General features: G+C 33.2%; 6 protein-coding genes and 2 pseudogenes across 9 annotated transcripts; 1 reads left to right on the forward strand and 7 right to left on the reverse strand.

Annotated features, from left to right (window-relative positions):
- Positions 1-15,405: 15,405 nt before the first annotated feature.
- Positions 15,406-17,801, forward strand: LOC105784482 (purple acid phosphatase 2). Its single transcript, XM_012610377.2, has 8 exons — positions 15,406-15,750; positions 15,914-16,114; positions 16,291-16,402; positions 16,475-16,704; positions 16,781-16,919; positions 16,988-17,208; positions 17,330-17,451; positions 17,534-17,801. The coding sequence occupies exons 1-8, from the start codon at positions 15,568-15,570 to the stop codon at positions 17,727-17,729; spliced, it is 1,404 nt and encodes a 467-aa protein (XP_012465831.1). The 5' UTR covers positions 15,406-15,567; the 3' UTR covers positions 17,730-17,801.
- Positions 17,802-18,534: 733 nt separating this feature from the next.
- On the reverse strand, positions 18,535-21,796 carry LOC105783731 (chromatin remodeling protein SHL). 3 transcript variants are annotated; one of them, XM_012609345.2, is made up of 5 exons: positions 21,647-21,796; positions 21,209-21,554; positions 20,572-20,640; positions 19,194-19,329; positions 18,535-18,977 (listed from the first exon to the last, which is right to left on the reverse strand). In XM_012609345.2, exons 1-5 carry the CDS (start codon positions 21,717-21,719, stop codon positions 18,951-18,953), a joined length of 651 nt encoding a protein of 216 aa, XP_012464799.1. In that variant the 5' UTR covers positions 21,720-21,796; the 3' UTR covers positions 18,535-18,950. The 3 variants fall into 3 exon arrangements, with proteins under 3 accessions (XP_012464799.1, XP_012464801.1, XP_012464800.1); XM_012609347.2 differs by lacking the exons at positions 18,535-18,977; positions 19,194-19,329 and adding an exon at positions 20,012-20,328; XM_012609346.2 differs by lacking the exons at positions 18,535-18,977; positions 19,194-19,329 and adding an exon at positions 20,012-20,331.
- Positions 21,797-27,180: 5,384 nt separating this feature from the next.
- On the reverse strand, positions 27,181-33,488 carry LOC105783165 (uncharacterized). Of its 2 annotated transcripts, none has more exons than XM_052626616.1 (18): positions 33,321-33,488; positions 33,172-33,232; positions 33,050-33,086; positions 32,751-32,881; positions 32,596-32,679; positions 32,422-32,500; positions 31,996-32,129; positions 31,442-31,581; positions 31,277-31,327; positions 31,086-31,168; positions 30,915-30,969; positions 30,738-30,825; positions 29,579-30,083; positions 29,279-29,492; positions 29,120-29,190; positions 28,558-28,726; positions 28,308-28,437; positions 27,181-28,141 (listed from the first exon to the last, which is right to left on the reverse strand). In XM_052626616.1, exons 1-18 carry the CDS (start codon positions 33,417-33,419, stop codon positions 27,429-27,431), a joined length of 2,844 nt encoding a protein of 947 aa, XP_052482576.1. In that variant the 5' UTR covers positions 33,420-33,488; the 3' UTR covers positions 27,181-27,428. The 2 variants fall into 2 exon arrangements, with proteins under 2 accessions (XP_052482576.1, XP_012463899.1); XM_012608445.2 differs by having other exon boundaries at positions 30,711-30,825.
- Positions 33,489-34,946: 1,458 nt separating this feature from the next.
- LOC105781259 (G-type lectin S-receptor-like serine/threonine-protein kinase SD2-5) lies at positions 34,947-36,186 on the reverse strand. The gene has a single exon (XM_012605797.2). It carries the CDS (start codon positions 36,039-36,041, stop codon positions 35,061-35,063), a length of 981 nt encoding a protein of 326 aa, XP_012461251.2. The 5' UTR covers positions 36,042-36,186; the 3' UTR covers positions 34,947-35,060.
- Positions 36,047-37,454, reverse strand: LOC128031997 (G-type lectin S-receptor-like serine/threonine-protein kinase At5g35370). The gene is made up of 2 exons (XM_052626523.1): positions 36,129-37,454; positions 36,047-36,085 (listed from the first exon to the last, which is right to left on the reverse strand). The coding sequence occupies exons 1-2, from the start codon at positions 37,452-37,454 to the stop codon at positions 36,047-36,049; spliced, it is 1,365 nt and encodes a 454-aa protein (XP_052482483.1).
- A 1,260-nt stretch (positions 37,455-38,714) lies between these two features.
- Positions 38,715-41,352, reverse strand: LOC105781251 (G-type lectin S-receptor-like serine/threonine-protein kinase SD2-5; annotated as a pseudogene).
- Positions 41,353-45,206: 3,854 nt separating this feature from the next.
- On the reverse strand, positions 45,207-46,608 carry LOC128036086 (G-type lectin S-receptor-like serine/threonine-protein kinase SD2-5; annotated as a pseudogene).
- Positions 46,609-46,744: 136 nt separating this feature from the next.
- On the reverse strand, positions 46,745-47,968 carry LOC105781197 (G-type lectin S-receptor-like serine/threonine-protein kinase SD2-5). The gene has a single exon (XM_052626899.1). The coding sequence runs from the start codon at positions 47,932-47,934 to the stop codon at positions 47,098-47,100; it is 837 nt and encodes a 278-aa protein (XP_052482859.1). The 5' UTR covers positions 47,935-47,968; the 3' UTR covers positions 46,745-47,097.
- Between the last annotated feature and the right edge of the window lie 12,980 nt (positions 47,969-60,948).

Raw genomic sequence — 60,948 nt, forward strand, 5'->3', positions numbered from 1 at the left:
AGGCTGACCAAAACTGTTTCTGCATACCTTGACACGCTCGACTGGATCTGACTCGTATAACTCTCTAAGTAGCGTACGTCCTCGACCTCTGCGCGTCCCACCATTTTCAGCTACAAATGGTATATTATAATATAAGAATTTGAAAAATAAATCAATTATAAGTCAACACGCATGTAAATTAAATGTAAAATTACTTTGAACTTCCGTAGGATCCTCAGGTGCAATCGGAACATTCGAAGATCCAATTGCTGTCTGTTGTTCAGTACTATTTGCTTCTGTCGAGTTTGGATCGTTTTGAACAATGCTTTCCCTTATAATTTTTCTTCTAGGCATTTTATCTGCAATACACATAAAATGTAATTAAACTTAATTACTAATTACAACAATAACAGCACATATAAAATAGTTGAAATATATAATAAGACAAAGATTTAATACTAATGTAAGTTACATATAATTAAACAATCGTAAAATCTTACTATATCCACTACACCAAAACAAACTTTTAGCGGCGCTTTTAGCGGCGATTGGACAACAAACGCCGCTAAAAATTAAGCAGTAGCGGCGATTTTAAAAAAACGCCGCTAAATATCAGTATTACCGGCGCTTCTACAAAAACGCCGTTAACAATGAGCATTAGCGGCGTTTTTTAAAAAGCGCCGCAAAAAACCTAAGCCAAACGACGTCGTTTTTCTTAGTTTTCGAGGCTTTGGTGGCGTTTTTGGAGAAGCGCAAGTAATTCTCAGGGCTTTAGCGGCGTTTTTTAAAAAGCGCCGCAAAAGACCTAAGCCCAACGACATCGTTTTCTTAGTTTTTGAGGCTTTGGTGGCGTTTTTGGGAAAGCGCCGCTAATGCTCAGGGTTTTAGCAGCGTTTTTTAAAAATCGCTGCAAAAAACCTAAGCCCAACGACGTCGTTTTTCTTAGTTTGGGAGGCTTTGGTGGCGTTTTTGTAAAAGCGCCGCAAAAAACCTAAGCCCAACGACATCGTTTTCTTAGTTTTCGAGTCTTTGGTTGGGGATTTAGCGGCGTTTTTGAAGAAGCGCCGTTAATGCTCTATTTTTTAAGAAAATATTAATTAAAATATTTTAAATTATTTAGTAAAAAATAATGACACGTACAAACAATTTTGAAAGTAAAAATATGTAAAAATATATAAAATATTTATTAAAAACGGGAAAAATGAAGAGACTGTTGTTTAAAATAATTTTAAATTAAGTTTATTGGGTACAAGAATGGTTATTTTTAATTTATATATTAAATAGTTTCTTATATAATCGTAATAGAGATAGTATTATTTTTAAAATATTGAATTAATTATCATTATAGTTTAGGGTTTATGGTTTAAGGTATAAGATTTAGGGTTTAAGGATTATGCATGGTTTTATGGTTTAAGTGTTTAGGGTCAGAGTTTAGGGTTTAATTAAGGTTTATGTGAATTATGGGTTTAGTGATTATGATTTACAATTTAGGGTTTACAAGTTGGGGTTTAAGGTTTATGGGTTGGGGTTTAGGGTCTAGGCTAGGTTTAAGGATTATGATTTTGGGTTTAGGGTTTAAAGGATTTAGGGGTTATGTGTTTAGGGTTTATATTAATTAGTGTTATCTAATCAAGCTTTTTTGACCCTTACTTGTAGGGTTCTTAGAATGTCATATGTTCGTGGACGTGTTTGAAACAAGTTTTAGACACGAATACTTGAAGTAATTAAAATTAAGAGTCAAAGGAATAGAATTATATATCCTTAATTTCTATTAACCAATCATGAACTTTTTTCGGATTGTTTTGATCCTTCTAATTTGTTCGATTCTATCGTAACATTATCAGCTTTGTCTTCTTTAATACAAAAAACTACGTATTCTTCATCAAGAAAACATATATATCCAGCTCCAGTTTTCATATTATTAAAAATTACTTTCATACACAATTATAAAATTTTACAAATTAAATATATAGCGTTGAACAGAATAAATTTAATTGAAAGGAATTTACGAAATAATTAAAACTTTGAAATATAGAAACAAATTTAATTTAAAGGAATTTTGTTTCAATAAAAACGGTGGCGTTTTATAGGATATATTAGTGGCGTTTTGGGTAAAACGCCGTAAAAGTTTGGGCTTTCCCGGCACTAAGCTGAAAACGCCGCAAAATGTGATTTTGTTTCAATAAAAACGTTGCCGTTCTGTAAGATTTCTTACTGGCGTTTTTGGTAAAATGCCGCAAAAGATCATCCTTTAGCGGCGCTATGTCAAAAACGCCGCAAAATGTGATTTTGTTTCAATAAAAATCTTGCCGTTTTGTGGGATTTTTTACTGGCGTTTTTGCCAAAATGCCGCAAAAGGTCAGCCTTTAGCGGCGCTAGATTAAAAACGCAGCAAAATGTGATTCTGTTTTAATAAAACGCTGCCGTGGTGTAGGATTTATTAGTGGCATTTTTTGTAAAACGCCGAAAAATGTCAGCCTTTAGCGGCGCTGCGTTGAAAACGCCGCAAAATTTCAATGGGTTATAATAAAAAACGTTGCCGTTTTGTTGGATTTTGTGTTGACCGAAACGAAACCGTTTTTATGTTTTTAGTGGCGTTTTTGTTAAAACGCCGCAAAAGATCTTGCTTTAGCGGCGCTTCTTTTAAAACGCCGCAAAAATGTTATTTTGTGTTTACCAAAACGTGACCATTTTTTTATGTATTTAGTGGCGTTTTTTGTTAAAACGCCGCAAAAGATGTTACTTTAGCTAGGGGTGAGCATTCGATCAAATCGAATCGAATCGAATCGAAAATTTTCGAGTTAATCGAGTTTTCAAATCTCATTTTATCATCCTAACTTTATTTGAAGTTTTCTCGAATCGAGTCGAGTGAGATGGAATTCGAATCGAATTGAATCGAATATATTTGTTCGAGTTAAATTTTAAAAAATAATTTTGGGTCCTTGTAACCATTGTCACCCATCGTAATAAAATTTGTCCACCTTAATCAAAAATTTTAATAACTTTCATCACACCATAATTTATTTATTAATTTTTTATATACTGGTTAGCTTCTTTGCTTGCTTAGTTGTTTCAATTATCTTCATATTCTTGTCACTATGTATTTTGGAATTAAAATATATTAAATGTAAAAATATGATTTTTAATAAAAGTTATTTTAAAAATAAAATGTGAAATTGATACCAATATAAAATTTTAACACGAATATTTTATGGCATAATTAATAATTCAGTTTTAATATAAACATTCAATATGACTAAACAATTCAATAATATAAATAATATAAAATGTGAAATTTAATTTAATAATATAAATAGTAGATATAAATAAAATTATTACTATTTATGTTTAGTATTTTTGGATAATTTTGATTTTTATTTGAGAGTAAAGGGTGAGAAGTAAAAGTTTAGGGGAAAATAAAAGTTTTGGGGAATAAAAGTTTGAGGAAAGTAAATAGGGGAGTAAAATTTTGGAGGAAAATATTAAAAAAATTGGAGGGGAGGGTTTAGGGTAGATGGGAGGTGGGATGGGAAGGAATAAAAGTTTTAGGGAAAAGTGGGAGGAGTAAAAATTTTGGGGAAAATAAAAGGTTTTGAGGGTTTTGGGAGTAAAATTTTGAGAAAAAGTAAATGGGAGAGTAAAATCTTGGTGGAAATGGATTTTGGGTAGATTGGGGTTGGGAGGAGAGGAGTAAAAGTTTTGAGGAAAGTGGGAAGGAGTAAAAGTTTTGAGGAAAAGTAAAAAGTTTGGGAGTTTGGGGTAAAATGTAAAATATTATAGTTTGATATTGAATTATTGAGTTATTCAATTGAAAACTCAACTCGATTCGAACTCGAAATTGAAAAAAATTGAGTTGATTGAATAACTCGATTAACTCGAATAACTCGATTCGTTTAACTCGAAATTCAATTTTTTTTCGATTTTTCGAGTCGAATCGAGTTTTGCTCACCCCTAACTTTAGCGGCGCTTCTCTTAAAACGCCGCAAAAATGTTATTTTGTGTTTACCAAAACGTGATCGTTTTTTTATGTATTTAGTGGCGTTTTTGTTAAAACGCCGCAAGTGTTTATTTCTTGTAGCCGAAACGTCGTCGTTCCCTCAAAGGTTTGTTTATTTTACCGAAAACATCGTCGTTTCCCTGTTTTCCCCTTATTCTGATTTTCATATCCCCCTTTCTCCCCAGCAGAGGGTCGATCGATCGTCATTCATTTCCCAAGCAGCAAAAACCTCCCCTAACGTTTTAGAGTTTGAGAAAATTCCTCCCGAAATCCCAAATTTCTACCCGAAATCAGCAGAAATCAGTAGCCCCACTACTTTCCCGAAATCGGCAGCCTTGGAATCACCATTTTTGAGGTTTGTTCTCTTGCCCACCCGACTTCTAGGGTTTCCATGAATTAAAAATTTCGTTATTTTCATTGAGTTTGATTCGGGGTTTGCAGTGTTTTAAATTGTTATGTATAGTATGAAGTTAGGGGAAAGTTGAGGATCCAGCATTGATTGGTACTGAATCCGGTGGATTCTTTTTTAGAAATCGCTTGTAATCGCACTGTCCTTTCTTGCTTCCTTGCTTGACTGCCTTTTACGAGCATACTAGGAGTCAAACGATTAACTATTTACTGAGCTATTGCATAAGAGAGAGCAAATTGTTCTCTATAGTTCTCTATAGTGCTTCATTACAGACCCAAAACAAAGCATATTGTTCTACAAAGTGCGCAGCATATAAATTTCACTGTAATCGTTAAATATGTTCCTAATTCGGTGTACATTTTTTGTACGTGCTTTTGTAGTTTTGGTTCTTCTTTCTTGTTTCTAGCTTTCATTACAAATTGGTAGGCAGACAGGTGATCTAATGCATTTAAATGACCTTTTAATTATGTTTAATATTATTGTGATAATGTATTTTCAATGTTTGTTTTGGTATGCTTTCTATTTAGTTTAATCATTAAGTATATTAGAAATTGGATGTGCATCATTAAGCTTTCAATTTGGCTGCTGTCAAATGTTTGGTTGCTACTGTCAAATGTATTCTTATTTTCAGAGTCTGGTTTGTTCATTTGTGGGGATTGCAGTTGTTTTATGTTCAACTGTGCTAAGGCATACTTCAGTTAAAATAAATCAAATTTAATATTTTGATTTGAATCTTGATTTAGTTGAAATATACTCTGTTTAGTCAACGAGAAGGAAAAAATAAGCTTTGCCATTAGACTGGGAAATCCCTTCTAATGTAATTCTTAAATAATGTAATAAGCTGATAAATAATGTTTAAAAGAAACAATGTATATGATATGGCCTTAAATCATTTATGCATTTAGGTTTTTTTAGTTTTTTTTTTAGTTTAGTTAACTTCGTGAAAATAAACTTCGTGAAAATTGTGGAATAGTTGTTAATTCTGCAATTACAAGTTATACTAGTGCTAGGGACAATAATCCTATCGAGGGGAATGTGGAATATTTTGGACATCTCACTGACATAATTGAGTTGGATTACTACGGCAAATGGAAAGTTGTCTTATTTCGAGGTGATTGGGCCGATGTTAATACAGTTCGTGGAATTAAGCAAGATCAATTTGGTTTTACAATGGTGAACTTTGACCGATTGATTCACACAGGACAACAACTGATAGATGAGCCGTATGTATTCTCATCTCAAGTCAAATAAGTTTTTTACTCAAAAGATCCAACTGATGAGGGTTGGTACGTTGTACTCTGTAACATCCCTAGAGACTTGTTTGACATGGGTAGTGGAAGTAGAGATAACATCGACGATAGATCAGAAACTTTGCCATTTCCAGAACAAAACTTAAACAATAATATCCCTAGTACTAGTACACAATTTCAATGGGTTCGTCAGGATACAGATGAAGATATTTATAAAATAATGATGTAGTAAGATTTTGCGATTGTTTAATTATATGTAATATCATAATTTAAATCTTGGTTTTATTATATATTTCAACTATTTTATATGTGCTGTTATTGTTGTAATTAGTTATTAAGTTTACTTACATTTTATGTGTATTGCAGATAAAATGCCTAGAAGAAAAATTGTAAGGGAAAGCATTGTTCAAAATGATCCAAACTCGACAAAAACAAATAGTACTGAACAACAGACAGCAATTGGATCTTCGAATGTTCCGATTACACCTGAGGATCCTACGGAAGTTCAAAGTAATTTTACATTTAATTTACATGCGTGTTGACTTATAATTGATTTATTTTTCAAATTCTTACATTATAATATACCATTTGTAGCTGAAAATGGTGGGACGCGCAGAGGTCGAGGACGTACGCTACTTAGAGAGTTATATGAGTTAAATCCAGTCGAGCGTGTCAAGGTATGCAGAAACAGTTTTGGTCAGCCTGTTGGATCAGAAGCTCGACTTTTAGCAGGATACATGGGCATTTTAGCACGAAATGCGAATATGTTGCCTATCAACTACGAGTCATGGCGTCAAATGCTCGATAGCAACAAAAACCAAGCCCTCGATAATATTAAGATAACAAAATGTTAATGTCATCTGTAATGCTTGAGAAATAGTGTCATTTATACTTACTTTATTAACTTGTGTTTTTTGTAGGCGAGGTTTGCTTTAGAGGTCTCGGATGCTTATGTAAAGAAGGCATTGGGAAAAAGATGGAGAGATAATAAAAGTACTTTGAAGAAAACTTATTATAAGACAAAAACAACACTCGATGAGAAATTGCAAAATGTCCCGCCGGGTATGTTGAGGTACCAATGGGAAGATGCGGTTAGATTTTGGCATTCAAAGAAAGGCGAGGTACGACGTACTTCCAAACTATTGTAATTATTTTGGTTTATAGTATTTACTATTTACGTACTAAAAATTTTATAACGTAGGATCGTGAACGAGTTGGAAAAAGTAGCCGGCAGCAACAAAAATTCACTTACACAGCCAGGTCGAGAAGTTTTGCATGTGTAGCTGAGGCAGATGTATTTTTAATTTTTTGATATTCTCAAATATGTATAACTTTCTATTAAATAATATTTTTAATATATATTGTAGGAACGGTCGTCCGGTCAAAAAGTTGGACGCCTTCAACTTTTTGAAATTACACATAAGAAGAAAAATGGATCTGCTATGACTCCTGAAGCTGGTGAAATTATGGTACATTTACTTAATACGATTTGACTTGTTTTAGTTATTTATAGTGTTTATTTTCTAATGGTTTAATTCATTGCTTGTAATGCGACTATTGTTATATTGCATTTGTTTTTTTAATATATATTGCGTTCCTAACTATGTGATTTATTTATTAGGAAAAACTAATGGATAAAAAGACGGAGTACGAAGTGATTGCTTCTAGTGATAGTTCTGTTCATCTTGAAGACATTGATAACCGGATTATTACTGATGTTTTGGGTCTTGAAAGGTATGGTCGGGTTCGATTTCAAGGATCTTTTATCAGCCCAACCCAATATTTTGGATCCAGCTCGCATCAATACATGGCTTCGGGGAGTCAATCTCAAGCTGAAGTTTAGAGGTTAAAAGACCAGATGGCTCAGATGCAAGCGACCACATTTGAGGTTCAAAGGAAATATGAAGAACTTCAGGAACAACTTAAAGCAGACGCAGCAGCGAGGGAAGCAGAGGCTGCAGCGAGAGAAGCAGAGGCCGCAGCAAGAGAAGCAGCGAGAGAAGCAGAGGTTCAAAAGAAATTTGAAGAACTACAGCTACGGCTTCAAGCAGATGCGACATCGAGAGAAGCAGAGCCGAGCAAAAAGTACGACGAACTTCAACAGCGGCTTCAGATTATGATGAAGATGTTTCAGCACTCGCAACTTCCGCCGTCATAGTGTATATTGTATAAATATTTTTATCATTTTAACTTTTAACGTTTTTGTAAAGAAAAGTATGAATTCACTTTTATTTATTGATATTAATATAATTTTAGTCGTTTAATTTGAAATATTATATAAATTTATTATTTTTGATTAGTTTAAATCTGGTTGCTTTTGATTTGTTGTTGCAAGAGGGCTGAAAAAAACATAAAATTTTATTTTAAAAAAATCCCAAATTAGTGGCGTTTTTTAAAAAAGTGCCGCTAAAAGTCATATCATATAGTGGCGTTTGTGAAATAAGCGCCGCTAAAGAACACTACTTTTAGCGGCGTTTTTAACTAAGCGCCGCTAAAGAACATGATCTTTAGCGGCGTTTTTTTCTGTAAGCGCCACAAAAGTTAGCGACGTTGTCGTTAGCGGCATTTTTTGTGGCGCTTCCTCAAGCGCTGCAAATGCCTTTAGTGGCGTTAAAAAGCGCAGCAAATGCCTTTAGTGGCGTTAAAAAGCGCCGCTAAAGGCCTAAAAAAACGCCGTTAAAAACCTATTCTGGTGTAGTGATCATTATTCGTAAATATCTTCTTCCGTATCCTGACGAACCCATTGAAATTGTGCACTAGTACTAGGGATATTATCGTTTAAGTTTTGTTCTGGAAATGGCAAAGTTTCTGATCTGTCGTTGATGTTATCTCTACTTCCACTGCCCATGTCAAACAAGTCTCTAGGGATGTTACGGAGTGCAACGTGCCAACCCTCATCAGTTTGATCTTTTGAGTAAAATATAGCTTATATACGTAAATTAATATATGTATAATATTAAAAATATAGTATTACATATGTAAGTTATCAATTTATGTCCCAAATTGATTACATTTTCTCGGAAAATTTATTGCGTAATTTTTTAAAAATCTTCTCAAAATTTTTTAGAAAAATAGGTTATATATGTGAAAAATAAAATAGGGTTAAGCCAAAAAGAACGAGATCAGCTGGCATATTAGAGGTTAAAATATAATATTACAAGCAATCTTTGCTTTTAAACTAATCTTGCACTCAATTAGGGATGGAAAGGTATATGTGTTACTGATTTGACAACAAAATAAACACTACTTTCTGCAGTATATGTTTGCTGATTTTGTTTGCAGAGAAAAGATAAAAGCAAATCTAATATAAAAGCATAAAACCCGTGGATTCTAAAGTTGCATGCTTTTCTTTTTTATTTCTACAAGTTTAGCACTAAGGTCTTTTCATCATTTTTAAACTTATTTATCTTCAAACTATAAATAACAGTATATCAGTTTCATACTAGCATTTCTTTCTTTTATAACTAATCATTGATTTTCAAAGTGTAATTACAATTATAAATCATATATATTACTATGAACAACAAGTAATTATATCTTAATATTTTTTATGTATTTCAAAGATAGCGAAATTGTATTGTTTATGGAACCATATTAAATAATACTAGTATTAAATAATACTATTTGCATTGGCTAAAAGAACTATTAGCACATAAACAAAGTCCACTTGCTTAAAACCATTTGGGGATTTGCATAATACATGTCAAGACGGTGACTAAATGCAACGGCTATAGCAGTACCTCGAACAGCAAGATGATTAACTACCAAACCTTTTGTTTGCAACAGAAAATTTACCTTCAGAAAATTCTGTTCTTTCAATCAAACTAAGGCTGATACATTACAACAGAAGAATAAATATTTACCTTCCACGCAAAAAAGTAGACAAGTTCTGCAGCGAAATACGCAGCAAGCTAGCGGCAAAAAATTGACCTTTCACGCCAAAGAATAGTGTTATCCTTCCAACCCAGCAAGCTAAGCACAACAACGCAAACAGCAATTATGAACGGTTACAAACTACTATAAACTACAAACAGGATATAAACAAATTATGAACAAAAATTTGCAACGAGAAATGTTATTAGATTTATATTATTTTATAAGCTATAGAGTAAGAATTATTTGATAAGCTATAGAGTGAGAATTATTATGCAACGAGAAATGTTATTAGAAATGCATTACTTGACAGCCTATGGGACCAAATACAACAATTATTTGATAAGGTATATTCCAACGAAGTGTTCAAGAGAGCACTGCACAAGGTTTTTGTCAAGAGTTGGTTCAAATGTGCCAAATTTCTGGCATAGTGAATTTTCCTAACCTTTGTTTTCACTAACCAACTAATTTATCTATATAACAGCTTCCAATGGATGTCGTTTGGTGCCTGAACCTTTGATCAATTTGGTCTTTTAAATGCAGGAATTCGATCGAGACCCGTAATTCCTATCTATTCACTAGACCGATCAAGTTAACAAGGCAATCGAAATACGATACCATGTCACTGCAAACAAGCTTGAAGGAAAATAACTTGAATTACTCATTGCCCTTCTTCCAGACAACAATGGATCCTTATATGGTATGTCCCTTCTTGCAACTATATTAATTGTATGAACAAAATTTTTCATGATTAGCAGGATAACAATGTACAACAAGACGAAATATACTGCTTAGTTTGCTTTGATTTTTGTTTAAAAATAATATTTTTTTCATGCGTATGACATGAGATATGGTACTTTTGGTTTCAGTAAGAGCAATTATGGGACCAAATATTATCATTTCCTATAATACAAACAGGAGAGTGAAAATGATGAAAAAAATTATGAACAGTTCCAAACTATTTGGAACTACAAGCAGGAAATAAACAAATCATGAACTAAATTATGCAAAGGCTATAGATAAAATTCTAAGAACAAATTCCCGGTCTTTTCTGTCCCAAACAGGATACTGTAAAATTGTCTGAAACTCATCAACAATTTGCGCATTTAGTTAACATTATTAGGTGTAAAATAATGTATGTGAGGTTGTAACCTAAACCCTATACCAGGTGCAAAACTATTTGCGCGCAGAAGAGAAAGAGGAAAACCTTACCGATCGTTTTACCCAAGTGACGGCAGAGGAGTGCAGTGGTACACGACTGTCACGGTCGACGGTCGACGAGCAACAACAGAAGGGTCAGTAAACGGTAATGTAGCAGTGATGGTTGAGGCACAGCAGACTAGGGTTCTAGATTTGGGCAATTTTTGGGGAAAATTTGGGGGGAATTTTTGGGGAGAAAAGTGATTTGTCGGCTAAGGGATGGGACTATTTGGGATGAAATACAGACACTATAAAATGACAGCGTCTTACCAGAATGAACATTTGTGGCGTTTCTAATATAGCGCCACTAATGCCTTTAAGGTGTCATGTAAAACGCCAGCGTTTCTCTAAAATGGGCGGAAAATTTGCGGCGTTTTATTTGATAGAACCGCTAAAACCTACCTTCAGTGGCGTTTTAGGCGTTGCGCCGCTAAAGCCGAAAAAATTTCCCAAACAAAAATTACATCGTTTTGCCCAAACTAATAATATTTTCCGACGTTTATGAATAAAACGCCGTTAAATCAAATTTTCGTGGCGTTTTATACAAAAACGCCACTAGTACATTAATTTCTTTTATTGAAATGCCATCGTTTTCAGAAATTTTAAAACATTGTTTTTTTAATTAATATTTAAAATATATATATAAATTAATAATTGCGGCGTTTTTACCTGAGCGCCGCTAATACCGTTAATATGCCACACAAAACGTCAACGTTTTAATTACAGACTACAGAGCAACGTTGCGGCGTTTTCTTCCTAGCGCTGCTAATTCCCAGATTTAGTGGCGTTTTAGACATTATGCCGCGAAGGCCGTTAAATTCCCAGCCAAAAACTACACCATTTTCTCCAAATTATTAAAAACTTTTGCGGCGTTTTTTGCTGAAAACGCCGCTAAATCTCACATATTTTATTTATTTATTTATTTCTTCTATGTTTCATTAAAATTTTAATTAAATAATTATTAAAATTTTAAGTAATATTTAAAAGTTTTGATAAAAATATAAAATTTTGTTTTTTATTTCATTTTATATTTTGTTAGTTTTTTCTAATATTTTGATCCTATCCAAATTCAATAATTAATTACCTATATATATATATCCATATAAAAAATATCGAATTGTTAAGGTTAAATATTTTTAAATATAAAAGTATTAATTAATTAATTGTATCATTTAACAAGTCTCAAATAAACTTTAAACCCTAATTTAACCATTCAATATACATCTTTGAAATATCTTAAACCCTAATATATATTATATCTCTTAACTAAATAATATAAATTAACTATACATATTTGAAATATCTTAAATGATCACTGAGCCTCCACGTACCAATTGTAGGATTCTTGACATGTGCTATCGGTGCCCTAGGAACATTGCCAAAAAACCGAAAGGGGGCTTCTAGCTTCCAACAATCCAAATCCCGTCGTTCATCAATAAATATATTTAGAACAATCCTTTCTACTATAAAGAAGGGTGAACTAGATTTTGTAGAGTACTGACAAAAAATTGGAGAAACAAAACCGGGCAGTCACTACTTACTCGACTGCTAGCACATACTCAAGGCCGATAAGACGTAATATATACTCATAATTTAAATATATTAAATTTATCATTATATATTTTACAAACATATAAGAACATATTTAATATATAAATTAATTAAACTAATTAATCTAAGCAACCAACCCTAACTTGAGTACCCTTGACACCTTAACCCCTAAATCCCTAACCCCTAAATCCCCTTAAACCCTAACCCCCTAAATCACTAACCCTTAACCTCTAAGCCCTAAATTCCTAACCCTTAACCCCTAAACCTTAATCCCAAACCCTAATCCATACCCCTTACTCCTTAAAATACCTTCCAAAAAATTTCCTAAATCTTTAATAATCATAAAATATAGTTTAAATCGATTAAACAATAATTAATAGTTAAAAATTTTGTATAAAGTAGCAATAAACAATATTAATCTTTATAAAATTTATTTTTTATATAAAGTATGGAATTTTAATATTTTATTTTATTGATAAATGAATAAATTTCTCTGATTAACAAATTTATTATATTCTTAATTTCTCAATTAGATAAATGAAAACAAGAAGGACGAACAACTATATATATATATATGGCATTTTTTTAATATTGAAGTGATAACAAAAGGAATGATAGCAAGTTAGGTATATGCATATATTTTAATTTGAATATTGATTTCAATTCAAATTCACAAATTTATTTAAGTATTTAATTAAATGTTTGTCATGAATTATTAAAGTATTACTATTCCAACCTTGAATTTAAATTAAATAATATTATCCATTGAATATTTTACATATTCTAGAATTAAGTTGAATTTTATTTAATTAATCTAAATAATATTAAACCAATTAAGATAAAATGTATTTTGCGGCGTTTCCATCAAAACGCCGCTAAAACTCCAACATTAGCGGCGCTTTACAAAAAAACGCCACTAAAAGCCCTAAAATTAGCGGCGCTCAGAAAAAAACACCACTAAAAACCATAACATTAGCGGCGTTTGTTTAAAAACGCCACTAAAGCCCTCTGAAGGTCACCAAACGACGCCGTTGGGTTTGGAGTTTTTGTGCCGTTTTAGCAAAAGCGCCGCTAATGCATATTATTAGCAGTGTGTTTTTATAAGCGCCGCTAAAGGCCTATTTTTTGTGGTGCTTTCTCACAAACGCCGCTAATGCCTGATTTTTACCGGCGTTTTTCCACAAAACGCCACTAAAAGTGCCGCTAAAAGCCTATCTTGGTGTAGTGCAGAAATCACCAGATCAATAATTTATAGGTAAGAAATTAGTAAAAATTGACGGTTCAATAAATTATATACAATAAATTAGCAAAAATCAACAATTTAAGATAAGTATTCATAGACAATTTATAGGGATTAATTTGTTAATTTTCATAAAATAAAAAGATAAAACTTTACAATTACATTTAGTTAATAGTTAAAATATCACATATATTTTTCAAAGGATGTTTAAAAATAAAACTTGTGATAATATTATAAATTTATTTATAGAATTAAGGAAAAGGGTCTAAATTCATGTTCCCCTTTCTTGTTTTTCAAAGAAGAAACTCTTATATCAGTCTAACATGTTAGGCTAAGAATGCTTGATCCAACCAACCATATGCAACCGACACTTCAACTCTCACGTGCTCTTTCGCAGTAGTAATTTTTATTTTTTTATTTTGGTAAATTATAATAGGGTAAAGTTCTAATAGCAACACGATTAGCATAATTCAAATTTAGGCTATACTTGGTGAACATCCTAATCATCAGGTTAATATATGGGGTTCAATAAGAGTAATTATTATTATTATTTTGGTGAAACAAACAAATAAATGAAAAATTACATCATATTCATTTTATCTATCGCTCCCTTAGCTTTATCTTGAAAAAGAACTTTTGAGGTAGTATGAGGACACTCGTCATAAACTTGGAGACTTGTCCTCCCGTCTGAGCTCAATTTAGTCAAACAGTCCGCAACACGATTGCTTTCTCTGGGAACGTGTTGAATCAGCCAACACCCTTCCGTGCTCATTATCTTTTGGACCCTCCTGAGAATTGTAATGCCCGAATCTTCCAATAAATTATCCTATAAAATTTGAACTACTTCCAAATTATCAATGTGAATTACAACTCTATTAAAACCATTACTATGTGACGTAATCATGCCGTCCAAAATATACTAAAGTTCAACCTCAAAAATATTACACTTTTCAAGAAATCGATTATAACCGAAAATCCAATTCCTACTGTAATCTAGCATCACTCCACCAGCAGACTCCGCTCCAATTCCTCGATCAACCGCTGCATCAGTATCTAATTCTTTAATCCTCTTCCTAACCTAAGTTACAATTTATTTTACAATTAAATGCAGTTGTTTGTTATTCAGTTCAAGTTCTGTTTCCTTTAGCTTTACGCAAGCTGTTACGTATGCCTAGGGCTGTGGTCCACTGTTTGCGCCATCTATACTGTAGGAAGATAAGGACAAAGGGTGGGGTTTAGATGGGCGATTGGGTGCGGTGCGATGCATTTAGTTTACTTTTTGTCTCACGCTACAGTATCGCTACAGTGTCTAATCTCACCGTCACCGCTGTTTTTACACTAACCGCATGTAAACACACCGTTCATCCAAACTCACCTAAAGTTAATGATAAACGAGGACCAGCGAATTTCTTATAGTCTATTATCATATAGTATAACATATACTCTTTCTTTCCTTTTTATATTACAGTATTAGAATTTAGAATTTAATCTAACAAATCGTGCAGTTTTAGATGATTTTTTAGTTTAAATTCACTTAAGTTAATTTTGCTTTCGAAAAATGAGAATTTTCGTAAAAATTTTCTAAAACATCAAAAAATACATTAAATATTTGAATAAATGCTCTTAAAAACATCTGTGACCCGGGACACAAGGAAGCTGATTAGTTTAATGGTTTATAATTTCAATAAATCCAGTAATCCTTAGGTTGTATTATTTTTATCATTTCATAGTTGAGAACGTGAAGGGATTATTATTTATTTATTATTAATATTTGTTTTTTTAGAATTTTATTTTTGGTACATAAGGAAAGCAACAGGCAAACTAGAGTCCATTGCCTCATCACCACAAGGCACAAGCTTTGTTCAGATTTATATCTCTATATATCCTATATAATTAATTCCTTTTCACATCACCCATTCTCGTAAAGCTTTCAATGAGTTGACTTCTAATATGATCTGTTCTGTATATTCGTATATAGCCTGAATATTCTTCCCTTATTTCATTGACAATTATCCATATAAATGCAATGTGTTAGAGCCTGTGTGGCGTTAAGACCTAGATACCAAAGATGAACTCCCTTCCTTCTTTAGTTCTGGCCTTTCTTGTCATTGTTCTTCAAGTTTTGGATTCAGCAGTGATATGCAATGGGGGAAAGACCAGCACCTACGTTAGGAAAGTGGAGAAAACTGTGGATATGCCGCTTGACAGTGATGTTTTTCGAGTTCCCCCAGGCTACAATGCACCCCAACAGGTTGCTTCTCGGTTCCTTAGTCTTGTTTTTTATATTTTTCTTTTGTCCATGTCGGAATCTAGACAGGGAGCAAAGCTCTCCTAGTGCCGACTTTGCTTAAGGGGCCACTCGGTCCAATAGGTGTTGGTTGTTTCAGAATTGACATTGTTTTTGTAAATTTAAGGTTCATCTAACACAAGGAGATCATGTTGGAAAAGCTGTGATTGTTTCATGGGTAACTGAGGATGAACCAGGTTCCAGTACTGTTGTTTACTGGAGTGAAAACAGCAAGGAAAAGAAAAAGGCAAAAGGCAAATTCAATACCTACAGGTTCTTCAATTACACCTCTGGTTTTATTCATCACTGCACCATCAGAAATCTGGAGGTAAATTTGGGATTATTTACTGTATTCATAGTCTCCCTTTTACTGTTCTATCTTATGCCTGCTTGGCTATGGTCTATATAGTACTCAGTACGGTTTGCGTTATCAAGTCTGGAGGGGGCATTCTTTGATTTCGATTCCGAGTCCTTTTTTCATTTGGTTGTTGAATGTTTTTGCAGTATAACACCAAATATTACTATGTGGTTGGTGTGGATCATACTATGAGAAAATTCTGGTTTACAACTCCTCCCGAAGTTGGTCCCAATGTCCCATACACATTTGGTCTCATTGGTAAGGGAAAGCTTGATTAATGTATGTATGTATGTATCATGTTTTGATGTGGTAATGTATATCATAATGCAGGGGATCTAGGGCAGTCTTTTGATTCAAACAGGACATTGACTCACTATGAGCAAAATCCAGTGAAAGGTGAAGCAGTGTTGTTTGTTGGGGATCTTTCTTACGCAGATAACTACCCCAATCATGATAATGTAAGATGGGATACATGGGGAAGGTTTACTGAGAGAGTTGTTGCATATCAACCATGGATATGGACAGCAGGAAATCACGAAATCGACTTCGCCCCTGAAATCGTAAGCACTCGTTCTTTTCTCATTGTTATGGCTGGCCTGGTGAATTGATAATAACACGATTATGGTTCTGTTGCAGGGTGAAACAGAGCCTTTTAAGCCTTACATGCACCGTTATCATGTTCCTTATCAAGCATCAAACAGTACTGCTCCCTTTTGGTACTCGATAAAAAGAGCTTCGGCGTACATCATAGTATTGTCTTCGTATTCAGCCTATGGTATGTGTATGATTCACCAGGGATGCATGTTGGATTCATCTGGTAACTTATCAATAATATTTCCGCAGGTAAATACACTCCACAGTACAAATGGCTAGAAGAAGAGCTACCGAAAGTAAACCGGAGCGAAACACCATGGTTAATAGTCCTTATGCATTCCCCATGGTACAACAGCTACAACTACCATTACATGGAAGGAGAAACCATGAGAGTAATGTATGAACCGTGGTTTGTGCAGTACAAAGTCGATGTTGTATTTGCCGGTCACGTCCATGCCTACGAACGAACCGTAAGCTCTTTGCCTGTATCATTAGGTTCTGCATTGTGGGGTTTGAACCATTTTTTGAAATGCCTAATGGAAAAGAGTTTGTTTCGAAGTTGCTCGATGACCGATTTATGTATTTTTACAGGAACGCATATCCAACATTGCATACAACATCGTAAATGGCCTTTGCACTCCCGTGAAGGATCAATCCGCACCTGTATACATTACGATCGGTGATGGAGGGAACATTGAAGGCTTAGCAAACAAGTAAAAGATTGTTCTTTTCTTGTATGTGATGGTTTTCCTACATGATTTATGTCAAACGGTTTGGTTTTTTTCGTATTTGCAGCATGACCGAGCCACAGCCGGCTTACTCGGCATATCGCGAAGCCAGTTTCGGTCACGCCGTTTTCGATATCAAGAACAAGACTCATGCTTATTATAGTTGGCACCGTAACCATGATGGATATGCAGTTGAAGCGGATTCAATGTGGTTTTTCAATAGATACTGGCATCCAGTTGACGAGTCTTCAGCCTCACAGTGAGAATAACAAGCTATGTTTCCACCTTTACAAGTTACAATCAATAAAAAGAATATTCCAATATTTTTCTTCACATTTCTTACTCTACAATTTCACTTTCAGTAAATTGCCATCAAGTTATCTTACGGGTCTAGAATAGTTGATTTAAGGTTCGAGTCTTCGCACTTTTCAAAATTTTCAAGGTTAAATTTTGCTTTTAGTCCCTATACTTTATAGAAATTGTGAATTAAATCCTTATACTTTAATTTAGTAATTTTTAGTCCTTGTACATTTTGAATTTCACAAAATATATGAACAAATAACTGAAAGCTTTTCTAAGGGCTTAAATGGCGAACTTGAAGTTAAACCTACGCAATATTCTTTTTTGTTTTTCCATGTAATTTCATCCAATAGTTAGAGCAGAGGTGTAATTAGGGGCTAGCAAGACTCGGCCCTAAAATAGAAATTTTTTTCATTTAGGTCTTTTAAAATTTTTAAAATTTAATAATACTCTTAATTTATTTTTTAATTTATTTAATAATATTTTTTTGAATAGATTTAATAATACTTTTTATATAAGTTATTTCAAATATAAAATATTTATTGAATTTAAATTAAATATTATGATATTTAACCTGTGAACCAAAAACTGAAGTGAATATATTTAACTAATGACAGAAACAAATCATACCTAATTTAATAAAACCAATTACTACTATTTGGATTGATTTTTCGAACTAGGCGAGGGAACCAAGGAACAAAGGCGACTCTAGCCAGGCAAACAAGGAAATCAATAGAGCAGTATTTGATGCCTGTAAGAAACCCAGAATATCTAATGCGTCCCTTTATAAGTTAAAAAACAGGTTTTGGTTATCCACAACCCTAATACATAAACCAGAAGAAAGAAAGGAAACCCTACGTCTCGAAAATACGTGCATGCATGCATACATACATACATACATACATACATACATACATACATACATACATACATACATACATACATACATACATACACAACATTGTTAACTTCCACTGACTGGCCCTTCAAACAATATAAACAGGACTCAAGTTTTCAAACCAGTTACTGTCAACTCAAGGATTATGAACTTACAAGGCTTATAGATTTGGATGGCACGTATATTAGTGTCTGTGTTTGCTCCAAGCCTACTCCATGGTTAACAGTGAGAAAACGAGTCGAGTTGGGTATCTTGACTAAAATGCTACCTTTTATGTACCTTTTTGTCACCTCCGGCGTCGTTTTGCATCCACCTGAAACATAATGAACCAATGGTGATGTCTGTAGTTGATAATACATACCAGCTGAAGAATTCGGTGATACCCTTAGCACATTTTACACAGGAACTTAAATCATACAAGCAGGTAGCCAGATAAGCACCTACATTCTCAAATAAAGATACAGACTGTGTGGTGAATAGCTAATAAAGAATACCGAAAATGAATGGAAGGGTGAGGAATCGGGAAGACCTTTGTATCCGAGGGTCTGGAAGCAGCATGGGAATTCTGCAACTTTTTCTGACCAGAAGATGAACAAGTTTCACAAAAGAAGTGGTCAAGTATTTTAGCCTCCTCTGCTGTCATTTCTATACAAGCAGGATGAAACCTGAATCAAAAGTAGTATGCTGAATATGGCAACGGTTTTTACAGCATGGAGGGTAAATTGGTTGCAAATCAAAATTAACCTTTGAAATTAGACATGAGAGTAAATCAAACGAAAAAGTCTTTCCAGGACTGGCCTCTAAAACTCAAGAAAACTAAATTTCCTAGCTAGGATCAACCAAAAAGCTCAACCTACAAATACACACATAAAGTGAAAATGTAACAAAAACCTGTCCATCAGCATGCTTCTGAACCACTAAGAATTCATCCCATGTTAATATTTTTATATTTCATGGAAACAACCAGACTTCTGGGTGCTTCTGTATCTTCAATAAAGTGTATTAGGTCTTTATAACACAAACGAATATCAGTTGACACATCATAAAGTTAAGTGATCACTTCTCCAGATTTTCATACTTTAATACAATTTGGATTTTCACTTTAAAACCTACCAACTCAATGCCAATAATTCTAGATTTGTAAATCCATGAGCTATCAGTGTGAACACTGTATCTAAGCAAATATCATGCCTATTGAATCAATTCATATCAACATAATTAACTACACAGACAATACGAAGTCTAAAGGCCTATGCAACAGGACCAAATCACTCTTCCCCAGCCCCCACCTGAGCAGGCTCTAAGGATAAATAAAGTTAAACTTAGGTCCAGCACCTGCCAATAGCATTATAAAAGAGAACCATGTTTTCCGCCTTTTATTCTAGTGAAGGGCAACAAAGACTTTAGTTACATCACAACTGTATAAATGCCTCCCAGGAAGGCCTAGAAGGAGCTATTTTCTTAAAAGAAAATGCTAATTAAACCCTAGCCGTACTACCAGTCAAAAAGTTGGGGGAAAACAATAGTGTTCAGTTTCCATAGCAGAAAAGGAGAGGAAGGGATCATCATTCCACTATAGGGCCAAACTTTAGAACTTCTTTAACCATTTTTGCTCCAATTGAAAGTGGCAGCTAAAATAATACCAGTTCCAATTCTTCAACGACCTGCTGATAAATGACAGCTAAAACAATAGTCAGTAGCCTATCTGTCACTCTATTAAACTGTTTCCACATCCTTGAACAAACATATGTTACTGGATTTTATGCAAATTTATAAAAGAAAAAGAAAAGCACTTGGAGAGAACTCTTCTGGCATATCTTGCAAAGATGCATACAATATGTTCATCCTAAGAACTTAGAGAATAAATGCATAACTGAGATAGCTATCTTCCCAAGCATCCAACTTACCAGTCACTGCAATCTTCACACTGAACCATTAGGTCATCAGGATTGTAAGGCATTTCACATTTGCAATAACTGCCACATCACCATAACAAACTAGAAAAGGTCAAAGGAAAAAAAGATTAAATAGAATAATCTAATACTTAAAGTTGCAAAACACTCGAACTTCATTTCAAGTAAAAATGTTCACTTTCAAATAACCATTTCAATCCGTTAGAGTCGTGGGACCCGAATCCATCACTTATTAAAGAAATAAAATACACTGACAAAATAAGAAGATTTGCGGGGCAAACGGCCTAAACCCGCTAAAGATCCCAAACCGCCGCATAAGTAGAATCCATATAATACTGCACTTCCTCTATTTATGTTTTTCTAGTGAACATTAATCAAACATTAAGCACACAAATATAATGTTGAAGTCAACGTTAATCAACTTATATTCACTAACTTAATCTTAGTCAAGCGATTAACTGATCAAAACACCATTAGTGATAAATTAACAAAAAAAGCACCAATTAAGCCATTGAAGTATGAATTTTGAGCGAAGAGAAAACAGGGGAAAAACATGAGTCTAATTAACAATTATGAAGTTAGAATTCAGGCATTCGTTAAAACAAAAATTAAAAAAAGAAAAAGAACGTACACGGCGACGCGATCGGGATTGAAAGCACCGGTGGAGGAATTATATTCGAAACGACAGAAGAAGTCATCGTTTCCGACGGAATCGAGCTTCGTATAGCTCTTGAAGCTATGGACTGTGCACTTCCCTTCGATAGTATCAGCGCTTTGCACATCGTAATGATCAGACAAGAAAAGCTCTTTAGATCCATGGAACTGTCTCCGCCCTCCGATCGACTCCTCCGGCCTGTAGTACCACCTTGCGAGCACCTTAACGTTTCCTCCACGTGCGTCCGCATCGATCCGCTCGATTCTCGCCACGTATTGAGGGTTTGACTGATCCGCTGGTCGCATCAACACGCAATCCCCAGCTGCCAATCACCACCAGCACCACCACCACCACTTTTTAGGAAAAAAAAAAAAACCCTTAAAGCTCTTATCTTTTTCATTTCCTTTGGCTTACCGTTAATTGTTTTATTGATGTGTTTGATTGTGCAAGACTCTAGAGGTCTCCTCGGAGCTTTAGCTTTGGCCATGGAAGAAGAACAGAAAATAGTACAAAAAGAGAAATAAACGACAATTGTTCAGTGAAATACAATACAAAGGCATGCACAAGTACAAGAGAGAGATTGTGGGCCGACAAAAATTAAATTTTCAAAAATAATAGTAAAAGTTTGGTCAAATTTTATAAAGATCCCTGTACTATGTTTTTTTCCTGATTTAATCCCTCTTCTATAATTTAATAATACCTAATCCATCCACTTTTTGAAATGTGTCCCTTTCAATCTTGAGAATAACTTTTTTTTCAATAAATTCTATCAAATTTTTAATAAAATGTGTACATCAAATTATTTGATGAAATTATTATAAAATAATAATATCAATATTGAAAATACATATTTTAAAAAAGTAAATAAATTGAATCGATCAAATTATGGTATAAGGACTAAATCCGATAAAACAAATACAACAAACACTTTTTATTGAATTTAAAATAAGGTTTAATTCACTATTGGACACTTGAAGTATACTGGTTTTTCCACTTTAGCACCTAAACTTTCTTTAAACTATTACTCTGTTATAGTTTTTAGTCCAACAATTAAACAATGTTAAAAGAAAAACTGATCAACCAACAAGAATGTGCAAGGTGCATGTCTTTTAAGTTAGAGTTAAAATTAAAATTTTAAAAGTATATTTTAATTAAATAAAAATAAAATCTTATTATTTTCTGAATCAATGTTGTTGATACCAAGTATCAACGAAAGGGAGAGACAAACAGTGGTGTGATATTGATTCACCCTAGCGGAGGAGAGCTATAAAAGGGAGGGAGGGAGAGTGTGAGAATGACGCCTACTGTTTTCTAGTGGACTTTTATACAAGGGATTAAGTTGTCACGTGGAAGAGTTCTATTAATAGACGAGTCACTTCGTTGTCATTTAGTGAAGGCGGCTGTGTGACCTTGTAGGATGATGATGCAATGTTATAGGTTGAGTTAATGATGGATAATAATTGTTTTGTCAATAAATGGTCTTTGGCAGTGACAAAAAGCGAATAGTAATTGAGATAGAGGTGTATCACTCGACAGAAGTGTCTGCAGAGGTGATAAAACAATTGTCTCCTAGTCGAAGAGTAGACAGAAGTTGCCCTCTTAGAGAGATGTTAGTGAGAGCAAAATTTCTCTTTCTTTTTAATATTTTTTTTTTTGAATTTTGAAAGACTAGTGGATGATGTAATTGTGACTTTTAATGGCAACATGATTTGGAGAACATGTGTTGGTTGCCATTTGTTATTAAGTTTAATGATGAGGCATGGCGGTACGTGACGATATATAAGAAGATCATATGGTGGTTGATGAGTGATGTATGTGAAAGTTACGCAGTATTGGAGCGTAAGGGCAGTTGCATGCATTTTGGATGGGTTATGGAGCTTACAAATAGGTGGTTAATGTGAGTCTTGCTTCACCTTCATTACTTGCTTTATCGGCTTTAGTTTACTTTGTTTGCCGCCTCCTCTTCTTTTTCTTCTTAATTTGTTGCAATCGTTGTTATTTGAGTTAATTTATGATATCTGTAGTGATAATTTTTTCTCGAAATCGCACTTATGTTTTAAACTAGGTGAATATTTGTCGTTTTTAACTTTCAACCGAATGATCTTTTCTATTATTCTCGTACCACGAATAAAATAACTATTGTGGAGTGTGCAAAGTCCTTAGTAACTAGCACGATGCGAGATTTTGGGCCTACTTGGAAAGTCTAAAAACCATCCTACAACGACAATAGAACAAATGGAATACCTTACTTGGTATTAAATTCCATTTGACATAATGAGCATCTCATCGTCATCTTTCTTCTTTATTTAAATATATTAAATTTTGGGATACATATGTCATTCAGCATCATCAAAACTTATAGGCATGTGAATTGTGAGGCTACCTAATGTTGTAACTTTTCAAACTTTTAAGTTATTGATTCACCAATCGTTTTACAACTGAAATATTGCGTCTAATTATGGGTTTTGGTCCATCTATTATTTAAATTTACGGTTTAATTTATCCTAGACCCGGTCGACTAGAGGTACGGTCACCCAAGGCTCAAGCTTGAAAGGGGCCAAAAAATTTTCGTTTTTAACTTTTAAAGGTCAGAAAAATTATTTACCAACTTTTGAGGGGCCCCAAAATTTCTTTTACCAACTTTTAAGGGACTTAAAATTTTTTTTTCCAACTTTTAAGGAACCTAAAAACTCATTTTATTATTTTGCTTAGAGCCCCACAAAAATATCAGGAACGAGTCTGATTTATTTATTTTAATTTGATATAATTTGATCCATTATTTTCTAATATTATTTATGAGTACGTTCATTAACACCGTTAATTATTGTTGTTAAAGTGAGTATATGGAACTTTTCTTAACACATTCTTAAGCATGTAAAGATACTATTAGTTTAATGTGCTTGAGTAGATTTTCATGTGGCATTAATTATGTGACCAAAGATTTAGGGGTGAGCAAAACTCGATTCGATTCGAAAAAATTAATTTTTTTTTGAATTTCAAGTTAATCGAATCAAGTTGAATTTTACAATTCAGATAACTCAAATAATTCAAATAATAGATTTGTGTAAATACTCTTTTGGTCCTTGTCAAGTTTGAAAATGAGCAAATTAGTCTCCCTCTCAACAAAAATTACAAAATATTTCAAAAATTCAAAATATTTATAAAAGAATTCAAAATTTTATATTTTTTACAAAATTATAAATATTTCAAAAGAATCTAAAAATATATAAAGAAAGTTAAAATTTTAAAAATTTCTAATAATTTTGGGACCTAAATAAGTTAATTAATTATTCAAATTTATCATACTAAGTATGTTTTCATTATTTTGCTTTGAAAATGTTTTCAAATATATATGATTTCAAATTTATGTGCTCAAACATGAGATTAGATATACTGTAACAAGATTTTAATTTGACATGTTTAATTTTTTAATTTAACTCGAACATTTCACTAGATTCGACTCGACAAAAAATTTATTTCACTCGATTTGATTCAAAAAAAATTATAAATCGAGTTAGGATAATAAAATAGGACTCGTCAACTCGATTAACTCAAAAAATGTTCACTCGATTCAATCGAGCACTCACCCCTACGAAGAACAATAAATTAAAATTTTCACGTCATCATTTTAACGACAACACCAAATATGGTGTTTTTAATTTGGATCTACTAATAATAATATAGAAGTAGAGGAATACCATTATGTCAAATTAAAATGAAAGATCAAATCTTGATTTTAAACATAGTAAAGGGATTAAAACCAGAATTAAACCTAAATCTTTTGAAGCATATCCCCTAAATTATTCTAAAACAGTCCATAAATTTTGTGTTGACTTCTTGAATCAGACTGGGAACATCCCAACATGGTACCTCAAAGACATGACACGTTTATTTAACCAATGTTGTTTCATTCATGAATATTAATTTCAATGTTTTACAACAGGATTGGTGGTTGAATTGTCAAATTAGAATAGAGGGGCTAAATCCATAAAAAGGGAATAGTACAGGGATCTTTTATGCTGTTTGACTTCGATATCATACTACGGATTTGGACTTTTGGCATGTTAATTTGAAGGATAAATTCGTTCATCAATTGATGCTTAATTTCTCTTTTAAAAGTGTTCATAGCTCGGTTCGGGTCGGGTTGAATCTTAATATTAGCATATTTTATACTTGTTTAAGTTTGATCTGATTCGAAATTTAGAGCTAAAATTTTAGCCAAACCGCCCATAGTCTGCTCATATTATTTTATTTTAATATTAAATAATTTATACAATTTTTATATATTGAAATTTTTTATATAGTTATCTTAACATTATTTTAATGTTTATATTATAGTAGTATTATATATTTATTTTTTAATGTGTTCTAAATTACATAATTTATAAAAATAACATAATATAAAGTATTATAAACTTAAAACCGGCTGGGCCGAACTCGAGCTTTAAATGTTCAAGTCCGAGCTCAACTCATAATTTAATCAGGTTTAATTTTTTTGCCTAAGCCCATTTTTCGGGCCTAATATTTTTATCCAAACTTTTTCAAATTTCAAGCAAGCCTTCGAGTCTGGACAAATAACCCGACTCATGAACAGGTCTAATAAATATAAGTTGATATTAACCCAATTAAAAAAGAAAAGAAAAAAAAAAGGAAAATACAAAAAATGAGAGAGAAGGTAATATTAACCTTCAAAAGAAAAAAAAGGGGGGGAAATTTATAGCTAGTCCTTATGTTTTGACCGCTGAGCCTTTTTTTCTATGACCCACATGCCAACGTGGCATTTTATTATCGGTCTATGTGTCATTTTTATGTCAGAATTAATACCATTAAATTATACAGATGTCAAATTGAATCAAATTGAATAAATTAAAAATATAAGTGCCACATAAACAAATTTAATAAAGTAAAGGGATGCCTTTTTTCCATTATTCCCATTCAAATAAGCCTTTCAATTTTGTTATTAGATGTAAACAGCCCTTATAGCTTTAATTGGTGCCAAAATAATCATTAATTTTGACTTATATCTAATTAAGCCATTATGGTGTAAAAGTAGGTTATTATCCCTTATATACAATACAATTGGTTGTCTATATTAAAATTATATTTTAATAAGGATAAATTTTAAAACAACACGTAAATTTTGATTTGATATAAATATACACATTAAATTTGATTGTAATTCAAGTATATATATAATTTTGATTTTGATTCAATTATAAGCATATATTAAAAAAATATCAACTTATTTTTATATATAGATATATTTAAATATTTGTATTTACAATATGTAAGTATAAAATAGTGCTATATCGAAAAATATAATATATAAAATTACATAAAATCAAAATTTATGTATAATATTACACATGAATTCAAAGTTTATGTATAGTTTTCAGATTTAACCCTATTTAATATACTTAATTATTCATTATGTTAAGAAAAACTATTCATTACTTTTAAATTAATTACGGTTATGTCTCTAACATTAAGTTCTTTTCCTCGATATATTCAATATGCTTTTATGTTCGAGATGATTTACGGTTATTTAAATTTCAATTTGAAAATTAAATGTTTTAATGAGATGAAGGTCAAAGCTTAAGGTACATAATGAAAATGTGAGAAATGATATAATCGAAGTTATAATGAGATTGTTAAAAAGAAATATTAAAAGGTTTATTTAAATATTACAAAAATAAAGTAACTTATTTAAATAAAGTGACAAAATTTAAGAATTTATTTAAACTTAGATTACGATATACGAAAAATTTATGTTAAAATCATATTTATAAAAAGTTAAAAAGTAAAATATTTATGAAAATTTTAATATTTATAAAACTTTAAGCCCCAAATTTAACTCTTATCTTGTCTAGTCGTTGATGCCTGATTAGCTCGTATCACCAATTTACTCAATCTAAAGTGTTATCCCTAAGCAATGTCTGCTCCAAATGTAGATAAGATGCCATTGATACATCTCAGTAACATGTTTTTACCGTAGAGAATATTCAACAGACTGGCATGAACTTGGTACATTTATGTTACAGAGTGCACAAAATTGTTAAAACCTTTCAACAAGGTACTAAATTTATAGCAATTGCATTAACATCAAATGCCTCATCTAATATTCTCATATTTTCCCCTTAAAGATGAGTATGATGGGATATGCTACAAAACTGGTTCTAAGCAGCTGCTAATGGAATTAAGCTTGAAACCACCTTCTAAGCTTCTTAGAACCTTGCTTTTCCGCGTCGGGTGTTCCGGATTTCGGCTGTGAGAACTTAGATCTGTATTGTTCAATTAGCATATCAAGTTTGTCTACCACGTCTCGGCCTGATGGATCTTTATTCCTTTTTGGCCTTTTCCTTTTTAAATTTGTCTCTCCCTCCTCCGGCTTTGCCTTTTCTTGTCGTGTCCTCTCTTTCGGGTGTGAAATTGCTTTCACCTCTTTCAACTTTAATTTGCTGGTCTCATTAACATTTGTTTCAACCTTGTCGGAACTACCAACAGCGGGTTTTGCGACACCTTTACGATCCTTGGGCTTATGCCTTGATCCTTTCAACTTCTGATTGTAGCCTTCCAAATTTTCTTTCGAAGATGGTTTTCTCTTTTCACCGGTCGGTTTATGCTTTGGCTTCTTACTAGCTTGGCCTTCTTCAGTGGCAACCACGTTTTCCATCTCAGCCTTTTTCAACTCTGAATGTTTCGTTGCCCTTTGGTCATCTCTAGATTTCCGTTTTCTGGATTTGTTAGTGTGATCGTCAAATGGATATGCTTTAGCATTTTGCTGTGCATCGTTCAAATCATCGCTAGCATCTTGCTGCTGAGCTTGTAACTTTGCTTTCCGCAGCTTCAATGTCTGCACATTATCGACTGCAAACTCCACTATTGGACGATGCTCAGAACCAAAAGTTTCTGCAAATAAAAACCAACTACACATTTTAGACTATAAACAGAAAATATAAATATATATAATTGAATAACCTTTTTCCACTTAGAAGATACTGAAAAAGACCATGACAAATCTAGCATTGGAATTACAGCCATCATACAAATGGGATTGTAACATAAGGGGAATTACCTGGGTTATTGTTAAGAACCCTTAGGGCGACAAGTGCGTGCTGGTGTTCCGTAAACTCAACAAAGGCAACCCCACGTGACTGATTTTTAACAACAATCTTTCCCTTCTTCACAGTTTTCAAGAACTTAATCTGCAGGACAGCATAGTGATATCAGATTTAAGACTTAAGAGCGTACTCTATATATGCAGAAAACTATAGTAAAGAATTAAAAGAACACTTTATAATAACAGATTAATATATTTATCTAACCTGTCGTATCACAGGTTTTTGTTTTGTAGCTCGCGAAGTAACTGCATCGATACAAAGTTGTTTCAATTCGTTTTCAGTCATGGACTTTGGCAAATTATAAATAACAAGTCTTGTCTTTGAGACATGAAAATTCGGAGATTGAAGCTTGGTCATCTTTTTTTCATGCAACCTGCAAGACATCCAAAAAGCCTTATAATAAACGGAATAGGTAAGTGAAATTTCACATGAGAATCAGCAGGAGAATTAAGAACTACCAATATCAAGTTGCTTTCAAAACTTGAAGCAACATCACGTTTAAGGATTTTGTAACAGACTCGCATATTCATTTCCATATGAAAAATTAAAAGAGAAACATTCAGAAACATTGATTTGACTTTATTCTTATCTGCTCTTCTGTTTTTACTATCCTTTTAAATCATTCCTGGCCAGACCAAACATCTCTTAACTACAAAATGGTCAATACAACAGAACCGATTTGCATCGTGCAGCAAATAGGCAGAAGAATCTTGTGCTCAGTATCTGACTTATAATATCAAGGGAAACAAATAAAAGAAATCCTTACATTTGGCGTTTTTCCATATCGCTAGCTGAAACATCTTTAGCAGCTGGAGTCCCCTCGACTATAAGGCCTTCCTATTAAGTCAGAAAAACAAGAATGTCAAAACTATACTACAAACACATTAAATCTATGAAAATTCAGTTAATTGTCAAGTTAAGCAACCTTTGCCAAGTAAAGGTTACGAAGGTCATGTTCCTCAGCTTTGGCCTTCTCCAATTCTTTATCATGTGCTGATTTCCGATCCAAAGCTTTCAACACTTTGATCTGTCTACCTTTGAGAAAAATACCCAAGCCAGAAGAAGCATTTGCTGCAGAAACTGCTGCAGTAGCCGCATCTATTGTTTTAAACTTGAGGAAACCAGTTCCTCTCGGTCGCCTGCCAGGGGAGCAAAAGAACCATAAGTATTTACTAATTTAAAGGAATAAGAAAGCAAACCATTTCAAACTATTTAGAGTCAGTACTTGGTAACTGGATGAAGGACTGGTATAAAGGATTGCACTTCCCCAAATCCAGAAAACCTTTCTTTTACTTCTTTATTGTCGATATCAAACGGAAGGTTGCTTATGAAAACTGTTCTCTGCAATTCCTCTTCACTATCTATTTGTTTATTTGTACCAGATTTTTCAGGTTTACTCACATCTGATCCTATTGCAGATTCAATGGGTAACTTATTTTGCACATTGATGGTTTCATCTACATTAGTATTGTCTTCACTCTTGGGCAGAACCCCATGATCTTGAAGGGAAAGAGAATCTTTAGAAGAGGATGTCACCAAGTTATTCAGCACTTTTCTAGCAATGTCTACTTCCTTATCAAAATCCACTGCTGTCGATGTCCTTTCCATCTCTGACATATTTGAATCATTTGAAGCAATACCATCATCACTATCATTATCACTATCCCCACCTTCATCCTCCATATCAATGCTACTACCATCACTTTCCTCCTCTTTATTATTCAGCTGCCCTGTAAAGCCACTAGTAATGAGATGGTGTCTTACTACAAACTTATAATGTAAATGCAAGAGACCAAAATTTTACCGAAGAATTTAACAAGAAAAATGCATTACGTATAAAAAGCCAAGTATAGAAGATAAGAGATGAAATAACACACATCAATTACCCTTAAGCAAAGGCATAAGCTATACATAAACCAGGAACATCAACACATATTTGATATTAAAACTCAAAGATAAAATATTCCTACTCTGTTACAGTGGGCTTGTGTGTGCCTATGTGCTTGCATGTGATACAGAAACAGACATATACATCACCTGAATATTCAAGCAGAGTTTTGATGACCAATCAGAAAGTCAAAAAATAACAATCTTTTAGAAAAGCATGCATGGCAGAAGAAACTTATTGTGTATGCAATTAACTTCCTAAAACAGTTCTCTAATCTCATGTTTTTATCTTCTCTACTTCTACAAACACAAGAAATATAGACCCTTTTTTTCTGATAATTGATATGGATGATTGATCCAAAAGGTTAAGATCACTAATTCAGCTCTCAGTGAAACAGCCAATGGCTCACAGAAGAAATAAGATAGTAAACATATTGATGAATAGACAAAATTCAGTTAAGGACACAAACCATCATCCGAAGTAACAGCAGTATTACCACCAGCACTGTAAAGTTTCTTCGGAACAGCCCAATCAACAGCTATGGGTCTTTTACATAAGGTCTTCCCATTGAACTTTTGAATGGCCTGAAAATGGAAAATGATGTTCAAACAGATAGCAGAAAAAATCTCTAACACCTCACATCTAAGACAAAAGGATAATCCAGAAGTAGTACATTTTCTGCATCCTGTTTAGATGTGAATTTGACAAAAGCAAAACCCTTGGATAACCTGGAAAAAGAAAAAGGAAAAAAAAAGGAAGGGGGGAGGAGGGAGACTGTTACATGATTTGAAAAAATACAAATTTAATTGAAAATTTCAGATGATCTTCTATGAAGCGAAGATACCCTGTTTCAGAATTATGTGGAATAAAGACATCCCAAACAAACCCTGCTGCTGAAAACATATCCTTTATCTCACTTAATTTAGCCTGCAGTTCAATGAGCTACTTTAGAGGTCTAAGACTTTTGAGTTTCAACCGGCAAAATCAACTAAAGGGATAATCATAATACACCATTAGCATCAATTATCAAACAACCTTGAAAGAAAGATTTCTTATAATGAGCTTCCACTTTTGAGTCTTAGAGCCCTGGATCACAAGAACCAGATAGAAATAATTAGATCTCAGGCATAAATGAGTATGAACCTGAAATTAATGAACACAAATAATTTCAGCATGACTGCATTGTCATGGTTACTTTACCTCGCCACCTAGCTGGCGTGCCCAAACAATGCTTCCATGTATCTCTTTTTGGTGTAACATTGCCACAGCGGTATGAGCTGATTTGACACTTGTGAAAAGTACAGCTGAAGCATCCATTTTGCATCCATCTTGTGCAAGACCTAGTAAAGTTTGAATTTTATGGCTTGCAATTATTCCACAACAATTAATGTACTCTTCATATCAAGACTTTGATTATCAGTAAATTTCCATCCAGAAACCATATGCCAAATCTTTGAACAAAGTATATCTATTGGCAAATTTGGAAGCACCAAAATATTGCAATATCATAGATTTTCAGTAAATGGATATAACTGGACAATGAAAGCACCGAAGTATGTACGGAAAGTCATTACAGCCATGGTGTATACACATGCAAATGACAGGCAAGTAATAGATTACACCAACAGGAATTTATCCAAGGAGCTCTTCAAATGCAACACTTCTCTATTTTTGAGCTTTAACCATAGGGGGTGTCATAGGGGGTAAAAAGAACAATTCAGTTAAATGATAGCAAAGAACACCTTTTTGCTTACCATGTTCTTCAAGCTCTTCTTTTGGAAGAGGATAAGTTACAGCACAAACAGTGCCAATCTCCTTTGCAAGTCGGTGAACATCTTCTGCCATCTCAGCATTACGAAGACCACCGAATACAACAGTCCTAGCAACCCTTCATAACATTGAAAGAGCAGAAGAAAAGTCATGCCCTGATATGTCAGAGAGTGAATATCATAATACTCAAGTAAAAACTAAACGTGTATTAAGCAAAAAGAAAAGAACTAAACGTGCATAAAAAAAGGAGTATTTTTTAAATTTATGATGATGAATAAAAACATAAAGCATTCTAAAGATTCAATTCATGGGAGAAAATTAATTCAAATTTTACTGCCAAGAACTACATGATAATGTTTAAAAGTCCATATCTAATTCCAAAACTTGGTATTAGCAAGCAAATTGAGTACCTCTGCTTCTCTGAACAATTCTCTTTATCAGCTAGATCAGAACAAAGTGTTGCTGCTTTTTTAGGTTGCACGGGTTTCTCTATATTTGCATTCAAAATATCAAAAACAAACCAAGTCACTAATAAGAATTAACAACAAAGGACTATAATTGAATAGTATAAAAGCTTTAGTAACCTAATTTTGGCAGGTCTGAACCATGTGCTTCTACAGCTGAAGTAAGAAGACCATCTTTGTCATTCTTTGTCTTTGTCGCATCATCTGAGAAAGTTAGTAATTAGTGTCGAATAACATGTGCTTACAACTCCTGAACTACATTGAAATAAACAAACCTTGTGTTGCCTTTGACCGTCGTTGCTCCAATGAAGCACGGTGCATTGCATGTTTAACTCCAATTTTCCGACCTCCAACTGAAGAACCATTCTTCAACTCAATTGCACGGTTAGCATCTTCGGCAACAGCACTGCAGAAGATATACAAATAGACAGCAAAAGGTAAACAAGAAACTTAAACTCCAAATGAAACATGAAAATTCAGCCCAACGATAAGCTCAAAAGTTCTAAAACAAAACAAAATAACACCATCAAAAGAAAAAAAGGAAGAAGATAAAAATGAACCTAAATTAACTTACAATTGAACGAAGGCAATACCACGATGCTCAGTTGACCCTATGAACAATAGAAAGAACATATCAGTATACTAATGAACCAATTATTAAAATCATTATAAAATAATAATAAAATAAAATCATACCCTTTTTCGTAACCATAAAGCAACGCCTGATTGGACCAACATCGCTAAATGTTTCTTCAAGCTGGAAAAACAATATATATATAAATATAAAATTCTACATATGCAAAGAAGAATCTAAGACTCACTAAATTCCCAGAACGGAGTAATACCTGAGAGTTCGTAAAAGAGTAAGCCAAGTTGGTGACGAAGACGGTGGCAGGTGAGTGGTCGGATTCGGGTCTCTTATCGGATCTCTTGTTTTTCCCCATTGATGGTGTGGCTGCTGAGGAAGTGGGATGGAAGAAAACGTTCGAACCTAAAAATCCAAAAACCTCTCTGCTCTAATAAGCGTGTGGGGTTTAAAATTTTAGCGGGTTCGGGTCGGAATGGGAAATGGAATAGGTTTCTTGGACTAGGGCTCCGTAAGAATTTGAGGCCCGAAATATGTTTTGATCCATGTATTTATGGGTCTACTTTGGATCCGCCATGTTTTTCCTATCAATTTGACCCAACCCACTTGAATTTTTAAAATATATTTGCAATATCTTTCTAAAATAAAAATAAAAGAAAAAGAAAATATATTTGCAATATAAATAAAAATATTTTTTGAAATTTAAATAAATAAAATAAAATAATTCTTTTCAATAATTTTGATATTTAAATTTCAACATTTGTATGATTTTCTTTATCCTTAAATAAACCAATAAATGTAACAAATCAAAGTTACAATTTTACATTTATAATTTATAATAAATGTATATAAGTACGAGTTTGGAAAAATTCTTAGACTACCATAATACATTTTATTTTTCATCATATTATTAAATTAATATTTAAAAATAATTACAATATTTAATTTAGAATTATTAGTAAAAAGTTGAAATAAAATAGAAGTTGTGATAATTATAGATTTAAAACAATTATAATTTAATATAAATTAGGATGACATTTAAAAATAATTAGAATTAGAATTAAAATTAAATATTATTAAGTATATTTTTACATTTAATTTTTATTCTTAATAATCTAACATGAAAAAACTGATTTATTGAGTTTTAAATCAGAATTTTACAGTTCAACATGGGGAAACATTGCATGGCTTATCCAAAAGATAACAAACATCGAATCAAAGTCGAGTAGCATTCATGGATCTCTACGCCGTTAACATAAGGTTAAAATATGCCTATAGTGATTGTAGTTTTCAAAAATTAGGAATATAGTTCCTATACTTGTATTTAATCCCTTTATTTTTTTAGATTTTAAAATTCTGGTTCGTTAATAATTTTAATATTTTCTTGTTGAATTCAGTTAATTTCATTTTTTTAATTACATAATTATGTGTGTAGTTTTTTATTTCAAAATGTCACATCAACAAATTTAAAAAAAAGAAATACAAGTTTAACAAAAATATTAAATTCCTAAAAATACAAGTACAAAGACTGAAATCTTAATTTTCGAAATCTACAAAGACTATATGCACATTTTAACCTTAATATAATTGTTAAAGTTGTACATCGTGAATCTCATCACTTGTTAAAATAATAAAATACAATGGCAAAAATAAGAGAATCTGTAAGGACGATCGGAGTTACGACTGAATCCCATTTAATATAATACTGGATTTTTTCTCTGCCCGTATGTTTTTATTTTCTTATTATGTGATTATTCTTTTGTCATTATTCACGTCTATTAAATTAACGAATTTACAATTTGATTAAGATAAATACAAACAGTAAAGAGAGTCTTCCACTACCTTTGAGTTCTTTATTTTTCGACCCAAAGGTCAGGATGAAAACGAGCATCTGACACTAAACAAGCAATTAGGAACATTGGAGTTTGGGGGACATACCTCAACTTACATCGATCCCATCTTCATGAACTATATTCAAAGATCTCCAACTCCATCATCATCACCTTGGCCCAGATAACATTGAAGGTAAAACTATTGAAGGAAAGGTATCCACAGGTTCAAGAGTTAATCCATTTAGAAAATCTTCATTCAGGCTACCTGTAACATCAACTGAACCCTCAAAAAGCTTCACCACTGTGGACATAGAAGGCCTCCTCGCATATTCAGTTTGTAAGCACCATGCAGCAACCTTCATCAACTCCACAACTTCGGCTGCATTCGACTGCATATCATCGCTACACTTATCGACTAAATCCATGAGTTGCCCTTCTTCTTGCTTTCTCTTAAAAAGTCCCAATAAATGCATATCTTCTTCCTGTTGAGATACATCAACGTTTCGTCGTCCACATAAGATTTCTAGGACAACAATACCAAAGCTATAGACATCTACCTTTTCGGTTATACACGAGCTTAACCATTCAGGAGCCATATAACCAGGGGTTCCCCTCATCGCTGTTATGACTCGACTTTGGTCTTTTCCGATTAATTTCGACAACCCAAAATCTGAAATTTTGGCATTAAAATTCTCATCTAAAAGGATATTTTGAGGTTTGATGTCTAAGTGAATTATCTTTTGGTTGCACTCTTCATGAAGATAGGCTAATCCCTTGGCTATATCTAAAATGATTTTCCTTCTAATCTGCCAACCAAGATCAAGATCTCGATTTTGATTGAAGATCCATCGGTCTAGCGATCCATTAGCCATGTACTCGTAAACTAAAAGTCTATTAGAACTTTCAGCACAAAATCCAACCAAACTTACCAAATTATAATGGTGAATGCTTCCAATTGTCTGAACTTCAGCTATGAAGGACTTGTTAACGGCACCAATGTTGAATTGATGCTTCACTGCAACATCAGAGCCCAGAGGTAAGATTCCATGAAAAACCGAACCAAATCCACCTTCACCAAGCTTGTTGCTAAAATTCTTGGTAATGTTCTTCAACTCTTCATATGAGAATCTAGTTGGCATTCCCAACATGTTGTCTAAACAATGCTCTTCAGCTTCTTCAAACCCTTTTTCAGCTCGTAGGAAAAATAAGCCGCAGATAAGAAGCACAACAAGGACAGCTCCAAGTGTTGAACCCACAATAACAGCCCCATTCTGTCGTTTCTTTTCAGGGTAATTCTGCACCTTTATAAAAGCTGAGTTGCTGTAATAGTCACTGGAATAGTTTTTCTCAATGGAGAATACTTGAGATAGAAAATAGCAGTAACCCAGATTATATATAGCAGCTTTGCAAGAACAATTCTTTAAACACGTTTCCTTACAAATCTCTAATGTTATGATTGTGTCGGAGAATAAAGAGCTATATATGGGTTGAGAATAGCCCCCCTTGAGTTCGATAAAACTATGACGAACAGAAGGCTCACAAGAAATGGGTGAAACTGCATAACACCCATGATCTAGGCTTGTAGAATTTATTGGCTTAAAAAAAGTGGTTTCGCTTTCACTTACAGTGTCAAGGCAACTGCATCCCTCTTTTGAGCAAAGGCTATATTTCCCACATGGCAATGGATAACTACATTGATCAAGGCCCAGTAAATCAATCCCCTCCCACCCAGATTCTGTCAACTCATATGCCTTCAAGTGCCCATCATTTCCCAACCGTATAAAACTACCCCAATCTCCCACATAGAAAGACCCAAACCATTTATTTTTGAATTCAACATTATCTTCCACAGAACTTGAGTAATAGATTTGGGGAGGATTTAAATCCATGTAAGCAGTGAATACACCACGGCTGATAGCAAATGCATACAAACCTTCCCTTGGGTCGTCTGGGGATATGCTGGCTTTCAATTTCTGCCCTGGCACTAACCTTTGACCACGAACTAAAGTGTCGGTTGGGTGGTCAAACGACTGCCAAACAATGTGGTCGGCTTTGTTAAGCAGCATAAGGTTTCCCTCTGCAGTCAAGTTTAACCTTGAAACCAACTTGCCTACTGTGCCTTGGGACCAAACCGAAGTATCGTTAGCATCTTTCAACATAAATTTGCCTTCAAAAGTGAGCTCCAACAGTGCCTGAACATCAACTGGTTTGTCCCGATTAGCTGACCATACCACTTGGGGAGGAAAGCTAGATTGAGGAAATCTATAATCACCATTAAAACTGGTATTGAAGATGGAGATAGCGAATTGGCAAGTATTACCATGATAGCTGCAGTGGAAACCACACACAAATATCCCATTAACAAGGACCGGCATCACACTAATGTCGGTCTCTGGGAAACTAAAGTCAGATGAGGGAGTGATTCTCCAGGAATTTGGTCCTCTGACAAATGATGGATACTCTTTGGTTTCAGCATCAATAAAAAATGATGACGGTACGATCAGTAAAATCAAAAGTGTGATCATCAGAAAGTAGCTAAAGGCATTCATAATCATGGTCATTGCTCTCTAAGAAGAGCCAACAGCTTTCCAGGGAAGAGTGAATTAGCTGCAACAATGGCTTCAAGCTTGATAAACGAAAACAAATTCATGCTATCATATTGAGGAAAAACATGTATGCAATTTTCTTCTAAAACATCACCAAGAAAGAGGAGAAAAGTCAAATACGAGTTTGAGGAATAGCAAGGATTTTCTTTTGGAAAACAAGTAGTCATCCATTAACGTTCAAAATGGTCAATCAATGTAGTGGGGGAGACAGCAATAAGACCTACTCTGCAAGGGTCAAACAATGTAGCGGGGGTGAGAGCAATAAGACTTAATCTGTAAAATGTTCACTTTTTGTCAACGCCTTATTTCAGTCGCATGTGTATTGTTCATTAAACTTATACATGTAACAAAAGTTAATACAACAACTATGAAACTTGAAATCATAAAACAGGCATCGCAATTATAGATTGTTATTAATTGAGATGCAACACTTCAAATTGTCTGTAATCATCTACAACACTGCAATCACTTGAGATGCAAAAGCCAACTATTGTCTGTAATGGCCAAAAGGACGAAGGAAGAGCAAAACTTCGAATTTATCTGTAAGTTCTTCTCAGCGACAAAGCGATTGTTGAAGCCGGCAGGTACCCTCACTCAGAGAAGAAATTTCCTTAATTTTACCTGTCGTTGCAGGGGACGAAATAGAAAGGAAGGGGGAGAGTGGGGTTGACTTACTTTTTCTTAAAGTGGAGAAACCTTCCATTGATTTCACCCTAACTTGACATGTATAGAGTAATGTTAATGCAATTATTGTATTGCAATGTCATACATGGATGCTTTCTACGAGATGAGTCCTCAATTCATCTCTGCTGTTGCAAAATGCCCTGGGGGGTCGTGGGCCTCCATTTGTCCGAATGATCATTATAGAGGCGAGGGACTTGGTATTGTGAGGCATAACCTGTCGAGAGGTTTTAAGAGTGTCACAATGTTACAATCTGAGTTTCATGATGCTGCCATGAACAATTTCGAGGTTGAACTAAGCATTTTATGGTTCAAAGGGAAGCCATAGCTTTGAACTTTCGGTTTGTGTTGCATCAGTTGTGAGATGAAGAGTGTGAGCAGCTGGAATCACAGAGATATGTGTATGTTCGTTGAGAAACTGGAATACAAAAGATTTTAGACTTGAAAATTCAACATGAATTCTAATTTAACAAATAAATTTTTTTTTTTAATATTCTTTTAGCTACCTAATTTGATGCTATCAGTGGATGGATCTACCAGATAATATGATAAATTCTTCTATATAATCAATAATGAAAACAGACAATATTCCACAACCTTTGAGTTTGGGAACATCCCTTTCATTACATTACATTCATAGTCATCAACTATATTCGAAGATGGATCTCCTGTTCATGATCATCACCTTGGCCCAGATAACAAACATGGTAAAACTATCGAAGCAAAGGTCTCCATAGCTTCAGGAGTTAATCCATTTTGAAAATCTTCATTCAAGTTACCTGCAACATCAACTGAGCCTTCAAAAAGCTTCACCACTATGGACATGGAAGGCCTTCTTGCATGTTTAGTTTGTACACACCATGCAGCAACCTTCATCATTTGCACAACTTCGGCAGCATTCGACTGCATATCATCGCTGCACTTATCGACTAAATCCATGAGTTGCCCTTCTTCTTGCTTTCTCTTAAAAAGCCCCAATAAATGCCTATCTTCTTCCAGATGAGATTCATCGACGTTTCGTCGCCCACACAAGATTTCTAGGACAACAATACCAAAGCTATAGACATCTACCTTTTCGGTTATGACCGAGCTTAACCATTCAGGAGCCATATAACCAGGGGTTCCCCTCATAGTTGTTATGACTCGACTTTGGTCTTTTCCAATTAATTTAGATAACCCAAAATCTGAAACTTTGGCATTGAAATGCTCATCTAAAAGGATATTTTGAGGTTTGATGTCTAAGTGAACTATCTTTTGGTTGCAATCTTCATGAAGGTAGGCTAGTCCTTTAGCAATATCTAAAATGATTTTCTTTCTAATTTGCCAACCAAGGGCAAGATCTCGGTTTTTATTGAAGATCCATCTATCTAAGGACCCATTAGCCATGTACTCGTAGACTAAAAGCCTGTTGAATTTTTGGGCACAAAATCCAACCAAACTTACCAAATTGAAATGGTGAATGCTTCCAATTGTCTGAACTTCAGTCATGAAGGACTTGTTAACTGGACCGAAACCAACAAGATGCTTCACTGCAACTTCAGAACCAGAAGGTAATGTTCCCTGAAAAATAGACCCGAATCCACCTTCACCGAGCTTGTTGCTAAAATTCTTGGTGACATTCTTCAACTCTTCATAAGAGAATCTAGTTGGCATTCCTAACATGTTGTCAAGAAAATCCTCCTCAACTTCTTGAAACCCTTTTTTAAATCTTAGAAAAATTAAAGTGCAAATAAGAAACACTCCAAAGATAGCTCCAAGAGTTGAGCCCACAATAACTGATGTATTCTGCTTTTTTCTTTCAGGGAAATGTGTCTGAAATTGTAGAATTCTGCACCTTTATAAAAGTCAAGTCGCTGGAATTAGTTTTCTTGAGGGAGTCCACTTGAGAAAGAAAATAGCAGGAGCCCTTTCGATATGTAGCAGCTTTGCAAGAACAGTTCTTTAAACAGGCTTCCTTACAATCTTCTAATGCTATTGTGTTGGAGAACAACGAGGTATACACGCGTTGAGAATAGCCGCTACTGAGCTCGAGAAAGCTCTGAAGAAGAGAACTCTCACAAGAGATTGGTGAAATTGCAGAACACCCAAGATTTGGCGTTGTAAAATCTATTGGCCTAAAAAAAACTGCTTCGTTTTCACTTATATCGTCAGGGCAACTGCATCCCTTTTCTAAACAAACGCCATAATTTCCACATGCTAATGGGTAACTACATGGATCAATGGGGAGTAGATCAGTCCCCTCCCACCCCGACTCTTTCAACTCATATGCCTTCAAGTGGCCATCACTTCCCAACTGTATAAAATTAGCTGAGTCCGCTACGTGGAAACTCCCGAACTGCCCATTTTTGAATTCAGGTTCAGTAGAGAGAATAGAAGAACTTTGGTAATAGGATTGGGAAGGATCTGAATCCATATAAGCAACGAATTTACCATCAATGACAGCAAATGAGTACAGGCTTTCACTTGAATCGGCTGAGGATACATTGGCCCTCAATTTCTGCCCTGACACTAACCTTTGACCACGAACTAAAGAGTCCGTTGGATGGTCAAAGGACTGCCAAACGATGTAGTTGGTTTCGTCAAACAGCATGAGGTTTCCCTCTGCAGTTAAGTTTAACCTGGAAATGGACTTGCCTGGGGTGCTCGGGGACCAAACCACAGTATTGTTTGCATCTTTCAAGTTAAGTTTGCCTTCTGAAGTGAGTTCCAAGAGTGCCTGCATCTCAACTGGATTGTTCGGATTAGCGGACCATACCACTTGGGCAGAAAAGCTGGAATTACCTTCAGAACTACTCTTGAAGATGGAGACAGCAAATAGGCAATTTTCACCAACAAAGCTGCAGTGGAAACCACAGGCAAACATTCCATAAACAAGGATCGGCCTCACACCGGCTGACTCCCAGAAGCTAAAGTCAGTCGAGGGAGTGTTTCTCCATGAATTCGGGCCATTCACAAATGAAGGGTAGTCCATGATTTCGGCGTCAATAAAAAATGAGGACGGAATGATCAGTAGAATCAAAAGTGTGATCATTACAAAGGCACTAGAGGTATTGGTATTCATGATCATGGCTCTCGAAGACGAGCAATGGCTTTCCAGGGAAGACTAAATTACTTGAATAAACTAAATAATTCATGCTATAATTCCTTGAAGAAATCACCACGAAAGAGCTGAAATTTCCAAAACAATAATTTTCTTCTAGGAAAAATGAAAATAGTTATGCTGTAGCGTTCAAAATGGAATCAATCAATGTTTAAAAAAAAATTAATTAAGTTTTTGCTCTCTTTTTTTTTTCACTTAATTAGGTATGTCAAAATGTATCAAATAAATCTTTTGATGTTAACTTTAATAGTTGACGTTATTGTTCTTAATTTTTTCAGTTAAAGCTATCCCGTGTTATAATCACGGCATGATATGTAATAAAAATTTATACAATATAAAAAGCAAAAAATTATAAAATTATTAATTTTAATAAAATATTAAATTATTAAAATTATTAAATTAGTAAGAAAATATAAAAATTGTAAATTTTATAAAAAATAAAAATTATAAAATACATAAAAAACCTTTAGTCATTAACTTTAACTGTTGATCGTTAAAATTAATGACTCCAATTTTTTCAATTAAAGCCATTACGTGTTACAACACAACATAACATGTGGCGAAAGATGATAAAAATAAAATCAGTAAAAGTATAGAAAATTATAAAATACTTCTTTTGGTACGATATATTTAAAAAATAATTTTACGATTTTATATTTCTTTACATTTTTTATAATTTTTTCTATATTTCTATATAATTTATAATTTTTATAAAATTTTACAATTTTTTTATAATTTTTTTACCATTTTATATTTTATTACAATTTAATACTTTTTATAATTTTTATTAATTTTCTTTCTTTCTTTTTCACACATCACGTTGTAGATGTGACATGTTGTGACTTTAACTAAAAAAATTAGGGGTGATTAAATTTAACGGTCAACCGTTAAAGTTAATGATCAAATGGCCTTTTTGATGCATTTTGATGGTTTAAGTAACTAATTGAATGCAAAAAGGAAAAAAAAAAGGAAAGGGCTTAATTGTTTTTTTTGAAAAACTTGAGAGACTTTTTGATGCATTTTGAAAGTTCAAATATTGAATTGAATGCAAAATTACTTTTTTGAAAAAGTTTGAAAACTTTTATATTATTAAGCCTTATAATAACTATGAAAATTGATATAATAAAAGATGTATAAGCACATCACTTTAAAAAATATCTTTCCTATTTTGTTCATTTAACATTTTTTATCAATTTAGTCTAATTAATATAAGTGTTTGAAGGTGATGCATTAACCATCATTAACAAATGTCAATCAAATCAAATAGACAGATCAAAGATCGAGGCTCATATCAAAGACATTCATCAAATAATAAAATAATCTAGACTAATCAAAATTTGATTGAAACAAATAAATAGAGTTTAACTAAAATATTATTTCTCAAATTTAACTAAAATAGGAATCATACTCAACAAACATCTATCAACCAAAACTGGCCATCATGAAAGAGTTGCAACTATGCTTGACTCTCAACTGGATAGCCTCTATTAGCCGACCATACCACTTGTGGAGAAGATCTGATATGACCATCGTAACTCGTGCTGAAGATGGAGATGGCAAATAGGCAATTGTCACCATCATAGCTGCAATGGAAACCACAGACAAACGTCCCATTAACAAGGATCGGCTTCACACCAAATGACTTCCTGAAATTATAGCCAGATGATGGAGGGATTCTCCAAGATTTCGGGTCATCAACAAATGAGGGGTAGTCCATGATTTCAGCATCAACAAAAACTAACGCCGAAATGATCAATGGCATCAAAAGAGTGATCATTAGAAAGGCGCTACAAGAATTGGTATTCATGATCTTTGCTCTCTAAGGCGAGCAATGGCTTACCAGGGAAAAGTAAATTAGCTGCAACAATGGCGTCAACTTTGACTAACCTAAATAATTCATGCTATCATATTGAAGGAAAATAATTCTTTTACGTTTATGAAATCACCAAGAAAATGCAGAAATGTAAAAAAAAGGAGTATGACGAACAGCAAGAATTTTCTTTAGGAAAAAATAGTTAAAAAAGTGGGGGCATTGACAGCTTCTATACCCTCCCAACGCGTGCAATTTGTCAAATTCAAATAAGTCCATTTCTATGGAAAAAAAAAATGCAATATTGTGAGGTGGTTGCTTGGCATCCTCATACTCGAGATTAGTTGAAATTTAATACCAATGGATCTGTAATGATGGACACTGGAGTTGAAGGTATTGGAGGTATTTTGAGGACTTGCATAGCCACAGCTTAATTACATTTTCACCATGTGTTGACCCAAGTCAAAGTGTAATTTTATCTTTAATAATTTAATGGCCTAAATAGTAATTTTACATTTTAGGGGGCTCGGCCCTGCAGTCCCTCCTTAGATTCACCTCTAAGAGTATACAGAACCAATCAAAAAGTAACATGTGACATGCCACATTGATAAATATTCTGACATGGCATGTCTCATCTATAAATATTAAAAAATATATAAAAATCATTAAAATTTGTATAAACATTTTAAAAATAATTAAAATTTTATTAAGAAATAATAAAAATTAAAAAAATATGATAAATATTATTATAATGATGGCAAACATATCAAGATACCGAAAGCACCAAACACCAAATGATAAAGGTGGTTCATAAACTTGAATCAAACACTTGGAAACATATACAGAACTGATTTGAATCCAATTTTGGCTATTATAAACTTGCAAGAGGGCCTTCGTTAAGCTCATGTTGAGAGCAAAAGACATCAATAAGATGACCTTATGACACATTAGTAGAAGCCCGATAATAAAGGAAGCCCACACCCAAAATAATCCTCTACTTTAGGGTTTAAGAAGGCATCCCATACACTTACTAATGTCACGGGGTTAGAACTTTAGTCTTACAATCTGTGTAGTTTTAGGCATTTTTTTAATTTTAAATCTACTTAAATCAGTTTAACTCTCGCAAAAACGAAAATTCTCGATAGAAATTCTCTAACGCACCGAAAATAATGTGAAAACAACTCAAAACGAAATAACAACGAAAGAACAGAAAATACTACAAGAAAGCAACACACATCAAGTATTTGAGTAAATACTCTCAATTGTATTCAATTACTATAAAGGATTAAAATTGAGTATCCTGAGAGGATAACTAATGAGAGGGAATGCCTCTATTTAGAGGATAACTAATGAGAATGCCTCTATTTATAGTTGAATTCACTCAAAACTAACGATACAGATTGAGTTACATCAACGATCAATATTAGAGAGCTAATTTAGAATTGAGATTCTTAAGGGATTGACTCAATCCTTTAAGATTACAAAATCAAATCTTATCATTATAATATCTTCTAATATTGGTTTCCTTATTTATCCTGAAAGCCTTAAATTTTCTCTTAAGTACTTTACTTGGCCACCAAGGCTTCAAGTAAAAGTGAATCGAATGAACCTCATTTCATCAATTGACCTCTATGAGATACTCTTAGCACATTCAATACGGGCTTTGATCCGTGACCTGTGACACCGGCACACCTCCTAAGCTTACTACAAGGAGAAGACACCTTCCACTTCTTAAGTCTTGACAACCTGCTCTCAAGTTATTACCAAACATCCTAAAAACTGAAAGCATAAGTCACCCAATCAATGGATTTATAAACAATTTGCAATCAAATAAGTTGCTTTAATGAATATTTTAGCGCTTTTTCTAACTTATAGATAAAACAACTCTTCAAGAGAGTTGTAGACTTGTGAATCTCCATTAGCATGATCTTGAATTACACCCTAATCAGAACTCTTCAACATGGTATGTGATAAAAAAAAAATCTTTCATCAAGTGAACTTCTTTTACTACTAAATTTTTATACTATGACTCTTGAAATTATCTTTACTAGACCAAATATCTTCGCGAATTAAAACCATGAAAATTGAGTGGACTATGTCTAGTTGCAACTGATAGTACAAATGGAAGCACTAACAGGATCATTGTTATTACAGTAATCCACAAAGGAATAAGCAACTGACAATACAACTGAAAGCAAGAACTTGATTGGTTATTACAGCAATTTGAACATGATTCTACATCATCCTTATCTTTTACCAGTAGGAGAATGATCAGATTTTGAGAGCGGACAAGTAAACACTAGCAAAAGTTAAAAAGGGAAACAATGACAAATCTAAATTGATCCCATCTTCATCAATATCATCCTAGAACATCTCCTCCATGTCCATATTCATCACCTTGGCCCAGATAATATAGAGGGTGAAACTTGTGAAGCAAAACTCCCCACAATTTCCCACGTTAATCCATTTAGAAAATCTTCATTCAAGTTACTTGCAACGTAATTTGAGTCCTCAAAAAGTTTCACCACTGCGGACATGGAAGGCCTCCTGGCATATTCATTTTGCAGACACCATGCAGCAACCTTCATCATCTCCACAACTTCGGTTGCATTCGACTGCATATCATCGCTGCATTGATCGACTAAATCCAACAGTAGCCCTTCTTCTTGCTTTCTCCTAAAAAGTCTCAGTAAATGCATATCCTCTTCTAGCTGAGATTTATCGACGTTTGGTCTCCCACATAGAATTTCCAGGACCACAATACCAAAGCTATAGACATCTGCTTTTTCAGTTATAACTGAGCTTAACCATTCAGGAGCCATATAACCAGGGGTTCCCCTCATAGCTGTTACGACCCGACTTTGGTCTCTTCCAATTAGCTTAGACAACCCAAAATCTGAAACTTTGGCATTGAAATTCTCATCTAGAAGGATATTTTGAGGTTTGATGTCTAAGTGAATTATCTTTTGATTGCAACCTTCATGAAGATAGGCTAGTCCTTTGGCTATATCTATAATGATCTTCTTTCTAATTTGCCATCTAAGAGCGATTCTTGGTTTTTATAGAAGATCCATCGGTCTAACGATCCATTAGCCATGTACTTATAGACTAAAAGCCTGTTGAATTTTTCAGCACAAAATCCAACCAAACTTACCAAATTGAAATGGTTAATGCTTCCAATTGTTTGAACTTCAGCTACAAATGACTTGTTAACTGCACCAAAGCCAACAAGCTGCTTGACTGCAACTTCAGATCCCGGAGGTAAGGTTCCATGAAACACATACCCAAAACCACCCTCACCAATCTTGTTGCTAAAATTTTTGGTGACGTTCTTCAACTCTTCATATGAGAATCTAGTTGGCATTCCAGCATGTTGTCTAGATAATCTTCCTCAACTTCTTGGAACCCTTTTCTAAATCCTAGAATAATGAAAGCGCATATAAGAAACACACCAAAGATAGCTCCAAGAGTTGAGCCCACAATAACTGATGTATACTTGGGTGATGAAACATTCTTGTTAGAACTCTGTGAAATTGGAGAACTTTGCACCTTTATAAAAGCTGAGTTGTCATTGTAAGTACCATAGCCGCTAGAATAACTTTTCGCGATGGACAATCCTCCAGACAGAAAATAGCAGGAACCCTCTGTATCCATAAAGGCTTCGCAAGAACAGTTGTTTAAACAGAGTGCTTTACATTCTTTTAAAGTTTTTGTCTCAGAGATCAAATATTTTTTCACGGGATGAAAATTGTAGCCTTGTAGCTCGAGAAAACTCTGATGAATAGAACTCTCACAAGAGATTGGTGAAACTGCATAACATCCAAGATCTGGCTTTGTATAATTTATTGGCTTAAAATAAGTAGTTCCATTTTCATTTGCATCAACAGGGCAACTGCATCCCTCTTTTAAGCAAACGCCATAATTTCCACATGCGAATGGATAACTACATGGATCAATGGGGAGTAGATCAGTGCCCTCCCACTTGGGATCTTTCCACTCATATGCCTTCAAGTGGCCATCACTTCCCAACTGTATAAACTTAGCTGAGGCTGGCACGGGAAACTCCCGAACTTTCCTTTTTGGAATTCAAGATCAACATAAGACAAGATAGGACTTACGTAATAGGGATCCATAGATGCAGTGGATTCACCATAAGTTACCATAGAAGCAGTGAAAGTGGGTTCACCATAAGTAACCAAAGAAGCAGTGTAGTTAACAGAAGCATTGATAGCAAATTCATACGAAACAATACTTGAATTCGGTAGCGATACATTGGTCGTCAATGGATGCTGTAGCATTAAACTTTGACCAAGAACTAAAGAGTCCGTTGGGTGGTGAAATGACTGCCAAACCATGTCACTGGCTTTGTTAAGCAGCATGAGGTTTCCCTCCGCACTCAAGTTTAACCTTGACGTATCAAAGATGAGTGCGTCCCAAACAGAAACATTGTAAGCATCTAACAACCAAAACTTGCCATCATGAGTGAGTTGCAACTGTGCTTGACTCTCAACTGGATAGCCTCTATTAGCCGACCATACCACTTGTGGAGAAGATCTGATATGACCATCGTAACTCGTGCTGAAGATGGAGATAGCAAATAGGCAATTGTCACCATCATAGCTGCAATGGAAACCACAGACAAACGTCCCATTAACAAGGATCGGCTTCACACCAAATGACTCCCTGAAATTATAGTCAGATGATGGAGGGATTCTCCAAGATTTCGGGCCATCAACAAATGAGGGGTAGTCCATGATTTCAGCATCAACAAAAACTAACGCCGAAGTGATCAGTGGCATCAAAAGAGTGATCATTAGAAAGGCGCTACAAGAATTGGTATTCATGATCTTTGCTCTCTAAGGCGAGCAATGGCTTACCAGGGAAAAGTAAATTAGCTGCAACAATGGCGTCAACTTTGACTAACCTATATAATTCATGCTATCATATTGAAGGAAAATAATTCTTTTTCGTTTATGAAATCACCAAGAAAATGCAGAAAAGTAAAAAAAAGGAGTATGACGAACAGCAAGAATTTTCTTTAGGAAAAAATAGTTAAAAATAGTTATCCAGTAGCGTTCAAAACGGGATCAATCAGGGTGGCTAAGTGGGGGCATTGACAGCTTCTATACCCTCCCAACGCGTACAATTTGTCAAATTCAATTAAGTCCATTTCTATGGAAAAAAAAAATGCAATGTGAGGTGGTTTCTTGCATCCTCATACTCGAGATTAGTTGAAATTTAATACCAATGGATCTGTAATGATGGACACTGGAGTTGAAGGTATTGGAGGTGTTTTGAGGACTTGCATAGCAACAGCTTAATTACATTTTCATCATGTGTTGACCCAAGTTAAGTGGAGGTGCTAGCTATTATAGAGGTAGCCTCAATTTAGTTACCAAACTTACAAAAATTTATAATTTAATTTCCAGACTTTCATGTTTTCCAAAATTTATGGTATTAACATTTGGTATCTTTTAGAGTTTGTGTGACTCGAATCTCGTCACTTGTTGAAGAAATAAATACAGTGATAAAATATTCCATGTAAGTTGAGTCCGTATAGAACTATACTTCTACTCTTTGATTTTGATTATAACAAGTTTTTTCAACCATTAAATAGATGTAGTCAAAACTCCTCTTATATCATTATTTTTCAACATTAGTGAATTTTTTTCTCTTTCCGTGTTTCTTTTCCCAAAAATTTTCACATGAAATTTATGTTTTCTTATTTTTCTTATTTTGCAATCATTCTATTACTATAATCGACATTTATTATAACAATATCCATTATCAATAATTTTTCATATAACTTTTATAGCGATTTAACTGTCGATATGATAAATTAATCTCTAACTTTTGTTCTTTATATTAAAATATGTTAGATAAAATTTAAATAAAGCAGCATAATCTGCGTATTATATAAAACTAACTCCTAAAGAACCATAGGATTTAACAGGGTATTTTAGATAGTACAAAAATCAATAAGGATAATTTAGATATTAAACTTAATAAGGGTTATTTAGAAATTTTGCAAAAAGTTAATTTATTTATTTATATGTTTTAAATATTATTATATTTTAGTTATTTTATTTCTTATTTAATTTATAAATAAATCTATTTATATATAATTAATTTTTAGTTAATTATGTATTGGTCATCTTGAACTTATAATGCAAACAAAAGCAAAAAAAAAAAAAACAAAGTTTATTTATAAATTTTAATTTTATTATATTTTATTTGTTTCTTATGTATAAATAAATCTATTTGTATATAAATAAATTGGTAATTGAACTTTATAGAAGTTACAAACTATTTATATGCATTAATTTTTTATTGTTTGGAAGTTACTTTTGATAGAAGTTACTACGAGTACGAAGTTTAAAATTTTTTTACTTCTCAACAAATTTATATTTTTTTACCTTTTTTTTATATGATTAATAGTGAATTCACATGTGTGGTTTAGACCTGTTCATGGGCCGGGCGGCCCGGCCCGCCCGAAATATGGGAGGGTTCGGGTAAAAATATAGGCCCGAAATATGGGCTTGGGCAAAAAAACGAGACCCGTTTAAAAAACGGGCTGGGCCTCGGGCACCACTTTTTTGGCCCGGGCCCGGCCCGAATATAATAAATATATATTTTTTATTTTTATTTTTTAATTTTAAAATACTTTTAAAATAATTTTTTTTATTTTTAAAATAAATTTTTAATGTTTATTTTAAAAATGGGCCGGGCCGAGCCTGGGCAAAATTTCAGGCCCATATTTTGGGCCGGGCCCTCCCGGGCCTAGGAGGCGGGTCGAAAAATTTTTCGGGTCCGGCCTGAACCAGTCCATGGACAAGTCTAGTGTGGTTTCATGCTTCGGCAATGTTGAAAGTGGTAATAGCATCTTCCTCATCCTCTCTAAAAATAAGAGGATCATCCTTCAGAAATTTTGTCATATTCAACATGGTCAAATAGAATAACATTTTTTGTTGCCATGTTTTAAAATTCTTTCCAGTGAATTTTGCAGGCTTTTCATTGTGACTCATAGTCACAGGTAACGTTTGGCTCATAGCCTGAGCCTGAGCAGTGATAATCGCCTCAACCTTTGAATTGGATGAGTTGTTTGATGTATGAAACATTTTTCTATATTCAGAATGAAGAACCAGAATCCGTAAATAAATTAAAATTTGAAACAGAAGTATAAACCAACCTAAATAAGTTACGATGGTGACATGTACGCCTTAGATTAAAACTATAACAAATAATTTGTCTTAAGAATGTAAGAAAATATAATATTGTATATAATATTAATATGTCAGTAACAATAATAATGCAATACAATGAAGTAGCAATAACCTACAGAATACTTGTAATCGGACAGAGTTGAAAATTAGAAAAAGAATTTTGTTGAGGCCTGTATGAATAGTTTCCTTAAGACAGATTCGACCTCTCCTTGGTGCTTTGAGTAACATTGGATGTCTGTCTCCCAAGATATAACAACAAACGATCACAGTAGTAGCACAACAAGTGATCAATCGAACTCAATCTTGCCTTTCTCTATCACCAAGAGGAATCAATTTAGAGGATTTTTTTAATATTGATGGTTTTTTATGATGTGTTTTGGAAGTCTCCTAACTTGGCTTTATATAGAGGAGAGGAAACGAATAAAGAAATTTAGACCGATTCATGAAGAGTTTTTTGAAAAGTTAATAGATATAAGTGAACAGACACAATAAATGAAAAGATGCAATATTAAACCAAAAGCAATGAATCTGTTCACCAAGAGATTCAACTGTTCATCAAGAGATAGAACTATTGTTTAATTTGAGTATCAATTTATCATTCATCACTCAACAATTTTGAGCATATTATATAGAATATAAATCCATAATTTATTATTCAAACCTACAATTTTATCAATAAAATAATATGCCTCAAAGTTCCACAATATTTATTGTAATACCCAATTTTAGTTCGGGCCCAAAGCCATAAATAAAAGAACACCAAACTAAAATAATTTATAAACTATATGTGTCCAGTCCAATTACAAATAACCCCAGCCCAAATTACAAGCCCAAATTGTTAACCCAATTACAATCCAAATGACCCAATACAAACAGCCCAATACCTCGCCCTAACAACACACATGCAGAAAAACCCTAGCCTCCCTGCCTCAATAGCGCTACAGACGAATCAGGCCCTTCCGCGCGTGTGTGCCAACGGTTATTGCCCTCTGCACACGCCACGCACGTTCTCCTTCCAGTATGTACCTGCAATGAACCACAAACCGTAAGAGAAGGCACTAGAAGCAATAATAGAAAAGGGCCAGTGTAATTGAAGAGATTTTTGTATTTTATTTTGGTGGTAGATTCATAGTATTTTGGCTATAAAAAGCCGATTCATTTCTGTAAAGGGGGATCTTTTTTTTTTTTTTGATTCTGCACGAAATAAAAAAATACAAAGAAACTAAATAAGACGAAGGTGATTTTTCCAATTTCTTTTTTTCGTCTTCTTTGTTTTCTTTTGTTTTTCTCTTTGCAAATCAAAAAAGAAATAAAAGGGAGATATACTTACCTACGCGGAGGCGACGACGGAGCCCTATTTGTTCCGTCCAAATCGGAGCTGAATAGGGCTTCGAATTTGTTGAGGCGGCGCGACGGTTGAGAGGCAGAAGTGCCTAAATTTTTGTCATGCGGCTGAAATGATTTTAAGGTTTTGAAATTAGTTCTTATAGGGCATTTAAACTACGTCGTTTGGGGCCTGAATCAGTGGCCCCCAAAACGGCATCGTATCTGCTCAAACCGTGTGCGGCCCAATCCGACCCTGGGAGGATCCGCCCATTTTGTTCAATGGTCTTTTGCGCAATAAGCCCCTCCGCATTGGCTATCATTTCAATTCAGTTATTCTTCATTTTTTTTAAATTGTTACCGCATATTTGATACAGATTCCATATAGATCGCTGGTTGAATGGTGTCGTTTCCATTAATTGGATTTGAATTCCTGAATTTGTGCGTTTAATTGCTGTTTAGTCCCACAATTTTGAATCGGTTACAAATTTAGCCTTTCTTCTATTTTTATTTCTGTTTGTTGCCCTTTTAATTTCGTTTTTAAGTCGAAACTAAATTTTTATTTTAAAAAGTGGTTTCGACATCCATTATTTTCCAACAGCAATTGTGATGTTTCATATGTCATGTGTTAGCCATACATTGACTATGTGTGCCACCTCATAAAAAAAATTAACACTGTTAGCGTTTTGGTGTAACTTGTGTAACAGTTGACAAGTTTAAGTTCCGAATTGCACCAAAAAAAAGTTTAGGTATTGGATTAAGAAAAATGTCAATTTCAAGTACCAAATATTATATTAAACCAAGAAAAAAATATTTTGATTCGAAATTAATTAGATTCACATTTGCATTTTATGACTTTAAACTTCATAGAGGTTACAAACTATTTATATGCATTAATCTCGTCGTTACATATTAAATTAATATTATGCTTTATTTCTTTTATTGTTTAGAAGTTATTTTATAACTTTTAATTTCATACAAGCTACAAATAATCAATTACATACATACATAATCACACACAAACATGTAACTATTTTTAGCTCTTTTCGGGTGATAATTTTATTTAGGAGTGAATATAAACATATTAGATAAATCAAGTTAATAATAAATTTAAGCATATTACAAATTATAATTTTATTTTAATTATTCAGCTTCTATTTTAAGTAAATATAAAAAATTAAATTGATGCATGATTGATTCAATTGAATTGAATTGGTCTGATTGTGATTGATTATCGAGATAGAAGACTAAATTGAATAGAATTAAAAATAGTGGAACTTGATGAAATGATGAAATTTGCTTTGAATTGGGTTGAATCGTGCTATGTTATGTAATGAAATGATAAACTGATTGATGAATTGAAAATGATAAAATGTAATTTGAGTTATTTGATGAATTGGATAATTGGTTGCGCTATTAACTGTTCGGGCAGGGTTGGGTATAATTGACATGTCATAGGATAGATTGAGAACAGGATTACTTTGACTATATGTCGATGGGAGTTGGGTGCAATTTTCCTACGAACATTCTGACGAGTGCTAGGCACAATTAGTACTTTAGTTAAATTGATGAGCGTTGGGCGAATTTACTTATTTCAGACATTCTGATGAGACATTGAGTATCAAATTGGTGTGTTGGTTGGATCCGTGTATTCGTTCGAGCCCTAGTCATGTTAATAAGGGGTTTAATGATGATTGAAATTGATTAAATGTTACAAAGTTGAAATGCATGCACTTATATACGACATTGAATGTCAAGAGTATGGAAAAGATCACGCAAATTGATTAAAGGCCAGAGAGCTGATTCGGTAAGATAAGAAATGAATCATTCGATTTGGTAATCAAATGAAGCATAATTATATGTTACAAGATGAGTAATTATACAAATCTATCTAGCATTGTAATAATGGTATGAAATATTCATATAGATTACTAGTTCATGAAGTGATTATATAATTCATCTTAAGTATGAACATAATAGTGATATATACATATATAGATGTGTTGAATGAGATTGATTATATAATGTTTTCATATTGATTGATAGTATATACATGGAATTTGAATGCAATTGAATATTTCATATGCTATATCGATTTGAATTATAAAAATACCACTGAGCTTTATCGCTTAGCATATGGTTTGATTCTCATGTGCAGGTTAAGTACATATCGAGATTCCCAGCATCAATTCCAGCATCCAAATAAAGATCCTAGACTCAACAATTTTTGTGTTGTTTTCTTTTGTTGGTTATACAACACGTGCCTAGGTTGAGTCGATTTTAATATTTTGCTATTTTTGAGAATGTTGAATTGAATGTTTGGTAAATGGACTTAATTATATGAATGCAAAATTTGTATATGTGTTTATCATATGGTTTTTGTAAAGTATAAAAGATGCTTTTGCAAATGGTATTTGTGGATTAGCATTTATGTGTATAATTGAATGAATTGAACAAGATAGATAATTTATAGGGAATATGGCATGAGCATATTGATGGATAGTGTATTAATGGGCTTGAATTGATGCTTGAGAGGTATGCGTATTGATTACTTATGAGTTGAATATGTATATTAAATTAATGGAAATAAATTGTAGGTTGATATCTATTAGAAATTGCATAAATAGGATGTGACATCGTGATGTCATACAAATGTCATCGCTACAAGATATGGACTCCAGGCCACAGCACGATGAGGAACCACGTCGCCGCGACGAGACTCTCACAGTATGTCATGACGCAACAAGGAACCCCTTCACGTTGCGACATCCACTCGATGTTTTGAAGTTCTTACAATTTGGTCTTAATTCTATCTCGGATTAGCTTTAGAGTTTTCGTAAGCTAGTATAGGACCCGGAAATTGTTTAATATTGTATTGTATGCATAATTGAGTTGAAAATTTATCATTTGGTAGTATTAATTGACTATGATTAATCATAGTTACTCTGACAATGAATGTGACACCTCGTAACTTGAATTCGACGATCGGGTCGGATACTAGATATTACATTTTTAGTCTAATTTTTTTTCCTTGCTATGTATTGACTTTTTTTTCTAGCTCTGCATGGAGGAAATCTTTGGTGATGTTAGTTGAATATGAAGATATCGATTTTGTATAGTGGATTATGAATCCTCTCAATGTGCCAAGAAATTTGAGACAAGTGGTTAATAACATTAACAGGCTATAAGCAAAGAATGATATTTGCTTGCAAAAAAAGACCCCTTTTTTGTAAGAAGATTATTTTGTGAAATATCTTCAACTTTGATCCTCCAGTTAATGGTGAATTTTATTTATAAAAAGTCAAATCATGCAATGCGTGGTGATAATCCTAGTTCTATTAATTTATAACTATTTATCTGTATATTAATAATTTATCAATTACATACTAACTTTGATACTAATAATTCTATTTAATAAAAGTACCTAAGTCAAAAATTAATTAGTAGTTAACATATTAATAAAATTTTAGTAAAAATAAAATCATTCAATTCTTTCTGTTAATAAAATCACCATTAACTAATTTAACCGTAATAAAAGGTAACATGATATACAAAACCAATTAAAAGTAACATGTGGCATGCCACGTTGATAAATATTCGACATGGCATGTCTCATCTATAAATATTAAAAATATATAAAAATCATTAAAAATTGTATAAATATTTTAAAAATAATTAAAATTTTATTGAGAAATTATAAAAATTAAAAAATGTTATTATAAATATTATTATAATGATGGCAAACAGATCAAGATACCGAAAGCACCGAACACCAAATGATAAAGTTGGTTCATAAACTTGAATCTAACACTTGGAAACATATAGAGAACTGATTTGAATCCAATTTCGGCTGTTATAGACTTGCAAGAGGGCCTTCATTAAGCTCATCTTGGGAGCAAAACACATCAACGGCCCATAAGATGACCTTATGGCATATTAGTAGAAGCCCGATAATAAAGGAAGCCCACACCCAAAAAAATCCTCTGCTTTAAGGTTTAAGAAGGCATCCTATACACTTACTAATGTCACGGGGTTAGAACTTTAGTCTTACAATTTGTGTGGTTTTAGGCAGTTTCTTAATTTCAAATCTACATAAATCAGTCTAAATCTCGCAAAAACGAAAAATTCTCGATAGAAATTCTCTAAGGCACCGAAAATAATGTGAAAGCAACTCAAAACGAAATAACAACGAAAGAACAGAAAATACTACAAGAAAGCAACACACATCAAGTGTTTGAGTAAATACTCTCAATTGTATTCAATTACTATAAAGGATTAAAATTGAGAATCCTGAGAGGATAACAAATGAGAGGGAATGCCACTATTTATAGTTGAATTCTCTCAAAACCAACAATACAGATTGAGTTACATCGACGATCAAGATTAGAGCTAATTTAGAATTGAGATTCTTAAGGGATTGACTCAATCCTTTAAGATTACAAAATCAAATCTTATCATTATAATATCTTCTAATATTGGTTTCCTTATTTATCCTGATAGCCTTAAATTTTCTCTTAAGTACTTCACTTGGCCACCAAAGCTTCAAGTAAAAGTGAATCGAATGAACCTCATTTCATCAATTGACCTCTATGAGATACTCTTAGCACATTCAACACGGACTTGGATCCGCGACTTGTGACACTGACATACAAGGAGAAGACACCCTCCACTTCTTAAGTCCCGACAACCCGCTCTCAAGTTATCACCAAACACCCTATAAACAGAAAGTATAAGTCACCCAATCAATGGATTTATAAACAATTTGCAATCAAATAAGTTGCTTTAATGAATATTTTAGCGCTTTTTCTAACTTACAGATAAAACAACAAAACAACTCTTCAAGAGAGTTGTAGACTTGTGAATCTCCATTAGCCTTCAACATGGTATGTGATAAAAAAAAAAACTTTCATCAAGTGAACTTCTTTTACTATTAAATTTTTATACTATAACTCTTGAAATTATCTTTACTAGACCAAATATCTTCGCGAATTAAAACCATGAAAATTGAGTGTGCTATGTCTAGTTGCAACTGATAGTACAAATGGAAGCACTAACAGGATCATTGTTATTACAGTAATCCACAAAGGAAGAAGCAACTGACAATACAACTGAAAGCAAGAACATGATTGGTTATTACAGCAATTTGAAAAGCATGGGTTTGAGGGCTTTTAAGATATTTCCGAAGGCAATATGACCGTATCATGTAATAAAGGTCACATGGCTACCAGACTTGCCTGCAATCTTTCTAAATTTCCTTTGCATGAGCGTAGGAGCTGTAGAGATCTTTTAGGGCCATGGAAAAGAGCTAAAAAATAATTAGCGGGGTTATGGAAAAGCTTGCCAAACTCATTACCAAGAATCAACCTTGACCCAAAAGAGAGACAAAGAGGAGCTCTCTCAATTATGGAAAACCAATCTTAAGAAGCTACCACGCCCAAAGGAGTCGCTTCACCATAAATTATAACATCACTACACTGTCAACTCATACCTCTTCCAAACCAAATTCATACATGCATCACACACATCAACTTCAACTAGGGATCATTCAATGAGATAATGTCTTATTTAATTACATTTACATGTATGTGTTGAAGATCCCTTATGACTCATTTGATTGTTTTTCCTAAGTTAACACTTAGGAATATATATATATATATATCCACTGAGATGCTCAATCAAAACTCTTAAACCACACTACCCTACTCTTAGCACTACCATGCAAACCACTTTCCTCTTACGTAACCCTAAACTTGTATCAACACTCAATAACAACGATAAGAGTATTCAAAAACTATCATTTCATCAAATTTTCCAAATTTTCATTCTTCTCACCCTAGAACATTGCTCCCATGTAGGGAAAGAAATGAAAAAAAGAAAACGGCTTCTCTTTTTCTGGCAGCTCGATGGAATTACAGCACTAGGAGCTGGCTGGCTAGGGCGCTAGGCCGATGGCTTGCTATAAGACTTTTAATGAAACCCATAGTACCAAGCCACTGTGTGATCCATGCAGAAACTGGGAGTGAAAATTTTCTTCTTTTAATTAAAGTAGTTAAATAAAGCAAAACCTATGCCAAGTGAAATCATAACTCCCAATTCAAGGTTAGGGCTTGAGCTAAAAAGAGAATTAAAAAGGAAAAGAATAATGAGTGGTCATCCATTTTCCATTAATATCACCATATTAAAATAAACAAACAAAACAATGATAATGTAGGATCTCGGTTGGCATTCATGATATTACACAAATTTGAAATTTACAGAATTAGGCTCCCAATGCCTTCCGCAAGGGTTCGGTGTATATTTTCATCATCTAAAATGAAATTTTCGTAATTTGGTTATTCAATTTTTAGAGTATTTTCATTTTAGTCACGTTAAATCTTTAAATTGTACAAGTCAGATCATGTTTATACATTCATTTTGGTCACCTAAAAAAAAAATTTTAAGTATTGATTGGGGTAAAAGAAAAATCAAGGATTAAAGTGAAAAAGTGATAGAAGCTAAAATAATACACAAAAATTATCAAATTGTAATTGTTTATCGAAAAGTCTTTTTTATTTTAAATTTCAAAATATCAAAATAAATTGAATAAATTGTTGAAAATTTTAAACCATTGATAATGTCAACCAATTTGTTACTACAATATTAAAATTAATTAATTAAATCTCCTTTTAAATTTTAAAATTTTATTTTAAATTTCTAGGTTATCCTTAACGAAATCAACCCAAATAACTCATTAATTGTGAGGGAAATAAAAACAAACAAATACATAAAACAAAGGGGGTTCCTTGTCCCTCGTTGCCCATTTATAACTTTGGTAAGAGCTGGTCCATCAAAATAGAAAATTTAGGCAGGATTCTTTTTTTTTAATTGCCTATCGTCCAAATACCTTTTACTTTCAAAATACGAACACGGGGATTATCGAAGTATTTGTTTGATTTTGATTGAAAAGGCGAAACTTAAATTTCATTTGATTATATAATCTCGAATATTCCATGCTAGGCTAAAAGTAAAGGAAAAAAATACTTGAAATTAATTAAAGTAATTGTTTGTTCTTCATTTAGGTTAAGAAGTGATGAAAAATTTATGATTTTTGTTTGGAATGGAAGATAAAATTAATTAATTTAATTAATTGTAAGGATTTTTTTTTTTTGCTTTTAGATTAGTATGGAAGTTTCAAGATCATATAATTAAAAGAAATTCGGGTTTCTTAAACAACCATTAAAGACAATAATTTTCATTGATGATTTTTGAAAATAATTTTAAAACATCAAAATAAATTAAATAACTTGTTGAAAATTTTAATCCATTAAAAATGTGAACTGGTTTACTATTATAATTTTGAATCTTAATATTTAAAATTTATATTTGAAAACCAAAATTTATAATTTTCGGTAATGGGATAAACAAGTACAATTTGACAATTTTTGTGTATTATTTTAGTTTCTTCTACTTTTTCACTTTAGTCCTTGATTTTTCTTACCCCAACCAATACTTAAAAAAGATATTTTTTAGGTGACCAAAATTAAAGCGACCTAAAAGTTGAGTGACCAAAATGAAAGTGCAAACATGATATGGTATATGCATTTAACCGCCATTAGAGATTTAACGTTTAGGTGACTAAAATGAAAGTACCCTAAAAGTTGGATGACCAAATTGCAAGAATTTTATTTTGAGTGACCAAAATAAAAGCTCCTTAAAAATGGGTGACCAACTAGATAGTTTACCCATATTTAAATTTATTTTAAATAGAAATCTATATATTATTCTCTCATTATTATTTTTTACTTGATTTTAAAATAATATTAATCAAATATTTCAATTCGTTAAATATTTGGGTTTATTTGAAAATAATAAAATTAAACAATTAAATATGTAAATAGATGTTCAATTCAGATATTTAAATATATTATGTGTTTATACTGATTTAAGGTCTGTTTAACATTACTTCTCAGAAGTATTTTTAGGACAAAAAACACTTTTAAAATAAAAATATTGCTAAACAATATATTTTTAAGTTTTTCAAAAGTACTTTTGAAACAAAAAATCTTTGTAAAAACACTTTTTTGGCCAAAAGCAGAAACAAAAAAAATTAGCTTTTGCTCAAAAGTGTTTTTTGGCCTAAAAATGCTTCTGATAAGCAATACTAAACTGGCTCTTAGTTGGTCGTTCTGTTGGCCAATTCACTTTCTTCCTGATATAGATGATTAGAGTAGGGAGGAAGAAGATTTTCTTGCGAAGAAGGAGATCAAAGTGGAGTGTCTTGAAAGCTGGCCCCCCTCAAAAGGATCTTTAGAGATGTATGCAAGGGGGTTTTCCGAGTCGATTCCGAGTCACCAGAGCGGATTGAATTTCGGGTCGAGTTCTACTATATTTTATTATAATTCTATAGCAATGTGATTAATAAAATCAAGTATTATTATATTATCAACTTACTAGAGATTCACTAATTAATTTTTTAAATAATATAAAAAAAACCTCAAAGTTTTTAGTTTCACTTTTGAATTTAAAAAAAATCCACTAACGATAAAAATAATATTAATCATAAGTTTAATATATTGCCTGATATTCAACTTTTAACTGCCCATTATCTTTAAAAAAAAAAAAAAACTTTGGGTCTCTTGTGAGGCCCACTAGCATTATCCATTCTGCCCACTTCCTTTGGGGTCGTTGATGATTATCCTATCCAAATTAAATTAAACTAATTTATTAATGGTTGATTACTCATTAATCATGCAATCAAACACTAAACGTGTCGATTCTACGTTTTGCCTACTTTTCAAAACTAACTTAATTTTTTTAAAAATAAATTGTATGAATTGAACCACGTCACCATATATATACATATATGTATATTTATATATAAATGAAAATCAACCCTTGTTGTAACCCATGATCCACTCTCCATTTTTATTTCTTATTGCTCCCCTTGATGCAGCATTCTTAGAAACAATCTGAACCGTCCCATTGGTGTAAAGACTAATCCAACTATATGCTAGATACGTCTTCTCTATGAAAAAAAAAGTAGTTTTACCCATATATATGAAATCTTAATTATCTCACTTGTATTCCATGAAACCCCTTGAAAAACGAAAAAAGTTTCGATTTTTCCAAATTCGACAGGTAAGTAAAAGAAGTAGATATGACCAAATTACCTCACTATCAACTGATCTAGCAGGACTTTGCAAATTAACCTTTAACCACGAGAGAATGTTTCCTGCAAAGAAGCTCCCACTTATTTTATTTGGAAGACCTTGCATCCATATTACTTTAGCCGCCAGACAATCTCTGATAACATGCAGAATATCTTCAGAATGA

This window comes from Gossypium raimondii, chromosome 13 (assembly GCF_025698545.1).
Source record: "Gossypium raimondii isolate GPD5lz chromosome 13, ASM2569854v1, whole genome shotgun sequence".
Classification (NCBI taxonomy): domain Eukaryota; kingdom Viridiplantae; phylum Streptophyta; class Magnoliopsida; order Malvales; family Malvaceae; genus Gossypium; species Gossypium raimondii.

Bases quoted from the DNA above. Each gene is read 5' to 3' on its own strand.
- LOC105783165 (XM_012608445.2), bottom strand. From the start codon at position 33,419: ATGGGGAAAAACAAGAGATCCGATAAGAGACCCGAATCCGACCACTCA. The intron at 30,970-31,085 runs GTATCTTCGCTT...TTCTTTTTCCAG, and splicing joins CCACATAATTCTGAAACAGG to GTTATCCAAGGGTTTTGCTT. The intron at 30,826-30,914 runs GTACTACTTCTG...TTCCATTTTCAG, and splicing joins CTAAACAGGATGCAGAAAAT to GCCATTCAAAAGTTCAATGG.
- LOC105781197 (XM_052626899.1), bottom strand. From the start codon at position 47,934: ATGAATACCAATTCTTGTAGCGCCTTTCTAATGATCACTCTTTTGATG.
- LOC128031997 (XM_052626523.1), bottom strand. From the start codon at position 37,454: ATGACCATGATTATGAATGCCTTTAGCTACTTTCTGATGATCACACTT. The intron at 36,086-36,128 runs GTCCTTGTTGTG...TTTTCCTACGAG, and splicing joins TGGGTTCAACACTTGGAGCT to CTGAAAAAGGGTTTGAAGAA.
- LOC105781259 (XM_012605797.2), bottom strand. From the start codon at position 36,041: ATGTTGGGAATGCCAACTAGATTCTCATATGAAGAGTTGAAGAACATT.
- LOC105783731 (XM_012609345.2), bottom strand. From the start codon at position 21,719: ATGGCCAAAGCTAAAGCTCCGAGGAGACCTCTAGAGTCTTGCACAATC. The intron at 21,555-21,646 runs GTAAGCCAAAGG...GGTGATTGGCAG, and splicing joins CATCAATAAAACAATTAACG to CTGGGGATTGCGTGTTGATG. The intron at 19,330-20,571 runs GTAAGTTGGATG...CTTTTGATTCAG, and splicing joins TGTGAAGATTGCAGTGACTG to GTTTCATCCTGCTTGTATAG.
- LOC105784482 (XM_012610377.2), top strand. From the start codon at position 15,568: ATGAACTCCCTTCCTTCTTTAGTTCTGGCCTTTCTTGTCATTGTTCTT. The intron at 16,403-16,474 runs GTAAGGGAAAGC...ATCATAATGCAG, and splicing joins ATACACATTTGGTCTCATTG to GGGATCTAGGGCAGTCTTTT. The intron at 16,920-16,987 runs GTATGTGTATGA...ATATTTCCGCAG, and splicing joins GTCTTCGTATTCAGCCTATG to GTAAATACACTCCACAGTAC.